At 34.2% G+C, this 72,089-nt stretch overlaps 2 long non-coding RNA genes across 2 annotated transcripts; both read left to right on the top strand.

Moving 5' to 3' along the window:
* Positions 1–18,168: 18,168 nt before the first annotated feature.
* Positions 18,169–25,684, top strand: LOC145271099 (uncharacterized). The gene is made up of 3 exons (XR_013865691.1): positions 18,169–18,244; positions 24,444–24,504; positions 24,842–25,684. It is a non-coding gene; the product is annotated as an uncharacterized LOC145271099 (long non-coding RNA).
* Positions 25,685–35,589: 9,905 nt separating this feature from the next.
* LOC145271098 (uncharacterized) lies at positions 35,590–48,310 on the top strand. The gene is made up of 3 exons (XR_013865690.1): positions 35,590–35,708; positions 36,046–36,436; positions 47,300–48,310. It is a non-coding gene; the product is annotated as an uncharacterized LOC145271098 (long non-coding RNA).
* Positions 48,311–72,089: the final 23,779 nt, after the last annotated feature.

Below are 72,089 nucleotides of genomic sequence, written 5' to 3'. Positions count from 1 at the left end.
AGCGTACCCCGTCACATTAGGGACCTACGGGCAGCGACACATGTACCACCTCCAGTGGACGATAAGAGTGACTCTGACTCTGAGACGAGTGGGCCATCGCTTTGGTTTGCACCATCCCTATCAAGCAGTGACTCTGATATCAGTAGCCTCCATGGAGATGAAGCCTTCCCCAACCATCAGGCAGTGGATGAGAGCGCACGCGAAGACGAGAGCAGCACTGTCCCCTTCACAGAAGCACCCGACGGCGGCGATCGCCACCCCCCTGCAGGCTTTGAGATCATGAGATCAGGGGGAAGTGTGGAGAAAGAAGTGGCTTACCGTTAAAGCGGCCGCGTGTTTGTGCATGCAAAGCACAAATTGAAAATCAAGATGGCGGCAGCGGGCAGCATGCGTTTATGTGGAAAAAAGTCGCATGGAATCTCGGGGAATCTCAGAGAATCTCGTACCCTGATTCCATAAATAACGAGGAAAGGAAAGCGGGAGGACAGACGATTTTTAGTCACTAAAGCGAACGGACGTGTGTAAAAGAAGAGGTAGAAGAAAAGAGTGTGGTGAACGAAACAAACAACGACTCAGTTGAAAGTAGAGTTGTAACGAACACAGTTTTTTAAAAAAATTATTTAATTCAATATCTTAGGAGTTTACTTTACTAATCATCTTTTGAAATAGACTCAGAAAACTAATATTTATCTTTTAAAGGATTTTTACAATGAATTTCTTTAACTTGTCGCGGCTTGGCCGCTAACAAACAACAACAACAACAACGACGGCATTACAAACGACCAGCAATTAATAGACTCTACCAAAATCAGCAGTAGCAAGTAAACAACAACAACAACAACGACAGCATTACAAACGAACAGCAATTAATAGACTCTACCGAAATCAGCAGTAGCAAGTAAACAACAACAACAACAACAACAACAGCGCAACAGACGACAACCAATTGAGGGCCTTTCGCCAAAATCATCAGCAGCAGCAATGTCGGCGGCTGTCACGTGATTTCAGGGCCCCGTTGTAGAAAAGAAATTTAAAAAAAACATCTTTTCTACAACAAAAACAAAAACAACAAACTTTAATTTCCTGAAAAAAACTTTGAAATACAAACAACGAAATCCTTCAGCATCGACTGCTCGTAAAGAACACATCCGGGAATTAATATTAACTGTTGTTTATAAATAGAAACAATTTCCTGCCCGTCCCCGGTATCTAGCAGCCCTCTGAATATTTTCGGCGATATTTTCGCCGCTCGTCGGCTTGGTTTCGGCAAAGCTCTGCACTTGCTCACGGTTCCCTAACCGTTCGACGCTCGCGCAATCACTGTGACTCCAGTCTCATTACTGTAGCAGTCCAGTCCACCACCACTACAGTGGCTCCGGTCTCCACGCCGTAGAAGTCCACTACCACTACAGTGGCTCCGGTCTCCACGCCGTAGAAGTCCACCACCACTACCGTGGCTCCGGTCTCCACGCCGTAGAAGTCCACATCATCACCACGACTCCGTCCTCCATGTCGTCTGTACCTTTCATACACTGACTCCTCCCTCAGTGTCAGTCCGATCCGAGCGTCCGTCCGTACTTGATGAACACTGAACCCTCAGTGTTGCTAATTCGTTCGTCTGTACCTTTCATACACTGACTCCTCCTTCAGTGTCAGTCCGATCCGAGCGTCCGTCCGTACTTGATGAACACTGAACCCTCAGTGTTGCTAATTCGTTCGTCTGTACCTTTCATACACTTACTTCTTCCTTCAGTGTCAGTCCGATCCGAGCGTCCGTCCGTACTTGATGAACACTGAACCCTCAGTGTTGCTAATTCGTTCGTCTGTACCTCTCATACACTGACTACTTCCTCAGCGACTGCCCGATCCGAGCGCCCGTCCGTACCTAGTGAATGCTGAAACCTCAGTGTTGCCATTTGTCCGTCCGTTCCTCTCATAGCCTGAGGCTAACGTATCAGTAACATCCCAGTCGGACCCAAGTCAACCAATCACCCGCATCAGTTACCACGCCGATTCCTCCGACGTCATTCCAGCTTACGGCGAACCGACAAGCATCCCCCTTACAGAATACACCGGCGACGGATCCCGGACCAACGTCGCCCAGTGAGAAAATTTACATTTGCCACCCTTTCGTTTGCTTAAATAAAAGGCGAATCTTCGTCTTTAAACTAAACCACCCGAGTTTGTCATTTCTTCTTTGTCCTGTTGTTTCCTTCCTTGTCCTTGTGTCTGATATATATTTAGTTGCACGGTCAGTTGGCTAACCACCTTCAGGCCTCACCGCAACAAGTGGTGACCTCGACGTGATTACTACAGACACAGGCTTGGAAAAACAGTCAGGCAGAGAAGATGGCAGAAAGCACAGAGCCGGAGATTAACTTTTCTGCCCCGCTGGTCCAGTTACCGCCTTACAATCCAGTGAACCCCAGGAGTTGGTTCATCCAGCTCGAAGCAATTTTTGCAGCCCGGAGGGTCGTTCGCCAGGACTCGAAATACGCCTCAGTGGTGCAGGCACTACCTCCATCTATGGTAGAAGAAGTAGAGGACATCCTCCTCAACACTCCAGAGCAACTCCCATATACCTGCCTAAAGGAAGCAATCCTCAAGCGAACCGGCCGTTCAGACGAGGATCTCATCAGAGACCTATTTTCGAATGTGACTCTCGGGGACAGAACCCCATCCCAGCTCCTGCGACTGATGAAGAGCCGACTCGGCAACAACAGCATGGCAGAGCCCATTCTCCGCGGTCTTTGGTTGGATCGGCTTCCGCAAAACATTACCCAGGTCCTGGCACTAGTACCCGTAGAGACGCCCCTGGAAATAGTGGCAGACTCGGCCGACAAAGTATACTCACAGGCCCACCAACGGATACATCATGTCGAGAGTGACCCCGGGCATCGCTCACGACGATTGGAAGACGAACTTACTCGACTGCGAGCAGAGCTGAGAGAGCTCAAACTCTCCCTACGCCAGAGACAACGTAGCCCAATACCCCACACCCGGAACCGAAGCCGTACCCGCTCCCCAAGCCGAGGACGAAGGAACCTCCCAGGCACATGTTGGTACCACCAATCCTTCGGTGACCGGGCCCAAAAATGCCAACCTCCTTGCAATTACAATAAGGCCCAGGGAAACGAATAAACCGACAGACAGCGACGACTACTCCTGTCGGGACACATCCACACAGTCGTCTTTTCTATGTGTGGGACCGTAATAACGGTCTCAAATTCTTAGTGGACACCGGCGCCGCTATCAGTGTTATACCACCCACCAACAGACCCACCCTGAAACCCACCTCCTTTCAACTTCGAGCAGCAAATGGATCAACCATACAAACCTTCGGCAACAAGGAACTAACCCTCAACCTCAACCTCAGACGGGACTTCAAATGGTCATTTACATTGGCCGATGTGAAAACACCATTACTCGGTGCCGATTTCCTGGCCCACTACAACCTGTCCGTCCACATGAAGACAAGGACCCTGTCTGACGGCGTGACCTCGATAAAAATCACAGGAACCCCTTCAAGCCTCAACACGACGGGAATCAGCGTGGCAACACAACACGATCCACAGTACGCAACCATCCTGCACCGGTACAAGGACCTAACTCAGCCCATTAAATCTACCGATGCAGGGGAACACCAGACGCAACACCACATTAAGACGACCGGACAACCAGCATTTTCCCGACCCAGAAGACTACCTCCACACAAACTAGCTTACGCCAAGAAAGCATTTGAAGAGATGTTGGCGGACAACACCATCCGCCCATCGGACAGCCCATATGCTTCACCACTGCACCTGGTACCCAAACCGAACGGCGAGTTCCGTATATGCGTGGACTATCGGAAACTAAATTCATCCACGGTCCCCGACCGGTACCCCGTTCCTCACATCCATGACTTCGCCGCCGGCCTACAGGGGGCCAGAATTTTTTCGAAAATAGACCTGACTAAGGCCTACTATCAGGTCCCAGTGGCCCCAGAGGACATCCCAAAGACAGCAGTGACAACTCCCTTTGGACTCTTTGAGTTTACCAAAATGCCTTTCGGATTACGCAACGCAGCCCAAACATTTCAGAGACTCATAGACGAAGTCTTGCGTGGACTACCTTACGTCTATGCTTACATTGACGACATCCTGGTGGCTAGCAGAGATGCTGACCTACACGAGAAACATCTGGATGAAGTGTTCCGCCGCCTAGCACATTACGGCCTCCGGATCAACCCAGACAAATGTGAATTCGGAGCACAACACATTGACTTTTTAGGCCATCACACCGACGCTCGTGGAATCACCCCTCTGCCAGAGAAAGTAGAAGCTATCCAGAATTTTCCGGTACCCACATCAATCAAGCAGCTGCGACGTTTCCTGGGAATGATAAATTTTTACCGAAGATTCATCCCAGGATGCTCAAGTCTCCTCACCCCTCTGACGAATATCATACAGAGAAAACACAAACCCATCTCTCTGGAAGGCGACCAGCTGAAGTCCTTCCACACAGCAAAAGCATCACTGGCTAACTTCACGAAATTAGCACACCTTGACCAGGACGTCCGAACGCGGATATTCCTCACGACAGACGCTTCAGACACTGGAGTCGGGGCCGTGGTAGAACAAGAAATCGATAATCAGCGAAGTCCAATCGCATTCTTCTCAGCTAAATTATCGTCGGCACAGTCGAGGTACAGCACCTTCTCAAAAGAACTCCTGGCAATATACCTTGCCATCAAGCACTTCCGGCACCTATTGGAAGGAAGACATTTCACGGTTCTTACAGATCACAAACCGTTAACAACCTCCCTGTCAAACAACTCTGACAAGTATTCGACACGCGAAATCAGGCATTTGGAGTACATTTCGCAGTTCACGTCCGATATCCAATACGTGAAAGGAAGAGACAATGCTGTTGCCGACGCCCTGTCCCGCTCTGACGTCACCTCTATTGAAGACGGCCCACTCAGCCAAGAGATGATAGCGACAGCTCAGGAATCCGACACAACCCTCCCTGAGGCCTTAGAAAACACATCTCTGCAACTAAAGGAATTTCCGGCACCGTTCAGCAGTAAGACCTTGTACTGCGACACAAAGTTGAGCAATCCCAGGCCCTACGTACCACCGGCACTGAGGAAACAAATCTTCGACCACTTTCATGGATTATCACACCCCAGCAAACGGGCAACCGTTAAACTTATCGCTGACCGTTTCGTCTGGCCTAACATGAACTTCGATGTCCGGAACTGGGTAGCGACTTGCCTTGAGTGTCAGAAATGCAAGGTCCAACGACACACGAAATCTCAACCAGGCACATTCAACAACCCTGACGCACGATTTAGCCATATTCATGTCGACATCGTCGGACCCCTCCCGATGTGCCAGGACTTTCAATACCTCCTCACCATAGTCGACCGATTCTCCAGGTGGCCAGTAGCAGTACCCATCAGTGACACCTCTGCTAACACTGTAGCAAAGACAGTACTGCAAGAATGGATAGCCATCTTCGGTGTACCCGGTATCATTACCACAGACCGAGGTGCGCAGTTCCAATCCTCACTTTTCCAGGGATTTACGCAGATGCTCGGCATTAAACATATAAAAACCACCGCCTATCACCCATGCGCCAACGGTCTCGTCGAACGATTTCATCGAACACTCAAAGTTTCTCTATCTACGAAACACCCCACTAACAACTGGGTGGATGAACTCCCCCTAATACTCCTATCTATCCGGAACTCCCTCAAAGAGGATTTGGAATGTTCACCAGCGAAAATAGTATTTGGCACACCACTCTCCTTACCCGGTCAATTTTTCGATGATACGAAGCTTGACCTCACTGCTACAAACTCTTTCACCCAAGAACTACGCCATAAAATGGCCCAGTTAAAGTACTCACCGCGAAGGCAACCCACACCAAACACCCACGTTCCACAACAGCTCCGGGATTGCGAATTTATTTTCATCCGTAATGACGCGGTCAAGAAGCCCCTGACACCGACATACCAGGGTCCCTTTAGAGTCCAGAAACGCTCGGACAAGCACCTCACCATCGAGCGAGGAAATCGAACAGACACCGTCTCGATCGATAGAGTAAAACCTGCTCGACTAGGGAAATCCATACACGAGCCTGAACGCAGCTCAATCCATAGAGATCCCCCATCTGCACCAGAAAGAATCCGGGTACAACCTGCTCCACCAGAGCCAGCAGCGGATCGTGAAGCACACACCATTCCACCAAGAAAAACCCGTGTAAGAAGGAAGGTCACCTTCCCAGAAAAATACAAATCGTACATTTACTTTAATTGATAACGATCAATTATCCAGGGAGGGGGCCTTGTCGCGGCTTGGCCGCTAACAAACAACAACAACAACGACAGCATTACAGACGACCAGCAAGTAATAGACTCCGCCGAAATCAGCAGTAGCAAGTAAACAACAACAACAACAACGACAGCATTACAAACGACCAGCAATTAATAGACTCTGCCGAAATCAGCAGTAGCAAGTAAACAACAACAAAAACAACAACAACAACAACAGCGCAACAGACGACAAGCAATTGACGGCTTTCGCCAAAAAATCAGCAGTAGCAGTAATGTCGGCGGCTGTCACGTGATTTCAGGGCCCCGTTGTAGAAAATAAATTAAAAAAAAAACATCTTTTCTACAACAAAAACAAAAACAACAAACTTTAATTTCCTGGAAAAACTTCGTGAAATACAAACAACGAAATCCTTCAGCATCGACTGTTCGTAAAGAACACATCCGGGAATTAATATTAACTGTTGTTTAGAAATAGAAACAACTTCCTGCCCGTCCCCGGTATCTAGCAGCCCTCTGAATATTTTCGGCGATATTTTCGCCGCTTGTTGGCTTGGTTTTCGGCAAAGCTCTGCACTTGCTCACGGTTCCCTAACCGTTCGACGCTCGCGCAATCACTGTGACTCCAGTCTCATTACTGTAGCAGTCCAGTGTCCACCACCACTACAGTGGCTCCGGTCTCCACACCGTAGAAGTCCACTACCACTACAGTGGCTCCGGTCTCCACACCGTAGAAGTCCACTACAACTACAGTGGCTCCGGTTTCCACAGCGTAGAAGTCCACTAACTACAGTGGCTCCGGTCTCCACGCCGTAGAAGTCCACATCATCACCACGACTCCGTCCTCCATGTCGTCTGTACCTTTCATACACTGACTCCTCCCTCAGTGTCAGTCCGATCCGAGCGTCCGTCCGTACTTGATGAACACTGAACCCTCAGTGTTGCCAACTCGTTCGTCTGTACCTTTCATACACTGACTCCTCCCTCAGTGTCAGTCCGATCCGAGCGTCCGTCCGTACTTGATGAACACTGAACCCTCAGTGTTGCCAACTCGTTCGTCTGTATCCCTCTTACACTGACTCCTCCCTCAGTGTCAGTCCGATCCGAGCGTCCGTCCGTACTTGATGAACACTGAACCCCCAGTGTTGCTAATCCGTACCTCTCATACACTGACATCTTTCTCAGTGACAGTGCGATCCGAGCGCCCGTCCGTACTTGATGAACACTGGACCCTCAGTGTTGCTAATTCGTTCGTCCGTACCTCTCATACACTGACTTCTTCCTCAGTGACTGCCCGATCCGAGCGCCCGTCCGTACCTAATGAATGCGGAAACCTCCGTGTTGCCAATTGTTCGTCCGTTCCTCTCATAACCTGAGGCTAACGTAACAGATACTATCCCAGTCGGACCCAAGTCAACCAATCACCCGCATCAGTTACCACGCCGATTCCTCCGACATCATTCCAGCTTATGGCGAACCGACAAGCATCCCCCTGACAGAGTACACCGGCGACGGATCCCGGACCGACGTCACCCAGTGAGAAAATTTGCATTTGCCACCCTTTCGTTTGCTTAAATAAAAGGCGAATCTTCGTCTTTAAACTAAACCACCCGAGTTTGTCATTTCTTCTTTGTCCTGTTGTTTTCTTCCTTGTCCTTGTGTCTGATATATATTTAGTTGCTCGGTCAGTTGGCTAACCACCTTCTGGCCTCCCCGCAACAAGCTATTAATTCACAATTAGTTTCAACTTCAGACCTATTTACTAATAATGTACTATTAATCTAAAAACTAAAATTAATAGCGATTTATTTACAATTGGTTTCAACTCCAAACCTATTTATTAATAATGTACTATTAATCTCAAACCCAAAATGATTAGCGATTAATTTACAATTAGTTCCAAATCCAGAAATATTTACTATAGTTTACAATTATCTCAAAACCAAAAACTAAAATTATTAGCAATTAATTTACAATTAGTTTCAACTCCAAACCTATTTACTAATAATGTACTATTAATCTCAAACCCAAAATGATTAGTTATTGATTTACAATTAGTTTCAACTCCAGACTTATTTACTAATAATGTACTATTAATCTCAAACCCAAAATTATTAGCGATTAATTTACAATTAGTTTAATCTCCAAACCTATTTACTAATAATGTACTATTAATCTCAAGCTAAAAATTATTAGCGATTGATTTATAATTAGTATCAACTCAAATAAATGTACTATTAATCTCAAACCCAAAATGATTAGCGATTAATTTACAATTAGTTTCAACTCCAGACTAATAGTTTACTAATTATCTCAAAACGGTATTCCGGCATAAAGCTCGAGACAATAGTCTATAACCCCCTTTCACAACAAAAGGAACTAACTTCCCTATACACCGCTTTTGGTTACTATGGGAACAGCTAATTTTTGTGATGATTCGATTTTTAATAATTTTATTATTTTAAATATTAATATTTATTTTTAATAGTAAACACATTTTATTTTATTTTAAACAATATACAGGACATTTTAAAAGTAAAACAATATTTGTTTAATAGTAATTATTAAAGAAAAAGTTAAAATTTGACTTTTTTGGCCTTTTTTTATCTAAAAAATGTGGTTTTGTCTTTGAATTTGGCCTTTTTTGCTGAAATATTTGGCTTCAAACATTTATTGTAGCCTACAATATACAGGATTTTTTTAAAGTATAAACAATATAATCACATATTTATTAATTTTTGTGATTCGAGGAATAAACCAATAAAATCTATTTTGTTTTTATTATTGTTGTTGATTTTTTTTATTAATGTTGATTTTTTTTTAATTATTATTGTTGATTTTTTTAAATTATTATTCGATCCGAAAAACCGCGCAAATTATTAGTATCCTTGCCGCTAATTAATCGAAAATTCGTACGCATTCTGCTGCTGCACTCATGGAGAAAATTGTTGATGCTGTGTTTTTTGGAGTATTCATATTAAGCAATGTAATTCTTTGTTATGTGGCCATTTCTATACATGCAAGCAAGCACATTTAAATTTGTCACAAAAAAGTAGTTTTTGGGATATTAATCAATGTAGTTCTTTATGTTATCAGGGGCGTGGGGCGTGGGGCATGGGCGTCAAAAACATGCTCGTGCTTGCGCGTATAGGAATGCCCGTCCGCCCCACCACTTATAACATAAAGAACTACATTGATTAATACCCCGAAAACTACTTTTTTGTGACAAATTTAAATGTGATATTCGTTTTCAGCATACTCCAAATTATTACTATTAAACAAATATTGTTTTACTTTTAAAATGTCCTGTATATTGTTTAAAATAAAATAAAATGCGTTTATTATTAAAAATAAATATTAGTATTTAAAATAATAAAATGTGTTTATTATTAAAAATCGAATCATCATCAAAAATTAGCTGTTCCCATAGTAACCAAAAGCGGTGTATAGGGAAGTTATTGTCTCGAGCTTTATGCCGGAATACCCTCAAAACTAAAATGATTAGCGATTAATTTATAATTAGTTTCAATTCCAAACCTTTTTACTAATAATGTGCTATTAATCTCAAACTAAAATTATTAGCGATTAATTTACAATTAGTTTCAACTCCAAACGTATTTACTGATAATGTACCATTAATCTCAAACCCAAAATGATTAGCGATTGATTTAATTTATTTTGTTGATGTTGTTGTTGTTGTTGTTGTACTCGTCCTTCTTCTTCTTCTTTTTCTTCTTCTTCTTCTTCTTCTTCTTCTTCTTATTATTATTATTATGAATTTTATTATTGGATTATTATTAATTTACAAATTTATACATAGTTTCAACTCCAAACGTATTTACTAATAATTTGATATTAATCTCAAAACCAAAATGATTAGCGATTGATTTACAATTAGTTTCAACTCCAGACTTGTTTACTAATAGTTTACAATTATCTCAAAACCAAAATTATTAGCGATTAATTTATAATTAGTTTCAATTCCAAACCGATTAATGTTCAATTCCAAAGCTACAAAGGGGGGGGTGCTACAAAAATAAGTTTCAACTTCAAGCCTAGTTACTAATAATTTACCATTTATCTCAAAAGAAAAATTATTGGCAATATTTTTTTTTTATTACATTTTCACCCAATACAAGTTGCATTGCCTCTTTGGTGTAGGGGGCTACTATCAGGGGTGACAACTACTGGGGTACTATTTATGGATTTGGGCAGCAAGATGTTGGTTCACCTTGTACTTGAACTTCTGCACGTCAGTACCGTTGGGGAAGCAGGGACCTGGAATGGAATTCCAAAGTCTAGCGGTTCTGGGGAAGAATCTACCGGAGTAGAAAGATCTTTTACATCTAGGGATCTCATCAGTGTGCGGGTGGGATTTTGCAGCCTGTCGGGTCTGTTGAGTGTGTTCACGTTGTGGGGGCACAAGTGCTAGCAGTTCGTCAGAGCATTAATCATTATAATACTTGTAGAACAGGCAGAGGGATGCAACGTTTTGTCGATGGGACAGACGCTGAAGCTTAGTGCCAGTTCAGGGCCTATCAGATCTGCGACTCTCTTTTTAACCTTGTCAAGGAGCGAGAGACTAGTAGCCGATGCACCAGCCCAAATATGACAGTGATACTCCATACATGGGCGAATGGTTACCTTATAGAGGTAGAGGATACGTTTGGATTTTAGCAGTTCTCTAGCATGGTGGAGGGAGCCCACCTTCCTTGGCAATGCCCTCCAGGTAATTGTTCCAACTCATGTTTCCTGTGATTTTGTTGTTGTTGTTGTTGTTGTTGTTGTTGTTGTTGTTTTACTCGTCCTTCTTCTTCTTCTTCTTCTTTGTCTTCTTCTTCTTATTATTTTATTATTATTATTATTATTATTAATATTATAATAATAATAATAATAATAATAATAATTATTATTATTATTATTATTATTATTATTTTTATTTTTATTATTATTATGAATTTTATTATTGGATTATTATTAATTTACAAATAGTTTAAACTCCAAACGTATTTACTAATAATTTGATATTAATCTCAAACCCAAAATGATTAGCGATTAATTTACAATTAGTTTCAACTCCACACCTATTTACAAATAATGTACTATTAATCTCAACCCAAAATGATTAGCGATTAATTTACAATTAGTTTCAACTCTAGACTTATTTGCTAATAATATACTATTAATCTCCAACCCAAAGTTATTAGCGGTTAATTTACAATTAGTTCCAACTCCAAATCTATTTACTAATAATGTACTATTAATCTCAAACCCAAAGTTATTAGCGATTAATTTACAATTAGTTCCAACTCCAAATCTATTTACTAATAATGTACTATTAATCTCAAACCCAAAGTTATTAGCGGTTAATTTACAATTAGTTCCAACTCCAAATCTATTTACTAATAATGTACTATTAATCTCAAACCTAAATTTATTAGCGATTAATTTACAATTAGTTTCAACTCCAAACCTATTTACTAATAATGTACTATTAATCTCAAACCCAAAATGATTAGCTATTGCGTTACAATTAGTTTCAACTCCAGACTTCTTTACTATAGTTTACTATTAATCTCAAAACCAAAATCGTTTTACCCTTATCCGGGAACAGAAAGCACTGATGTTCAATATAAAAACCAGAGACACAGAACCATCGGAACATACCCTCCGCGAGTTACAGGAGGACATCGACGAAATGTTGTCGGCTATGAGGCTATCAACCTCAACAACACCCCACACAAACCGATCGGAAGGCGACTACAGTCTAGTTATATGGCAGCAGATGATACGGGACATTATGAGGCAGCAAAAGTCCTTCCGACCGGGTAACGATGTCAACCAGTTTATCACAGCACTGTCCAAGGCTTACGCCATCCACGTCGCACCGGAATTAGACAACTACCCCAGTCTAGAGGGCGAGTTTGTCAAATCTGCGAAGGATCTCCTCGACCAGGGAATCTTTCAACAAATGGTCGATTCGAAGGCTGACACATCCACGTTCAACGCGTTGAAAGACTACCTACAGGCAGCACGCGGCAGCCAGATGACGAATTTTCAACACCTTAGCCATGCCTGGGACCTGGAGCGACTGGATGGCGAGAGACTACCGGACTTCGCATCTCGCCTAGAAAGCACCCTCAGAGATGCGGCCGTCCACATTAAAAACAAGTTTAAAAAAGATAAAAACACCGAACTAACAGTGGACGGCCTTGTTTCCATCATAGGCGCGATGTTGATGAGCGAGAAGGTGAAGGCTTGGAGCCCAAGTCTTTACCCCCACTTGGTCAAAACTATGGACTCCCACTACAACGCGATCGGTATAGCTTGCGAGGCCCAAAGGTACCTCGATCGCGGTATAAAATCTGATCTCATACACGCGACTCCCCAGGAATCATTTTACACTCAAAGACCATGGCAGTCAAATCGGGAGAATGCGCCACCCAAGTCGAACCTATCACCCCGATCTAGTAGGCAGCCACACCCTCAACAAACTGGCCCAACCAACCAACAACAAAGACAGGACCACCCTCAATACCACAAGAAGCGCCAGCATAGACCGCCACTGTGTCAGAATTACCTCGGAGGTCGACCCTGCTTCCGTGGGCGTGACTGCCCATTTCGTCACCCACCTCATACTTAAGCTCAAGCCCACGTCGCCATGACAGATGACGACCCATCAGCCGATAGACCCACATCGCCGCAACAATCCACAAACCTCCAGGATTTTCACTTCGGGCAGGACGAGATGTGATGGCTCGTTCACCCTACCCCCACATCAACCATCACATGTTCAATCATCAAGGACCTGACCACCAGTCACCACTCGTCCAGTCTGTTTTCAGAATCGAAGATATTTATTTCTCTGCCATCGTGATGCTAGACTCGGGATGCTCTACATGCATCATCCCTTTATGTCAGCTTCCAAAAGAAGCTAAGAAACACATTGCCCACACTGACGTTCGAGTGAAAGGCATCAACGGCAGCATCACCGCCTTCGGCGAATTAACCAGTGACGTCACTATTGGCAGTTTTGACTCCCCCACTTTTAGAGGGGTGAACGTACTCGTAACAACCCAAAACACTCCAATTCTGATCGGCCAAAATATCCTGCGCCATAACACACTCAACTCATACGTAATTGACAACCAGAATTCTACCGTAGAATTCAGACGTATACTTCCCTCGGGACACCTAACACACTCAGCGCCCATCACACCGCCGGCTTCGTTAACCCACATTTCGGCATTTGAACCCCAAACCGCTGTCTTCTGAAGTCACTTAACTATGAAACTCCAGCCCAACAACTGGACACTAGAGGAAAACCTTACCTGGCTGAAGTAAAACACCGGACTGTCATTACCAAGCCACCCTCGTCGTGACGAATTGGGGGCTACAGCTGACCTACTCATTAGATATGCAGACATCATTGGTACAAATAACAGCGAAAAGGGGACATTCATCCGACCCGTCCGCATACCAACCAACGGTCAGTCCTGCAGTCAAAAGCAACACCCGATCGCCCAGGCCTTAGAAGCGGATGTCGACGCAGAAATCAATAGCATGGCAAATGAAGGCGTCATTGAAAAATGCACCGACCCCAAAGGCTTCAATAGCCCAGTGTTCGCCGTGCACAAGAAAAACGGTTCGGTCCGCATAGTAGCCAATTTCAAAAGGACACTGAACAAAGTCTTGGTCGATCTAGACCCTTACCCAATACCGAGAATTGACCAGTTATTCAACAAGATCGGCAAAGGCAACACATACTTTGCTTCCCTAGATATACGCAGCGGATATTGGCAAATTGAAATCGACCAGCAAGACCGACACAAAACCGCATTCACGTGGAAAGACCAGTGCTACCAATACACTCGTTTGGCTTTCAGTCTTACTTCGGCCGGACAGATCTTTTCCCGCTGTGTAGCAGAAGCTCTGGCTACAGTCACGTCGCGTGATAACATCTCATCCTACATCGACGACAATTTGGTTCACGCAAGAACTTTTGACGAATACTTACTCGCTCTAGAACAACTTTTCACCACCCTCCGAAATTTTGGACTCAAACTAAACCCTGACAAGTGCTCATTCCTCACAACCGAGGCAAAATTCCTGGGTCGCATTATAACCAAGGAAGGCTTCAAGCCTGACCCTGAATACGTTCGAGCTATCCGAGAAATGAAGCCCCCAACATCAAAGAAGGAGTTACAAAGCCTCATCGGCCGACTGGTATGGATCAGACAGTCCCTTGAGACGTGCCTGCAGGAACAAATCAGGTCAGGCACATTCTCAAAACTCATGTCTCCCATACATGATCTCAACAAGATCAATAAACCCTTCATATGGACAGAGAGCGCCGACAAAGCCTTCAAAAAAATTAAAGAACGACTCTCTTCACCACCCATCATTTCATTTCCGGATTTTTCCAAGCTGTTTACACTCACCACCGACGCTAGCGACGTGGCATGTGGTGCGATACTAATGCAAGAGACTGACAACGGGAAGAAAAATATCGTCGCTGTTGCCTCCCATACTTTTAACTCCACAGAACAGAACTGGTCCACGACGGAACGGGAGGCCTACGCTGTCAAGTGGGCGATAATCAAATTCGATTATTTCCTCCGAAGCCGCCCTTTTGTTCTCTTCACTGACCATCGATCATTAACATATTTGAATCAACGAGAATTCAATAACGCCAAAATACGAAGATGGCAGGAAGAAATTTCATGCTATAAATTTGTCCTGGAATACATCGAGGGTGAATCCAACATTTGGGCCGACATGCTCAGCAGAGGTAATGGACAAAGAAAAATCAAAACTCCACACGACCCGACCCCAGCAGGCCAGACTTTCGAGTTAAGTGGATCAACCTTATGCATATACATCCCATCTTGGTGCCTCAATGACTCACACAGTCTACAACTCATTCCCAAGACACACACAACACGGGACGCCCACACCCAAGAACATATCAGCAATGCATTCTTCGCATACCACTCATCTCCCATCCCTACGGAGAAAATCTGCAACCACCTAGGCGTTGCAAACGAACAACAGAAGGATGAAACCTTAGCAAAGATCATCAGTGCCCTCCAGTCAACCAACCCCAGTGAATCATATTTTGATCCTAGCGATCACCGAGCTACGCTCTTCAAACATAACTTCCAACAATTTTTTCTGGAACCGGGTACCGTCGTGCTGATGATGAGGGATAGCAATAACTCCCCCAAACTGGTTGTGCCATATAAACTTTGTCCCAGATACCTCTTCCAGGCCCACGAGGGCAGCAACCACTCAGGCATCACTCGCATGCGAGAACTCTTGTCCGGCTACTGGTGGGAGTTCAAGCACCGCAACATTAAGGCCTATGTCGACTCTTGCGAAACTTGCGCAAAATGCAAAGGGAACTATGGTAAACGCACCCACTGGCCGATGGGTCACTGCAAACGTGGAAAAAGGCCATTCGAGCTGGTCTTTATCGACTTTGTAACAATGCCAAATTCGAAAGGAAAACGGTACATACTGACGATTTTGGACAGCTTTAGTCGGTATTTCACGGCGATACCATGTGCAAGGGACCGTGCCATTGACGCGGCCCGCGGGCTGTTTCAGTTTTTTCTTCGGCACAGGGAAATTCCAAGAATAGTTTCCTCTGATCAGGGCACACACTTCACGGGAGAAGTCTATAGACAATTCTGTGACCAGCTGTCCATCACACAGGAGCTCCACTGCCCCTGGCGTCCACAAAGCTCGAGGAACATCGAGCAGCAACATCGGACAATGAAAAATGCCCTATACATGCTATGCGAGGAGAGGAATTATGAATGGACTGATGTCCTCGAATCGGTAGTCTCATCCATGAACGCCACGACTAATAGCGCTACCGGTGTCTCCCCTCATTATGCAATCACCGGTCGTCACCCCAACATTGGTTTGCCTACGCTTCATAATAAACAAATTAAAAGCGACGACCCGGGAGCATATGGCATGCAAATCAACGCTTTGCTAAGATAGGTCCACCACCATGTCACCCTGGCCAACGACGAGGCCGATCACAAGCTTGAGAAAGGCACCCATCACCTTACCTGGTCAGCAATGGCACAATCATCTCATCTACCATGGGTAGGTGACTTCACAATCATAAAAACAAATGACATGATGTCTCAGGTGCAAAATGAAAAGGGCGATACAGCCTGGATCCACCGCGCACATATCAGACGCTTGGCCCCTCGCCCACCACATTTGTGCAAAACAAACCCCCTGCCCCCACCTTGCAACACAATCCAGCTTCACGCCACACAACATTTTCCAAATAACCCCCCACAAAATCAAAACATGAATTCCTCAACATCATCACCACATGACAATAACACTATCCCGACCCTACCCCCGGTGAGAACAACAAGAGGGAACCTCCCTACCCGCTTCAGGGACTTTGTCATGATCTATACACTACACTACTAAACCACACCCACAAATTGTAAATCTGTCTGAGATCTGGGGGAGCTTTGTTATAAAACAGAAATACAAATCTCAGACGATTTATGCGCAATTCCGCAGACATTGGCAAAATAACATTTATATTTTTTGGCCAATAACAATGCCTCCCGCCTAAATTAAACACAGGCTTTCTCAAGCCACTTTTTCATCGCGCCTCGATATAAAAAAGGGGCAGCATGTTCAAATCGGCAGTTTAGACAGACCGACCAGTCAAACACATCATGCTTCGCGTTAGTTGCTGCCTCCGCCGTCTTCGTCGCCGACGCCGTCATCTTCGCCTCGAATGCTGTCAACATCAGCACCTTCCTCTTCTCCGACGCCGTCTTAATTGTCCTCTCCACCGTCGCCACGACTGCTACTTCACCGACGCACGAGTCAAACATCAACCACCTCTCTGCTCACCAACGTCGCCACGGCCGATACCTTATCGTCGTCCCAGTCAACTTCGAGTAAATACTAACGATCCTTTCTTTCTTTCTTTTTTTTCTTCTAACATCTCGTTTGTCGAGAATAAATATATGCATATATATGTATATACACAATCTCCGTGTTCACGTTTTTCTTGCTACCATACGCTTGTCGTAATTACAACAGGACTTTACTTTACTAATCATCTTTTGAAATAGACTCAGAAAACTTATATTTATCTTTTAAAGGATTTTTACAATGAATTTCTTTAACTTTAAAATTTAGCTGAATTGCTTTGCTCGCCGTGAAAACATTTTCATAACTTTTTTTCTCACGTGTACAAATATTTTTTTTCCTTTAGGAAATTAACTTTAATCTTTCAAATACAATTAAAAAGGTAGTCAGAAGCCTACAAAAATTATGATAAATCTGCTTTCAAAACTAGGTCTCCCTATTTTTGCCCGCTCATTTTTGCCCTGCGAATAAATAAAAAGTCGATTTGGCGTTTCAACAGTTGAACAACGGACAACGCTCGCCCATAATTGCCGATGATTGCCGGTCTCGCCCGATCCATGCTTCACGGAAATTCCCGAGAATCCAGGTCAAATTATGCAAGAGTAAATAAGAAAAAAGACAAAATTTAAGCCAATTTAAAAAAACAGTCAAATACAATTTTTTTAAAGGCTAAACTGCTTTTAAAAAAGCCAACTTCTCACAATCTGGCCATAAAAAGGCCAATCTGACATTCCAATTAAAATCAATTCAAAGAAAAAAAAATGTTATTTTATTGTTTGTTATCTTTTAAAAATTTTAGATATTTCGATAAATAATAAAAAATAAATAAATTTACACGTAATATTCACCAAAATCACCGCATCCATCGAAACATATCTCAGTAAAAGTTTCCTCTTTTTTTCTTTTAAATATTTTCTGCGAACTAGAAACTCCTCACTAACATCGTCAGATCAATGATTGATTTTTTTCGACGAACGAACAACATAGAAGTTTCTTTTTTCCCCAGTAAGTATTTTATTATTTTTAATTAATGTTATTGTAGTTTATTTGACACTAGTGCATGACAGGTGCGAGGCCACCGAGAATTATCTCTTGGAGGTCTCCCCCCCCCGTTATAAAAAAGGAACACGTTGTATATATCGGCAACAGAAGTTCGTTTATATTCACGTAATTATTGAAGATGTAATCCTGTGATTACAATTTAACTAAACTTAACCACGTTGTTTAACAAAAAAAAAAAAAAAAAAAAATACAGGATAGTTTTAAAATGATTAAATGTGTTTTATTGGGTTTGTATTACTGTACACATAGATTCGAAAAAGTTGTCAAAAAAAATATATAACAAATAAATGTTACCAAAGGCAAGATAAATTACAGGTTTGTATTAATGTACACATAGATTCGAAAAAGTTGTCAAAAAAAGATACTTTTCTGCCAAATCACACCCTCTTTAACATCGTAAGTTTGGGAAAAGATGTTATAAATAAAAAAAAACTATACAAAATACTATTAAAACCCCGCCGAATATATGTCAACCTATGTCACGGTAACATATATTGAGCGAGTTTTTAACAGTATTTTATCCGGTTTTTTATTTATAACACCTTTTCCCAAATTCTAAACTGTTAAAAAGAGTCGGGCGCCATCTTGAATTTTCGAATACATCGGTAAACACTGTATGCTTTTCGAGCTGAATAAAGAGGTTACATTGAATAAAAACACGAAAAATATATCCAGTTTGGTAGAAAAGTAACTTATCTTGCCTTTGATAATATTTATTTGTTATATATTTGTTTTTTGACAACTTTTTCGAATCTATGTGTACAGTAATACAAGCCCGTTTTATTTTATAATTTAAAAACAGCGGAGTTGTACAACCATCACCCCATGCGTAATTTCTATACTGGCACTTTTTTTAAATTTTTTTACTGGATTATTATTGATTATTGAATACTAATGAACCAGATTTTTTTACTGGATTATTATTGATTATTGAATACTAATGAACCAAATTTTTTTACTGGATTATTATTGATTATTGAATACTAATGAACCAGATTTTTTTACTGGATTATTATTGATTATTGAATACTAATGAACCAGATTTTTTTACTGGATTATTATTGATTATTGAATACTAATGAACCAAATTTTTTTACTGGATTATTATTGATTATTGAATACTAATGAATCAGATTTTTTTACTGGATTATTATTGATTATTGAATACTAATGAACCAGATTTTTTTACAGGATTATTATTTATTATTGAATACTAATGAACCAAATTTGTTTACTGGATTATTATTGATTATTGAATACTAATGAACCAAATTTTTTTACAGGATTATTATTTATTATTGAATACTAATGAACCAAATTTTTTTACAGGATTATTATTGATTATTGAATACTAATGAACCAAATTTTTTTACAGGATTATTATTGATTATTGAATACTAATGAACCAAATTTTTTTACAGGATTATTATTGATTATTGAATACTAATGAACCAGATTTTTTTACTGGATTATTATTGATTATTGAATACTAATGAACCAGATTTTTTTACTGGATTATTATTGATTATTGAATACTAATGAACCAGATTATGTGTAAAATGTTTTTCACTCCTAATGGGGTATATATTTAATTGCTACCCACATCAGCAATATGTGGCACAAGGCCGGAAAGTGGGAACCCCGCAGGCTCCCCTAAAGAAGGGGCACTCCTGCAATTTTAAAAATTGCCTGAGTAACCCCGTCGGCATTCCCCAGTCGGGGCGCCTCAGGCAGCAAGCAATAAACTTGCCCCACCGGAAAGCCCGGTGGCAAGGCCTGGGAGGGTAGACCTCCTAGGTATTAACCGGGCGGTGTACCTTAGTGCGACAGGTGCTGGGCCAGTTCCCGGCGCCTCACCTGTCGGGCTGAATGTCAAGTGACGAATCCTTGACATGTACTACCCTGTCTCCCTGCAGCCAAAGCCGCTAGGAGACACATCCCATTACAATGGACTTCTAATGGGAGTATGAGACGAATGGATTTGCCAATCATTTTTATAACCAACGGCTGTGCTAAACAACCAATGAAAACGTCCCAAAATTATTATAAAAATTGTCGAATTTTGGATTCAAAGTTTGCCGTTTACTATGTTACGCACCACATTTAATTCTTGGCCGCCATCTTGGTTACTGATCTGAACTATGCCACCATCTTTGTTCAACACATTATCTCAGAACTTAAGAGGTTAACTACGCCACGGACCACATTTGATTCTTGGCCGCCATCTTGGTTACTGATCTGAACTATGCCACCATCTTTGTTCAACACATTATCTCAGAACTTAAGAGGTTAACTACGCCACGGACCACATTTGATTCTTGGCCGCCATCTTGGTTACTGATCTGAACTATGCCACCATCTTTGTTCAACACATTATCTCAGAACTTAAGAGGTTAACTACGCCACGGACCACATTTGATTCTTGGCCGCCATCTTGGTTACTGATCTGAACTATGCCACCATCTTTGTTCAACACATTATCTCAGAACTTAAGAGGTTAACTATGCCATGGACGACATTTGATTTTTGGTCGCCATCTTGGTTACTGATCTGAACTACGCCGCCATCTTTGTTCAACACAATGTCTCAAAACTTAACATTATGATAATGTTATTTTAATATTTGTCGAAAAATTATTTTATCTGTTATTTTAATATTTGTCGAAAAATTATTTTATTTGTTATTTTAATATTTGTCGAAAAATTATTTTATCTGTTATTTTAATATTAGTCGAAAAATTATTTTATTTGTTATTTTAATATTTGTCGAAAAATAATTTTAAATGTTATTTTAATATTTGTCGAAAAATTATTTTATCTGTTATTTTAATATTTGTCGAAAAATTATTTTAAATGTTATTTTAATATTTGTCGAAAAATTATTTTATCTGTTATTTTAATATTTGTCGAAAAATTATTTTATTTGTTATTTTAATATTTGTCGAAAAATAATTTAAAATGTTATTTTAATATTTGTCGAAAAATTATTTTATCTGTTATTTTAATATTTGTCAAAAAATTATTTTATCTGTTATTTTAATATTTGTCGAAAAATTATTTTAAATGTTATTTTAATATTTGTCGAAAAATTATTTTAAATGTTATTTTAATATTTGTCGAAAAATTATGTTAAATGTTATTTTAATATTTGTCGAAAAATTATTTTAAATGTTATTTTAATATTTGTCGAAAAATTATTTTATCTGTTATTTTAATATTTGTCGAAAAATTATTTTATCTGTTATTTTAATATTTGTCGAAAAATAATTTTATCTGTTATTTTAATATTTGCTGAAAAATTATTTTATTTGTTATTTTAATATTTGTCGAAAAATTATTTTAAATGTAATTTTAATATTTGTCAAAAAATTATTTTAAATGATATTTTAGTATTTGTCGAAAAATTATTTTAAATGTTATTTTAATATTTGTCGAAAAATTATTTTAAATGATATTTTAGTATTTGTTGAAAAATTATTTTAAATGTTATTTTAATATTTGTCGAAAAATTATTTTAAATGTTTTTTTAATATGTGTTGAAAAATTATTTTAAATATTATTTTAATATGTGTCAAAACATTATTTTATCTGTTATTTTAATATTTGTCGAAAAATAATTTTAAATGTTATTTTAATATTTGTCAAAAAATTATTTTATTTGTTTATTTTAATATTTGATTTTTTAAAATTTTCTCCCATATTTAAAATTTAAGAAAGGGAACCTATTTCTTTTATAAAATCTACATAAAATTAACACATTTTTATTGGCCATCACCAATTAGAAAAACTTAATATAGAAAAAATAGTTATAAAACTTTATAATCTAACCAAACGTATTTTATTCATGTGAAAAATAAAATAATAAAATAAAAAATTATCCGAAAAAAAAAAAAATAATAAATATTTACGATTTTAGAATGATGAATCAGTTTACTATCAAACTTTAACGTAAAATTAGCACCCACTTCATGGCCGGCAGTGAATAATATTTGTTCACAGTTTTAAAGTTTGTATCACGTTTTGCTTCCTTTTTTGTCATTGGTTGAAAAAAAAACTTTGCAAAAAGTGTCATTTTTTTGGTGGTTTTCTACCAGTGTTTTGTTTAATTATCGATTTTTGAACGATTATCGGGCCTTCCTAGATGGCTGTTATAGCACTTTTCCTCTGTAGAGCGTCGGTTGTTGTTGGTTTGTTGTGACCGGCGCCATATGTAAAAAAAAACGTATAACCTCGTTGGTCTGGTAATGTTAGAAACAAAGTAATCTCCACTGATCACAACTTCAGAATGATTAACCATTCATGCGACTTTTTATACCGAGTTATCCAATCAAATGAGTCGAACGTAATGGCTACCTCTATCATAAATAGAATCAATGTTCTTACAAACATTTCCTTTGCTTCAGCTCTTCCAGACGTTTGCAGGTAAGTGTCGTGCGTCACTTTTCTGACAATAGCAAGCATTTTTTTTAATTCTAACACGATACTCGATACGAAATTTGTAAAGTAAACAAACACTTCAAAATAAGTTGAAACACAAAACAAGCTTATCCAAATAGGTAGAAGAGTTACTTTGGTAACAATCATTTGTTATATATTTGATTTTTTACAACTTTTTCATTTTTTGTCTAAACTACCCATTTGATAACTTTTTAAATAATACCATCATATGGAGGTGTGTGTTTTGAGTAAAAAAAATGTCCCCTTCCCTGATTAGAAATTTTAAATTATACACCGTTCATTTTAAAAGAATATAAACAATAAACGAATAGGATGGCACTTTTTAAAACTATCAAATATGAATTTGAATTTTAACATTAAAAAACTCCAACAACAATGTTTTTACGGTATTTTTTGTTTATTAAATTAGTTGGTGAACATGTCGAATAGTTGACGACACGTGGGCTCTTATCCCTCCTCCTAAAACGTAAGAAATTAAAAACTTACCCCCCCACTAATTGCTGTAAAAATTAGAAAATGCGACAAATTACATGCCTGGTTGACTGCTAACTGACATTAAGTCAGTGCTCATAATTTATAGAGGAAAGTGATCTATTTAAAATCTAAAATTTTTATTATTTTTTAAATTCCTTCATTGCGTATCTTTTTCGAGTTGTTGAAATATAAAAGCCTAAAAAAAGTACATTTTGAACATTTAGGGGGAAAAACTATGCTGCATTAGATGGGTGTAACGTGTGTTTTTGAACTATTTGTGTTTGTGACTTATAGCATAACATAATACACGTAACGACATACCTGTTTTCTGCTGTTTGTTTCTGGTAGCGTCTTTAATCGTCGTTGGGAGAGCTGGAATTTGCTTACAAGGACACTCAAGACAGGACTAAACACCTTGTGACATTTTATGCATTATATTCAGTCTCAGGTATTCGTCATTGCAAAAGTCGAATGTCGTTGGATTGTAATCTATATCTTAATTCTGATTATCGGGACTTCTAAGATTGCTATTATATATCAAGCAATTTTTCTTATTCTAAGCTTAAACTGGGTACGATTTGTTGTAAGTAAACGCTTCAAAATAAGTTAGAACACAAGACAAGCTGATCCAACTAGGTAAAAGAGTTACTTATGTTGACTTTGATAACGATCATTGGTTATATGTTTGATTGTTTTTTTTATCACTTTTTTGTTTTTTTCTAAAAATTTATTTCAATTGTTAGCAGAAAGTACAAATTAGTTAACAAAGGCCCCGTTTCTCATGTTAAGAATAGCTTTCTAAATAATACCATTATTCTTAATAAGTGGATGTCTCCTTTTTTAAAAAAATAGAATGTATGGATAAAAAAATTTCTTCTCATTGGATTTTGTAGATGAAATAAATGTGGTTCAATCTAATAATATTGACAACAATAAACAAACGGAATATATTTCTTCTCACTATGATGAAAATCATAAAACAATAAATAATATTTTAATAAAAGATAATAACTTTAGTAACAATTGTATCGACTTAGTCTGTGTTATTTTGTTTGCAAAATCATTTTTGTGATGAGACTTATATGATTTTTTTTTATTAAATAAATCTAGATGTCGTGGGTTCAATCTAATAAGATTAACAACAATAAACAAACTGAATACTTATATGTGAATGCAAATACTATATATATTGAACTTCATTATTTTTACAGATGTTCCTGATTGAACCCTATTTCAATTTTAATGGAGGATCACTTTTTGGATGGACATATGGTAATTTACTTTCATTGTTACATTAAGATACATGTATATATATATTGTAGTATTGTATATATAAATATATCTCTTCTCACTATGATGAAAATCATAACAAAACAATAAATATTATTTCAACTAGATAATAACTCAGGCAACACTTGCATCGACTTACTCTTTGTCAAGTTAGAAAATATCCAGTTATTATTGTAATGTGTCTTATATGAATTATTTTTAGATGAAATAAATCTAGATGTCGTGGGTTCAATCTAATAATATTGACAACAATAAACAAACGGAATACTAATTTATGAATGTAAATACTAAAAATATTGAACTTCATTATTTTTTACAGATGTTCCTGATTGAACCCTATTTCAATTTTAATGGAGGATCACGATCTTCAAAGATTAAGCTGTAAACAGTTATTACTTTATTTGGAATACTACAGCGACATCTGCGAGAAAATGTATTATTTACCGGACAATACAATGACTCTAAAAATACATTTTAGAAAAGTAAATGGTGAAATATATAAAATAATAGATGTTTGTCATCTGTATAGTGCCGCCTCCTCAACTTGAACAAATTACTAAGATAATTGAAAGAAAACAGAACGTGTGTGTGTGTGGATATAATCGTTTTTCATATACGATTGAGTAAAACTAAAGTGTTTGGATATTCTTGTGTATGATAAACGTTAGTGCCCAATATGAGAACTCACACTGGGGAAAAGCAACATTCTTGTAAAGTCTGTGGATATTCTGCTAAAAAATCGAATTTAGGGAACCATATGAGAACTCATACTGGGGAAAAGCCATATTCTTGTCAAGTGTGTGAATATTCTTGCTCTCAAAAATCGAATTTAGTGAGCCATGTGAAAACTCACTCTGGGGAAAAACCATATTCTTGTCAAGTGTGTGGATATTCTTGTTCTGAAAAATCGAGTTTAGTGAGACATATGAAAACTCATTCTGGGGAAAAACCACATTCTTGTCAAGTGTGTGGATATTCTTGCTCTCAAAAATCGAGTTTAGTGAGCCATATGAAAACTCATACTGGGGAAAAGGCATATTCTTGTAAAGTGTGTGGATCATCTTTTTCTCACAAATCAACGTTAGTGAGCCATATGAGAACTCACACTGGGGAAAAACCATATTCGTGCCAAGTATGTGGATATTCTTCTGCTAAGAAATCAACGTTAATTTATAGAGGAAAGTGATCTATTTAAAATCTAAAATATTTATTATTTTTTAAATTCATAATTTATAGAGGAAAGTGATCTATTTAAAATCTAAAATATTTATTATTTTTTAAATTCATAATTTATAGAGGAAAGTGATCTATTTAAAATCTTAAATATTTATTATTTTTTAAATTCATAATTTATAGAGGAAAGTGATCTATTTAAAATCTAAAATATTTATTATTTTTTAAATTCATAATTTATAGAGGAAAGTGATCTATTTAAAATCTAAAATATTTATTATTTTTTAAATTCATAATTTATAGAGGAAAGTGATCTATTTAAAATCTAAAATATTTATTATTTTTTAAATTCATAATTTATAGAAGAAAGTGATCTATTTAAAATCTAAAATATTTATTATTTTTTAAATTCATAATTTATAGAGGAAAGTGATCTATTTAAAATCTAAAATATTTATTATTTTTTAAATTCATAATTTATAGAGGAAAGTGATCTATTTAAAATCTAAAATATTTATTATTTTTTAAATTCATAATTTATAGAGGAAAGTGATCTATTTAAAATCTAAAATATTTATTATTTTTTAAATTCATAATTTATAGAGGAAAGTGATCTATTTAAAATCTAAAATATTTATTATTTTTTAAATTCATAATTTATAGAGGAAAGTGATCTATTTAAAATCTAAAATATTTATTATTTTTTAAATTCATAATTTATAGAGGAAAGTGATCTATTTAAAATCTAAAATATTTATTATTTTTTAAATTCATAATTTATAGAGGAAAGTGATCTATTTAAAATCTAAAATATTTATTATTTTTTAAATTCATAATTTATAGAGGAAAGTGATCTATTTAAAATCTAAAATATTTATTATTTTTTAAATTCATAATTTATAGAGGAAAGTGATCTATTTAAAATCTAAAATATTTATTATTTTTTAAATTCATAATTTATAGAGGAAAGTGATCTATTTAAAATCTAAAATATTTATTATTTTTTAAATTCATAATTTATAGAGGAAAGTGATCTATTTAAAATCTAAAATATTTATTATTTTTTAAATTCATAATTTATAGAGGAAAGTGATCTATTTAAAATCTAAAATATTTATTATTTTTTAAATTCATAATTTATAGAGGAAAGTGATCTATTTAAAATCTAAAATATTTATTATTTTTTAAATTCATAATTTATAGAGGAAAGTGATCTATTTAAAATCTAAAATATTTATTATTTTTTAAATTCATAATTTATAGAGGAAAGTGATCTATTTAAAATCTAAAATATTTATTATTTTTTAAATTCATAATTTATAGAGGAAAGTGATCTATTTAAAATCTAAAATATTTATTATTTTTTAAATTCATAATTTATAGAGGAAAGTGATCTATTTAAAATCTAAAATATTTATTATTTTTTAAATTCCTTCATTGCGTATCTTTTTCGAGTTGTTGAAATATAAAAGCCTAAAAAAAGTACATTTTGAACATTTAGGGGGAAAAACTATGCTGCATTAGATGGGTGTAACGTGTGTTTTTGAACTATTTGTGTTTGTGACTTATAGCAGAACATAATACACGTAACGACATACCTGTTTTCTGCTGTTTGTTTCTGGTAGCGTCTTTAATCGTCGTTGGGAGAGCTGGAATCTGCTTACAAGGACACTCAAGACAGGACCAAACACCTTGTGACATTTTATGTATTATATTCAGTCTCAGGTATTCGTCATTGCAAAAGTCGAATGTCGTTGGATTGTAATGATTCTTCTATATCTTAATTCTGATTATCGGGACTTCTAAGATTGCTATTACATATCAAGCAATTTTTCTTATTCTAACCTAAAACTGGGTACGATTTGTTGTAAGTAAACGCTTCAAAATAAGTTAGAACACAAGACAAGCTGATCCAACTAGGTAAAAGAGTTACTTATGTTGACTTTGATAACGATCATTGGTTATATGTTTGATTTTTTTTTATCACTTTTTTGTTTTTTTCTAAAAATTTATTTCAATTGTTAGCAGAAAGTACAAATTAGTTAACAAAGGCCCCGTTTCTCATGTTAAGAATAGCTTTCTAAATAATACCATTATTCTTAATAAGTGGATGTCTCCTTTTTTAAAAAAATAGAATGTATGGATAAAAAAATTTCTTCTCATTGGATTTTGTAGATGAAATAAATGTGGTTCAATCTAATAATATTGACAACAATAAACAAACGGAATATATTTCTTCTCATTATGATGAAAATCATAAAACAATAAATAATATTTTAATAAAAGATAATAACTTTAGTAACAATTGTATCGACTTAGTCTGTGTTACTTTGTGTGCAAAATCATTTTTGTGATGAGACTTATATGATTTTTTTTTATTAAATAAATCTAGATGTCGAGGGTTCAATCTAATAACATTAACAACAATAAACAAACTGAATACTTATATGTGAATGCAAATACTATATATATTGAACTTCATTATTTTTACAGATGTTCCTGATTGAACCCTATTTCAATTTTAATGGAGGATCACTTTTTGGATGGACATATGGTAATTTACTTTCATTGTTACATTAAGATACATGTATATATATATATTGTAGTATTGTATATATGAATATATCTCTTCTCACTCATGAAAATCATAACAAAACAATAAATAATATTTCAACTAGATAATAACTCAGACAACACTTGCATCGACTTACTCTTTGTCAAGTTAGAAAATATCCGGTTATTATTTTAATGTGTCTTATATGAATTATTATTAGATGAAATAAATCTAGATGTCGTGGGTTCAATCTAATAATATTGACAACAAAAAACAAACGGAATACTAATTTATGAATGTAAATACTAAAAATATTGAACTTCATTATTTTTTACAGATGTTCCTGATTGAACCCTATTTCAATTTTAATGGAGGATCACGATCTTCAAAGATTAAGCTGTAAACAGTTATTACTTTATTTGGAATACTACAGCGACATCTGCGAGAAAATTTATTATTTACCTGACAATACTATTTAATGCATTTTGTTTGGAACACTCCAGGACACCTAAACAACAGAATTTAATGAATTTTGCTAAACAGTGATGAAAACGAAAACACGAATCAAATCGAATCAGAACAAATCCATATTTTCTTTAATATCGGAAACTTCAAATAAAGAAACAGTTTATTACTTTATTTAGAACACTGCAGCGATATCTGTGAGAAAATGTATTATTTACCGGACAATACAATGACTCTAAAAATACATTTTAGAAAAGTAAATGGTGAAATATATAAAATAATAGATGTTTGCCTCCTCAACTTGAACAAATTACTAAGATAATTGAAAGAAAACAGAACGTGTGTGTGTGTGGATATAATCGTTTTTCATATACGATTGAGTAAAACTAAAGTGTTTGGATATTCTTGTGTATGATAAACGTTAGTGCCCAATATGAGAACTCACACTGGGGAAAAGCAACATTCTTGTAAAGTCTGTGGATATTCTGCTAAAAAATCGAATTTAGGGAACCATATGAGAACTCATACTGGGGAAAAGCCATATTCTTGTCAAGTGTGTGAATATTCTTGCTCTCAAAAATCGAATTTAGTGAGCCATGTGAAAACTCACTCTGGGGAAAAACCATATTCTTGTCAAGTGTGTGGATATTCTTGTTCTGAAAAATCGAGTTTAGTGAGACATATGAAAACTCATTCTGGGGAAAAACCACATTCTTGTCAAGTGTGTGGATATTCTTGCTCTCAAAAATCGAGTTTAGTGAGCCATATGAAAACTCATACTGGGGAAAAGGCATATTCTTGTAAAGTGTGTGGATCATCTTTTTCTCACAAATCAACGTTAGTGAGCCATATGAGAACTCACACTGGGGAAAAACCATATTCGTGCCAAGTATGTGGATATTCTTCTGCTAAGAAATCAACGTTAATTTATAGAGGAAAGTGATCTATTTAAAATCTAAAATATTTATTATTTTTTAAATTCATAATTTATAGAGGAAAGTGATCTATTTAAAATCTAAAATATTTATTATTTTTTAAATTCATAATTTATAGAGGAAAGTGATCTATTTAAAATCTTAAATATTTATTATTTTTTAAATTCATAATTTATAGAGGAAAGTGATCTATTTAAAATCTAAAATATTTATTATTTTTTAAATTCATAATTTATAGAGGAAAGTGATCTATTTAAAATCTAAAATATTTATTATTTTTTAAATTCATAATTTATAGAGGAAAGTGATCTATTTAAAATCTAAAATATTTATTATTTTTTAAATTCATAATTTATAGAGGAAAGTGATCTATTTAAAATCTAAAATATTTATTATTTTTTAAATTCATAATTTATAGAGGAAAGTGATCTATTTAAAATCTAAAATATTTATTATTTTTTAAATTCATAATTTATAGAGGAAAGTGATCTATTTAAAATCTAAAATATTTATTATTTTTTAAATTCATAATTTATAGAGGAAAGTGATCTATTTAAAATCTAAAATATTTATTATTTTTTAAATTCATAATTTATAGAGGAAAGTGATCTATTTAAAATCTAAAATATTTATTATTTTTTAAATTCATAATTTATAGAGGAAAGTGATCTATTTAAAATCTAAAATATTTATTATTTTTTAAATTCATAATTTATAGAGGAAAGTGATCTATTTAAAATCTAAAATATTTATTATTTTTTAAATTCATAATTTATAGAGGAAAGTGATCTATTTAAAATCTAAAATATTTATTATTTTTTAAATTCATAATTTATAGAGGAAAGTGATCTATTTAAAATCTAAAATATTTATTATTTTTTAAATTCATAATTTATAGAGGAAAGTGATCTATTTAAAATCTAAAATATTTATTATTTTTTAAATTCATAATTTATAGAGGAAAGTGATCTATTTAAAATCTAAAATATTTATTATTTTTTAAATTCCTTCATTGCGTATCTTTTTCGAGTTGTTGAAATATAAAAGCCTAAAAAAAGTACATTTTGAACATTTAGGGGGAAAAACTATGCTGCATTAGATGGGTGTAACGTGTGTTTTTGAACTATTTGTGTTTGTGACTTATAGCAGAACATAATACACGTAACGACATACCTGTTTTCTGCTGTTTGTTTCTGGTAGCGTCTTTAATCGTCGTTGGGAGAGCTGGAATCTGCTTACAAGGACACTCAAGACAGGACCAAACACCTTGTGACATTTTATGTATTATATTCAGTCTCAGGTATTCGTCATTGCAAAAGTCGAATGTCGTTGGATTGTAATGATTCTTCTATATCTTAATTCTGATTATCGGGACTTCTAAGATTGCTATTACATATCAAGCAATTTTTCTTATTCTAACCTAAAACTGGGTACGATTTGTTGTAAGTAAACGCTTCAAAATAAGTTAGAACACAAGACAAGCTGATCCAACTAGGTAAAAGAGTTACTTATGTTGACTTTGATAACGATCATTGGTTATATGTTTGATTTTTTTTTATCACTTTTTTGTTTTTTTCTAAAAATTTATTTCAATTGTTAGCAGAAAGTACAAATTAGTTAACAAAGGCCCCGTTTCTCATGTTAAGAATAGCTTTCTAAATAATACCATTATTCTTAATAAGTGGATGTCTCCTTTTTTAAAAAAATAGAATGTATGGATAAAAAAATTTCTTCTCATTGGATTTTGTAGATGAAATAAATGTGGTTCAATCTAATAATATTGACAACAATAAACAAACGGAATATATTTCTTCTCATTATGATGAAAATCATAAAACAATAAATAATATTTTAATAAAAGATAATAACTTTAGTAACAATTGTATCGACTTAGTCTGTGTTACTTTGTGTGCAAAATCATTTTTGTGATGAGACTTATATGATTTTTTTTTATTAAATAAATCTAGATGTCGAGGGTTCAATCTAATAACATTAACAACAATAAACAAACTGAATACTTATATGTGAATGCAAATACTATATATATTGAACTTCATTATTTTTACAGATGTTCCTGATTGAACCCTATTTCAATTTTAATGGAGGATCACTTTTTGGATGGACATATGGTAATTTACTTTCATTGTTACATTAAGATACATGTATATATATATATTGTAGTATTGTATATATGAATATATCTCTTCTCACTCATGAAAATCATAACAAAACAATAAATAATATTTCAACTAGATAATAACTCAGACAACACTTGCATCGACTTACTCTTTGTCAAGTTAGAAAATATCCGGTTATTATTTTAATGTGTCTTATATGAATTATTATTAGATGAAATAAATCTAGATGTCGTGGGTTCAATCTAATAATATTGACAACAAAAAACAAACGGAATACTAATTTATGAATGTAAATACTAAAAATATTGAACTTCATTATTTTTTACAGATGTTCCTGATTGAACCCTATTTCAATTTTAATGGAGGATCACGATCTTCAAAGATTAAGCTGTAAACAGTTATTACTTTATTTGGAATACTACAGCGACATCTGCGAGAAAATTTATTATTTACCTGACAATACTATTTAATGCATTTTGTTTGGAACACTCCAGGACACCTAAACAACAGAATTTAATGAATTTTGCTAAACAGTGATGAAAACGAAAACACGAATCAAATCGAATCAGAACAAATCCATATTTTCTTTAATATCGGAAACTTCAAATAAAGAAACAGTTTATTACTTTATTTAGAACACTGCAGCGATATCTGTGAGAAAATGTATTATTTACCGGACAATACAATGACTCTAAAAATACATTTTAGAAAAGTAAATGGTGAAATATATAAAATAATAGATGTTTGCCTCCTCAACTTGAACAAATTACTAAGATAATTGAAAGAAAACAGAACGTGTGTGTGTGTGGATATAATCGTTTTTCATATACGATTGAGTAAAACTAAAGTGTTTGGATATTCTTGTGTATGATAAACGTTAGTGTCCAATATGAGAACTCACACTGGGGAAAAGCAACATTCTTGTAAAGTCTGTGGATATTCTGCTAAAAAATCGAATTTAGGGAACCATATGAGAACTCATACTGGGGAAAAGCCATATTCTTGTCAAGTGTGTGAATATTCTTGCTCTCAAAAATCGAATTTAGTGAGCCATGTGAAAACTCACTCTGGGGAAAAACCATATTCTTGTCAAGTGTGTGGATATTCTTGTTCTGAAAAATCGAGTTTAGTGAGACATATGAACCACATTCTTGTCAAGTGTGTGGATATTCTTGCTCTCAAAAATCGAGTTTAGTGAGCCATATGAAAACTCATACTGGGGAAAAGGCATATTCTTGTAAAGTGTGTGGATCATCTTTTTCTCACAAATCAACGTTAGTGAGCCATATGAGAACTCACACTGGGGAAAAACCATATTCGTGCCAAGTATGTGGATATTCTTCTGCTAAGAAATCAACGTTAATTTATAGAGGAAAGTGATCTATTTAAAATCTAAAATATTTATTATTTTTTAAATTCATAATTTATAGAGGAAAGTGATCTATTTAAAATCTAAAATATTTATTATTTTTTAAATTCATAATTTATAGAGGAAAGTGATCTATTTAAAATCTTAAATATTTATTATTTTTTAAATTCATAATTTATAGAGGAAAGTGATCTATTTAAAATCTAAAATATTTATTATTTTTTAAATTCATAATTTATAGAGGAAAGTGATCTATTTAAAATCTAAAATATTTATTATTTTTTAAATTCATAATTTATAGAGGAAAGTGATCTATTTAAAATCTAAAATATTTATTATTTTTTAAATTCATAATTTATAGAAGAAAGTGATCTATTTAAAATCTAAAATATTTATTATTTTTTAAATTCATAATTTATAGAGGAAAGTGATCTATTTAAAATCTAAAATATTTATTATTTTTTAAATTCATAATTTATAGAGGAAAGTGATCTATTTAAAATCTAAAATATTTATTATTTTTTAAATTCATAATTTATAGAGGAAAGTGATCTATTTAAAATCTAAAATATTTATTATTTTTTAAATTCATAATTTATAGAGGAAAGTGATCTATTTAAAATCTAAAATATTTATTATTTTTTAAATTCATAATTTATAGAGGAAAGTGATCTATTTAAAATCTAAAATATTTATTATTTTTTAAATTCATAATTTATAGAGGAAAGTGATCTATTTAAAATCTAAAATATTTATTATTTTTTAAATTCATAATTTATAGAGGAAAGTGATCTATTTAAAATCTAAAATATTTATTATTTTTTAAATTCATAATTTATAGAGGAAAGTGATCTATTTAAAATCTAAAATATTTATTATTTTTTAAATTCATAATTTATAGAGGAAAGTGATCTATTTAAAATCTAAAATATTTATTATTTTTTAAATTCATAATTTATAGAGGAAAGTGATCTATTTAAAATCTAAAATATTTATTATTTTTTAAATTCATAATTTATAGAGGAAAGTGATCTATTTAAAATCTAAAATATTTATTATTTTTTAAATTCATAATTTATAGAGGAAAGTGATCTATTTAAAATCTAAAATATTTATTATTTTTTAAATTCATAATTTATAGAGGAAAGTGATCTATTTAAAATCTAAAATATTTATTATTTTTTAAATTCATAATTTATAGAGGAAAGTGATCTATTTAAAATCTAAAATATTTATTATTTTTTAAATTCATAATTTATAGAGGAAAGTGATCTATTTAAAATCTAAAATATTTATTATTTTTTAAATTCATAATTTATAGAGGAAAGTGATCTATTTAAAATCTAAAATATTTATTATTTTTTAAATTCATAATTTATAGAGGAAAGTGATCTATTTAAAATCTAAAATATTTATTATTTTTTAAATTCCTTCATTGCGTATCTTTTTCGAGTTGTTGAAATATAAAAGCCTAAAAAAAGTACATTTTGAACATTTAGGGGGAAAAACTATGCTGCATTAGATGGGTGTAACGTGTGTTTTTGAACTATTTGTGTTTGTGACTTATAGCAGAACATAATACACGTAACGACATACCTGTTTTCTGCTGTTTGTTTCTGGTAGCGTCTTTAATCGTCGTTGGGAGAGCTGGAATCTGCTTACAAGGACACTCAAGACAGGACCAAACACCTTGTGACATTTTATGTATTATATTCAGTCTCAGGTATTCGTCATTGCAAAAGTCGAATGTCGTTGGATTGTAATGATTCTTCTATATCTTAATTCTGATTATCGGGACTTCTAAGATTGCTATTACATATCAAGCAATTTTTCTTATTCTAACCTAAAACTGGGTACGATTTGTTGTAAGTAAACGCTTCAAAATAAGTTAGAACACAAGACAAGCTGATCCAACTAGGTAAAAGAGTTACTTATGTTGACTTTGATAACGATCATTGGTTATATGTTTGATTTTTTTTTATCACTTTTTTGTTTTTTTCTAAAAATTTATTTCAATTGTTAGCAGAAAGTACAAATTAGTTAACAAAGGCCCCGTTTCTCATGTTAAGAATAGCTTTCTAAATAATACCATTATTCTTAATAAGTGGATGTCTCCTTTTTTAAAAAAATAGAATGTATGGATAAAAAAATTTCTTCTCATTGGATTTTGTAGATGAAATAAATGTGGTTCAATCTAATAATATTGACAACAATAAACAAACGGAATATATTTCTTCTCATTATGATGAAAATCATAAAACAATAAATAATATTTTAATAAAAGATAATAACTTTAGTAACAATTGTATCGACTTAGTCTGTGTTACTTTGTGTGCAAAATCATTTTTGTGATGAGACTTATATGATTTTTTTTTATTAAATAAATCTAGATGTCGAGGGTTCAATCTAATAACATTAACAACAATAAACAAACTGAATACTTATATGTGAATGCAAATACTATATATATTGAACTTCATTATTTTTACAGATGTTCCTGATTGAACCCTATTTCAATTTTAATGGAGGATCACTTTTTGGATGGACATATGGTAATTTACTTTCATTGTTACATTAAGATACATGTATATATATATATTGTAGTATTGTATATATGAATATATCTCTTCTCACTCATGAAAATCATAACAAAACAATAAATAATATTTCAACTAGATAATAACTCAGACAACACTTGCATCGACTTACTCTTTGTCAAGTTAGAAAATATCCGGTTATTATTTTAATGTGTCTTATATGAATTATTATTAGATGAAATAAATCTAGATGTCGTGGGTTCAATCTAATAATATTGACAACAAAAAACAAACGGAATACTAATTTATGAATGTAAATACTAAAAATATTGAACTTCATTATTTTTTACAGATGTTCCTGATTGAACCCTATTTCAATTTTAATGGAGGATCACGATCTTCAAAGATTAAGCTGTAAACAGTTATTACTTTATTTGGAATACTACAGCGACATCTGCGAGAAAATTTATTATTTACCTGACAATACTATTTAATGCATTTTGTTTGGAACACTCCAGGACACCTAAACAACAGAATTTAATGAATTTTGCTAAACAGTGATGAAAACGAAAACACGAATCAAATCGAATCAGAACAAATCCATATTTTCTTTAATATCGGAAACTTCAAATAAAGAAACAGTTTATTACTTTATTTAGAACACTGCAGCGATATCTGTGAGAAAATGTATTATTTACCGGACAATACAATGACTCTAAAAATACATTTTAGAAAAGTAAATGGTGAAATATATAAAATAATAGATGTTTGCCTCCTCAACTTGAACAAATTACTAAGATAATTGAAAGAAAACAGAACGTGTGTGTGTGTGGATATAATCGTTTTTCATATACGATTGAGTAAAACTAAAGTGTTTGGATATTCTTGTGTATGATAAACGTTAGTGTCCAATATGAGAACTCACACTGGGGAAAAGCAACATTCTTGTAAAGTCTGTGGATATTCTGCTAAAAAATCGAATTTAGGGAACCATATGAGAACTCATACTGGGGAAAAGCCATATTCTTGTCAAGTGTGTGAATATTCTTGCTCTCAAAAATCGAATTTAGTGAGCCATGTGAAAACTCACTCTGGGGAAAAACCATATTCTTGTCAAGTGTGTGGATATTCTTGTTCTGAAAAATCGAGTTTAGTGAGACATATGAACCACATTCTTGTCAAGTGTGTGGATATTCTTGCTCTCAAAAATCGAGTTTAGTGAGCCATATGAAAACTCATACTGGGGAAAAGGCATATTCTTGTAAAGTGTGTGGATCATCTTTTTCTCACAAATCAACGTTAGTGAGCCATATGAGAACCCACACTGGGGAAAAACCATATTCGTGCCAAGTATGTGGATATTCTTCTGCTAAGAAATCAACGTTAGTGAACCATATAAGGACTCATACTGGGGAAAAACCATTTTCTTGTCAAGTGTGTGAATATTCTTCTGCTAAAAAATCAGCATTAATGACCCATATTAGGACTCATACTGGGGAAAAGCCACATTCTTGTCAAGTGTGTGGATATTCTTGTTCTGAAAAATCGAGTTTAGTGAGACATATGAAAACTCATTCTGGGGAAAAGCCACATTCTTGTCAAGTGTGTAAATATTCTTGTTCTGAAAAATCGAATTTAGTGAAACATATGAAAACTCATACTGGGGAAAAGCCACATTCTTGTAAAGTGTGTGGATATTCTTGTTCTCAAAAAACAGACTTAGTGAGGCATGTGAGAACTCACACTGGGGAAAAGCCATATTCTTGTGAAGTTTGTGGATCATTTTTTTCTCACAAATCAACCTTAGTGCAACATATGAGAAGACATAAGGGAACAAGAGGATACTAAAAAGATCTCTCGGTTGGTTTCAATAAAAAAGCGGGGCAATGTTGGCAGCTGGTCTGGCTGCCCCATACCCAGCATTACAATCTTCAAAGGAAGAAAAATAAAAAAAATTTAAAAAAAGAAAAGCCATATGCTTGTCAAGTTTGTAAATATTCTTCCACTTCAAAATCAGATTTAGCGAGACATATCAGAACTCACACTGGGGAAAAGCCACATACTTGTCAAGTGTGTGAATATTCTTTTTCTGATAAAGCGAATTTAGTGCAACATATCAGAACCACACTGGGAAAACTTGAATGCCTACTAGACACTGTCCTCGAGTGTCTAAGGTCTCTCTCTGTACAGGGGTTTGTCAGAACAATCTGTCATGAGGATACTTTTCCACAGAGCTTTTCCGAGGAATGGTGCACCTTCTCCAAGTGATATTACCTCAAGTAATAGCACAAAGCTGGATATTTCACCAGACTAGATAAATTCTTGTCCTGGAATCCAGTAAGACCAAGTGACCAACATGAAAGATATACTACAACGTATAAAAATGGTTCATTGGGGAGAGGAAAACTATGTTCTCAATTCTTTACTAACTCAGTGTTTGAGAGATAAAGAACTTAAATGGAACATTTGAATATCAATGTATCTCATATAGAGTTCAATTGTTAGCCCCTGGTTGTGGGCCCCTTGATTTCTGAGAACTTCAACTAAAGTAAAATAAAACAGAAAGGGACACGCCACATTCTTGTTCTAATAAATCATCATTAATCGATCATATAAGAACTCACACTGGGGGAAATGATCTAAAAACGACATGGTCTCTGAAAGAAATAAACATTATACCAGTTGTGATAGGAGCAACTGGGTTAATAAAAAAGAATCTTCCTAAATACTTAGAAGCAATCCCTGGAAGACCAAGCTGTAACGAAATACAAATAGCAGCCATAAAGGGAACAACATCTATTCTTAAAAGAGCCCTCGGATATAAATTTAAATCATAACAGAATCAAGTGTTAGCTCCACGAGGGAGCCCCTTGATCTCTTAATACTTACTGAAGTAAAATAAATAAAAAAAAGGAAAAAGCTACATTCTTGTGAAGTTTGTGGATATTCTTCTTCTAAAAAATTAAATTTTGTGAGCCATATGAGAACTCACACTGGGGAAAAACCACATTCTTGTCAAGTGTGTGGACATTCTTTTTCTGAAAAATCAACATATACGAACTCACACTGGAGTAAAATAAAACAAAAAAGGAAAAGTATCAGTTGGAAATGATTTATATACCATACATTACGACCATGTAATCCCTACAGCCACCTACCTTGAAAATGCTGCTGTGAAATCTGACATAGTTATATGGAATAAGTCAAAGAGAATTGCAACCTTGATTGAAGTGAGTGCCCCTACTGATGGCGGTCTGAACAGAGCTGAAAGAGAGAAACAGACCAAATACCAAGGTCTCATGTATGATATGAAAAGAAACTGGAATCTTAAGGAGATATCAATAACACCCGTTATTATATGTGCCACAGGGCTTATGAAGAAGAACCTGATGTCCTACATTACTAATGGCCCATACCCAGCATTACAAAGTATTTAAGTACCTCCATAGGAAAGTCTTTGGAGAGATGCAACTTGACAAGTCGTGGAACATCTGGAAACATGAACCACCACCGATAACATAAAACAGAAAAATTACAGTGTTCTACAAAGACATACAGATTGGCAGATACATAAAATACAAGGCCATCAAGCTAGATAAATACGGAACAAGCTCAAAAGACTGATTATCGACGTCACACTTTGTCCTTAATAGAGCTGCACTCATTATCGACGTCACAGTTCCAAACGACTTTGTCCTTAATAGAGCTGAACAGGAAAATAGAGCTAACTTCATTAGAAAAAACATCATGGGTTGTCACCAGTGATTTTATTTATGCTAACATTTCGCTGCAAATGTGGTAGCGAAATGGTTTTTTTTTATTCTACACAAAATAAAGTAAAAGAAATGTCAGGGTTAGTTAATGATAAGCTTAGTACCAAGAAATAAGCACAGAAAAAGGAAAAGAAAGATACATTTGTTGATATTGTGACGATTGGTGAATTTGTTGGTTCATTTTGTTTTATGACATATCAACACTATATCAGGTTATTTCATGCCAAATCCAGTGACATTTTTTTCCTAGAATATATTTGTTTATTTAATGTCGGTTTTTATTTAACTCATAATTGGGACCCTAACAGGTACTACCACTCCAGATCAGAGTGGACCTGGTAGCAATAGCAATTAAATGGTGGCTTCACACTTCACAAAGCCCCACGTTTGGATACAGTTTATGGTCATATCCAGGACCTGGTGAATTTGTAAATAATTGAAGCGATCAACACTGGCGAGTTAGAATTCTACATACCTATTGTTATAAAGTACCAATTTATGTTTTACATATCACGCCACAACGTTGCTGCAGAATCCAGACAGGTGAAAGAGTCTCAAGAAACTTTGTCCTTAATAGAGCTGAACGGGAAAAGATAACAAAATATCAGGATCTCAAAAAATGATCTAAAATAAACATATTAGTTGTGATAGAAGCAACTGGTTTAATAAAAAAGAATCTTCGGAAATACTTAGAAGCAATCCCTGGAAAACCAACTTGTAGAGAAATACAAATAGCAGTCAAAAAAGAACAGTGTCTATTCTTAAGAGCTCTCAGATATAAATTTAAATTGTAATAAAATCACGTGTTCGCCCCAGGAGAGAGCCCTTAATCTTTTCAACCTAACAAAAGTAAAATAAAAAAATAATAATAATCAATTGACCACAAAACTGCATCAATAGCATTGACTCAAATGTTTGCCCCAGCAGACTTCAACTATAAAGCTTGGTGAAAATTTTAGTGATAACACACTGGACAACACAATAGAAGAATATGACAACCCAGCAACCCTAATCGCCCGAAAGAAGAGAAGAAGTATAAAAAAAAGGGAACTGAAGACAAAACTAGAAGGATGGCAACAACAGGCAGGTTCATGGAAGAACTGAACCAGAGCTACATTCACAAGGAGGCCTCAGTACAATGACTTAAAATGATGAATTTCCATTTGATGAAGAACGATTAATTATAGCTTCACAAGACCAAGTCTTACTCACAAATGGATTTTAGAAAAAACCGACCAATGCAGATTCTGTCACTCAGCTGTTGAAAGCCACCTAATGTCTGGATGCAAGATCCTTCTAGCCGATGGTCATTATACTGCTCGCCACAACAAAGTATGTAGATACTTACATTGGAAAGTCTGTGGAGAGACGCAACTAGATAGGTCGTCGAACATCTGGGAACATGAACTACCAGATGACATGAAAAAACTGTTCTTGTGAAGTGTTCATGAATTATTCTTCTGAAAAATAAACGTTCGTAAATATACGTTAGTAACACATATGAGAATTCAGTCTGACAAAATTGTGTGCAAATTCTTTTTAAAAAATCAAACTGGGTAAAAACTATGCTGTGAAAAACCAATGTTAGTGAATCATGACAACTCACACTGAGGAAAGGCCACATTGTTGTGACGTGTGTGGATATTCCTGTTCTCAAATATCAGGATAAAAAGATCCCTCAGCATGGCTAGGCACTGAGCCATATGAGGAAAATAACGGTGCACCTTCTTCTTGTGATGTTTCCACAATTGAAAACACTAAGCTGGACATTCCACCAGACCAGTAAAATTCTAGTCCTGGAACCCGGCAAAACCAAACAAGAACCACTAAGAAAAGACACTATAACCAAGTCAAGTGGTTTCTTGAGAAAAAAATTATTCTTCGTTGTTTTGCATACTCCAGATATGAGAAATGGGAAAAGAAACACAGTATTCGAGGCTCAAAAGAAAAAAAAACAAGAACCACAACTAAGAACTTACTTTCAATTGTATCGCAAATACATAAATATCTCCCAAAAGATGTTAGAGAGTCAATTGAGAAGAAAGCTTTTAGTGAAGCAGCAAGTGATTTTACCAAATCTAACACTGTTGAATTTGCCCAAACACAGTGGAATAGGGAGGAAAAATGGACATTGATTTGGTCAATGGAATACACAAAAATAAAATACCAAAAACTCACAGACAGTTGTAAGGAATGGCAAAAGATTTTTAAGCACCACTGCCCAAACAAGAAGTGGATTGAGAAGGAAAAGTTAACATGCCAGAAATCTAATTTTCTGAGAAACGAGGTTTTTTCTGGTGAGCAAATATCCCAGCTAAAAAAGATGTCCATGAAATGGCTAAAAACAATATTTGCCCAATCAGCAATCCCCTCCCTATACCCAAAACCTGCCAAACCAAACAAGAGGACACTACAACAAATTCTCAGCTGGCACAGCTCCCTGAGACAGTACCAAAAAGTCCAAAGCTTAGATGTCTATCAAAACCAAAGCAGAAATATACCCGACATGCCACTCCATCAAATAATGCAACATCTTCTCAGGAATCACTCCCAACAGACCCAACACAATTTAAACATGGGCAGACATACCAACAGTATGTCCCACCTCAACATGTGACATTTGACGCGGACCAGTTGGAACTAGAGGAAGAGCTGGCAAACAGAATAGAAATAGCACGATGTCTAGGTGCTGAAGATCGGCCCAGACTGATAAAAATTAGTATGAATAAAGCCTTCAAGGTGCTTGTTTTAAAAGTCAACGATGCCCTGGAAAGAATCACTCCGATTAAAACACTATTGAGTGAAATAAATCATACAACATACGGGGCAGCATGGTTTATCCAATTAAAACTCTTACCCAAACACCAGGAGAGTAAAAGAGAAAACATGAAGGCTGAATTATATAACCCAGGCTGGAAACGTAAATCAAATTTAGTGCAACATATCAGAACTCACACTTCAACATAAACTCCAGCAGAAAATAGACTCCGAAAGGAAACTGCCCAAATATATGCATTCCTATCATGTGAAACCCCAGGCAAAAAACTAAATAAGAAGGTGAATAAGTTGAAAACTTATTATTCCCTCCAAGACCAAGCTCAGCTAAGAGATAAGTTGGCAGAACATCAGGCTGAGATAAAAGCCTTAGCTGCACAAATAAAAAATAAAACAAAAAAACTTCGAAGCAAAAAGGATAAATAACCTGTTTGCAACAAACCCAAAATTGTCTATAGGAGCCTCGTTAAAGGAGTAAAGATGTCAGCTCTAAAAATTTCCAAGGAGGCTGTCTGCAGGAAGGTAGCTCAATGACAAAGAAATCTGTCAATGGCCTGGGTTGATTACAAAAGGACCTTTGACATTCTGGATACTTCGCTGTTTGGAGTTGTACAATGTGCACACTGGTATTACATCATTCCTTCAAAAACAAATGGCCAGATGGTGCACATCAATTACATTACAGCACACGGAAGGAAGGATACAGACCCCAAACATAAAGATCAAGCGATGAATATTCCAGGGAGACAGCCTCTCACCGCTCCTTTTCTGCCTCACTATGGATCCACTATGTAATCTAGTTAAGCGATCCAATGCTGGATAAAATTTCAGCATTGGCAGAAAGAAGGAAGAAAATAAAGGAGTAAACCATCTACTTTTTATGGACGACTTGAAACTCTATGTAGAATCCGAGAAACAACTTGTCTCTCTGATAGGCATTGTCAAAAATTATACAGAGGACATCTGCATAGAATTTGGATTCGACAAATGCGCTAAGTGCACCATAAAGAAAGAAAATAGATAAACTCCGAAAGGAAACTGCCCAAATATATGCATTCCTATCCTGTGAAACCCCAGGCAAAAAAATAAATAAGAAGGTGAATAAGTTAAAAACTTCTTATTCCCTCCAAAACCAAGCACAGCTAAGAGCAAAGTTGGCAGAACATCAGGCTGAGATAAAAGCCTTAGCTGCACTAATAAAAAATAAAACCAAAAACTTTGAAGCAAAAAGGATAAACTTTTTGTGACAAACCCAAGAATTATCTATAGGAGCCTCATTAAAGATGAAAGAAACGTGAGTTACGCACCAACACAAGAAGAAGTTGAAAACTCTATGAGGACAATAAAGTACATAAAGAAAACAACTGGATAAATACCATCAAAGAGGAGAACAAGGAGAAAGAAAAGATGGCAGCTCTAAAAATTACCAAGGAAGTTGTCTGCAGGAAGGTAGCTCAATGCAGCAACTTCAAGACCCCAGGAATAGACCAAATACCACATTTCTGGTTGAAAAAAACTAAGCGCATTTCATCATCACTATGCCAAGGCATTCAATAGAATCATCAGTGGAGATGAAGAGCCGCCTGAGTGGCTTACTATAAGCAGTACATCACCTATTCCCCAAAATGAGGACACCCACATGGCTAGCAAATATAGACCAATCTGCTGCCTCACAACAAACTACAAGCTCCTAACAAGGATAATTGCCGATGCAACATACGACCAATCTATTGCTGGTGATTACCTTGAAAGTGAGCAGAGGGGGTGTACGAGGAAAAAGCTAGGCACAAAAGATCAACTCCTTGTAAACAGAACCATATTAGAAGACTTCAGGAGACGACAAAGAAATGGCCTTGATCTCTTCAAACTAACAAGTATCTTGTGAAGATTGTGGATATTTCTGTTCTCGAAAATCGTCATTACGGATATGAGAACTCACACTGGGAAAACCCACATTCCTGTGAAGTTTGTGGATATTCCTGTTCTAAAAAAATCAGCGTTAGTTATACATATGAGAACTCATGCTGGGGAAAAAGAAATCTGTCAATGGCCTGGATTGATTACAAAAAGGCCTTTGACAGTATACCTCATTCCTGGATACTTCGCTGTTTGGAGTTGTACAATGTACACATCATTCCTTCAAAAACAAATTACATTACAGCCCACGGAAGGAAGGATGCAGACCCCAAACATAAAGATCAAGCGAGGAATATTCCAAAGAGACAGCCTCTCACCGCTCCTTTTCTGCCTCACAATGGATCCATTAAGTAAGATACTTAAACGATCCGATGCTGGATACAATCTCAGCATGGGCAGAAAGAAGGAAGAAAATAAAAGAGTAAAGCATCTACTCTTTATGGACGACTTGAAACTCTATGTAGAATTCGAGAAACAACTTGTCTCTCTGATAGGCATTGTTAAAAATTATACAGAGGACATCTGCATAGAATTTGGATTCGACAAAGGCGCTAATTGCACCATAAAGAAAGGAAAAAAGACAGCATCAGAACATCTTAATCTTGACAATGGCTCTATTGAAGACCTTGAAGAAGATGCTGTCTATAAATACCTGGGAGTAGAAGAGAATGAGCCACTTGAACATGGAAAGATGAGAGAAAAAGTGCAGGGAGAATACTTCAAGCGACTTAAAAAAATTCTCTCATCAGAACTATCAGCAAAAAACAAAATTACTGCCATCATCAATTGGCAATACCGTTGTCTCTTATGGATTTGGCATAATTAATTGGCCACAAAACTGCATCAATAGCCTTGATGTAAAAACTCAGAAAATGCTGACCCTTCATGAAGTCATTTACAAACATCAGTGAATGGACAAGCTGTATTTACCACGGAGAGAAGATGATTTAGGCCTCACTGAAATAAACCACACATACTGAGCTTTAGTGGTAAGCATAAGCCAATATATCAAATGTTCTTCTGACCCCAAAATAAAAATGGTGAATGAACATCACACCAAATGTTTGCCCCAGCAGACGTCAACTACAAAGCTCGGTGAAAATTTCAGTGGTAACACACTGGACAACACAATAGAAGAATATGATAACCCAGCAACCCTAATCGCCTGAAAGAAGAGAAAGGAGTATACTAAAAGGGAACTGAAGACAAGACTAGAAGGATGGCAACAACATAAGAGAGCAGGCAGGTTCATGGAAGAACTGAACCAGAGCTACATTGATAAGGAGGCCTCACTACAATGGCTTAAAAGTGACAAATTTCCATTTGATGAAGAACGATTAATTATAGCTGCACAAAACCAAGGCTTACTCACAAATGAATTTAAGAAAATGGCTGGTCTACAAAACCCCAACCAATGCAGATTCTGTCACTCAGCTTTGAAAGCCCAAGCCACCTAATGTCTGAATGCAAGATCCTTCTAGCCGATGGTCATTACACTGCCCATCACAACAAAATATGTACATACTTATACTGGAAGATCTGTGGAGAGATGCAACTAGATAGGTCGTCGAACATCTGGGAACATGAACCACCACCGATAACATCAAATGGAAAAGTGACAGTGTTCTACGACAAAAACGTATAGATACATAAAAAACAAGGCCATCAAGCCAGATATAGTAATATGGAACAAGCACGAAAGGACTGCACTCATTATCGACGTCACAGAACGGGAAAAGATAACAAAATATTAGGACCTAAGATATTATCTAAAAACAACATGGTCTCTGAAAGAAATAAACATTACACCAGTTGTGACAGGAGCAACTGGTTTACTAACAAATAACCTTCAAAAATACTTAGAAGCAATCCCTGGAAAACCAAGCTGTAAGGAAATACAGATAGCAGCCATAAAGGGAACAGTGTCTATTCTTAAAAGAGCACTCCGATATAAATTTAAACTCTAACAGAATCAAGTGTTAGACCTTGATCTCTTCAAACTTACAAAAGTAAAATAAAAGAACGAGAAGCATTATTCATGTCAAGTGTGTGGTACAGCATTTTCCCAGAAAATTAATGTAAAAACACATGTTCACGCACTGGTGAAAAGCCTCTATCCTGTGAAGTTTGCAGTTCAACATTTTCCCCGAAAAGCAATTGAAAAAGACATGTTTTAAAACACACCGACTGCAAATCGAAAGCATATTTGTGTCACTCCATGAAATAATGCAACAGCTCCCCAGAGATCACTCCCAACAGTCTCAATACAATTTAAATTTGGGAAAACATGCCAACAGTATGTGCCACTTGAACATGTGACACTGGATGCGGTCAGTTGGCAGAAAAGGAAGAGCTGGCAAACAGGATAGAAGTGGCAGAAGGTATGGATGTTGAAGATCGATCCAGACTGGTAATAAGTAATATGAATAAAGCCTTCAAGACGCTTGTCTCAAAAGTCAAGGATGCCCTTGCAACATTGACTGAAATAAATCATACAATATTATTGGCAGCATGATTTATTCAGGTAAAACTCCTTCCCCAACATTAGAGGAGTACAAGAGGAAACATGAAGACTGAATCATATAACCCAGCCTGGAAACGAAAACTCCAGCAGAGAATAGATAAACTCTGTAAGGAAACTATCCGGATATCTGCATTTCTGTCCTGTCAGGGGGAAAAACTAAATAACAAGTTGAATAAGTTGAAAACTTATTATTCCCTCCAAAACCCAGAGCTAAGATGTCAGAACATTTATTTATTTGTTTGACAATATAACCTATCAATCCCTTTTTCATTTGAGGTGATTTATTACAGAAATAAAAAACTCATGGTAAATTATTCATGACAACTTCTGTTATGCAAATGTATCTTTTCATTTAAACAATAATTTCTTAGTCTTTTAATTCATTCATTTACTTATCTTTTCATTTTTTTTCCATTCCTCTTATTATTTCTTCCGTTGTTCCTCCATTCAGTCATCATTCCATTTTTTTTCATTATTTCTGCTAGGTTATATATTTTCTTATCTTTTCATTCAATATAAACAAATAATCCCATTATTTTTACAATATCTGAAAATCTTGCTCATTTCTAGAGAATAAATTAATTTTTTCACTTTTTGATTTCTTGTTTTTTCTTTAGATGAAATAAAAACAAAACCAAGGGGGAAAAACTAAACAACAAGTTGAATAAGTTGAAAACTTATTATTCCCTCCAAATCCCAGCGCAGTTAAGAGCTAAGATGTCAGAACATCAAGCTGAAACAAAACCAAAAACTTTGAAGCAAAAAAAGATAAACTTTTTGCTTTCAAACTCAAGAATTGTCTATAAAAGCCTCCTTAGAGAAGAAATAAAGGTGAGCTCCCCACGAGGACAATAAAATGCATACAGAAAAACATTGGATGAATACCATCAAAATGAGAACAAGGAGAAAACAAAGATGCCCGCTTTAAAAATTACCAAAGAAGCTGTCTGCAGGAAGGTAGATCAATACATTAATTTCCAGACCCCAGGAATAGACCACATACCGAATTTCTGGCTGAAAAAACTTAACGCATTTTATCATCACTTTAATGCCACGGCATTCAATAGTATCATTAGTGGTGATAAAGAGCTTCCTGAGTTGCTTACTGAAGCTAGTGCATCACCTATTCCCAAAAATGAGGACACCAACCAACATGGCTAACCAATATCGACCAATCTGCTGTCTTAAAACAAACTACAAGCTCTTAACAGGGATAATCGCTGATGCAACATACGGTAATCTTACTGCTTCAAATGACCAAATGGTGAACATCAATAATAACATTCATCTTGTTGAAAAAAGAAAACAATGTTGTTGAAAAAAAAATAAAACAAATAAAAATTGTTCAGTCCTTTGAGGTTTTTATTAATTTTTATTGTTTGTTTTGAAAATTACTTTGTGTCCATCCCAATGCTTGGCGGAAACCAATCTAACGAGTCAAATTATGCAAAATATATCATTTTGTTATTATGATAGTGCATCGTAGCATATGCTAGAAAATTACGCACCATTTCAGTCACTCAAAGAGATCTTTTTATGTGCCTAAAAGAAGAAGCACATACTTGACAAGAATAACTAGTAAATTCAAACTGTTGATCTTTTTATTTTGTTAAAAGAAGCACATACTTGACAGGAATAACTTCAAACTAGGCACCGCCAAAACTGGGGAAGGGGGGGGGGGGCAGGTAAGTACTTTTTGACGGACCGTCTTTTTAAAAATCTACCAAAAATCAGGTAATTATCGAATCAATACGAAATTTTCAGCGATTATTAAGAGAAGAATGAACTTTATAACAGTGTACTTATTTTTCATAAACGATATTTATATATATATTTTTTTTGCTTACAACCCCCCTTGTTTTGAAGTGGGAACAAATATGCTTAAAATAATCATCTGAAACTAGACAAAACATATTCCGTTGTTGTAAGGGACAGGATTATAGATTAAAAAAAAAACACTTGTTTACATACCTTTTTTTGACATCTTAATATCAGAACTTTGATTGTGTTTAATTATTCCGCTTTTGACTTTTGGAGTGTGAAATTCGGTGAAATAATTAATTTAAGCTAAGCAAAAAAAAAAAAATTTTTTAGAATATTTATGCGAAAAAAGCCATTTTAAAATCTTTGATAAATAAATTAATAAATTTTTTTAGCCGAATAATGCATGATCCTTATTAAACGGAATTCTTTGAAGAATCGATACAAAAAAAAAATCGATACATATTGTGCCCTTTGTGTTAAAAAATATCATCAGTTTTTCGATCCCATTTGCTAACGTTTGCCGCCTTTCGACTACGGTGGACCATACGTGCTGAAATAATTTTGTTGAATCTCCATGACTGCCAAAACCGGTGCAAGCGTGAATCAGTACAATTTATGTTGGTCCACACTCACATAGAAACGAGACGTTTCTCTTTTCATTGCGAGACAAAATTATGGATGGTAAATAAAAATTTATTATTTTTATTATTACACGTGTTTATTTTTATTTTACCGAAACTATAGCGGACATTTGTTCGTCCGTCTGCCATAAACGAAACTTTATAGCGAAAAATTAATTTTAAACTAGAAACAGTACTTTTTTTTATACTGCAAAAAATACGCACCGTAAAAAAATGGTTAAACCTTAGCTGAAAGTGCTGAATAGTGGAACACCTACCCCCCATGTAAAGAATGGCATTCTAAATAAAGTTATTATTTTAGTATGGCCCGTACACTTGCAGTGTCAAAATTACACAAAAGGAAGCTTAGAATAAATTCTTGTCAAATTGCTGATGTTGCCCAACGGAGCACTTGTTTTTCTAAACAATCTGGACTCGATGCGAAGTAACTAGTTGCCTATATATATTATTTGAAATCCAGGTACTTATATTATAATATTTTTGCATATTTTCATAGAAAATCACCCTAAATCTTAGTTAGACTAAAAATAAACAACTTAATTCTTTCAAAAACCTTTTTTTAAAAATATTTATATATGTTTTTTGTGCAAGACAAAAAATGTCAATTGTTAACTTTTGGGGAAATTTTGATATTTAAAATTTAATTAAAAATAGTAGAAAAAGTTTTACATTATTCTGTTTTCTATATGATAAAATTCAGGGTTTTATCTTTCTGGAAAAAAAAAGTTACTCAGAAATCATGGTTTTTAATAAATGTAATTTCGTTTTAAAAAACAATAACAACTTCATCTTTCGGTCATTTTTGGCGGTGCCCACATAATAGGTAATTCAAACTGTTGATGAAAACAAGTGTAAAAAAATAATCACAGAAAAACTCAAAAAGTTTGGGGAAAATCGTGTAAAAAGTAAAATATATCGACAGTTTCTACCGTCGTTCAACAAAAACTGAAATGTACAATATGAGGCAGGGCTCTTCTTGCTAACGCTGTTTATTTCATGAAAAAGTGAAATCATACAATTTTAGGCACGACTTAACCCAGACGACCAATGTATTGTTGTAATATCCATGGGTTGATCTGTAAATCTGCAAGTGGTTTGACAAGACACTTAACGATGCATGATAAAGTACGTCTACAAACACCAACAAATACTGGTGAGTTCCCTGACATATTTATGAATGATTGTGCGAGAGTACAGCTGGACTGAAAAGCCATCTACGTGCACAGACGTCGACTTGAATAAATAGCACTTTTTATGCATGTATGTATGTATGCATATGTATGTATGTATATATGCATGTATGTATATATGTATGTATGCATGTATATATGTATGTATGTATATATGTATGTATGTATGTAAATCGCCAAAGGGCGAATGAACTCTTTTTCTGGGTCAACGGCCAACTAGCACCGTGTAAATTTGTGTGTGTATATGTGTATTGGGGTAGAGAGGGCTCCCGTAAGCCGTGGTGAAGGCAACCTTTCTAGGAGAAGCGAATCTCTGATTTAAAAAAAAACACAAAGTGGAAGACCAGTACCCGCATTAAGCTGGTCTGCAGTTTAATTTGTTGCTGGCTATCTTGCTCTTGCTTGTTGCTGGATCTCAACATTTGGAACCGAGAGAGAGACAGAGCTGTCGTACAAAGCTAAGACTCTGTAACATCATCTGTGTATAGATACTCCCTCAGACATTTGGGCTCCTGGATTTTAAATGTCTGAGGGAGTGGGACTCGTCTGACAAGACGTTGCAATCATCATGTATGTATGTATATATGTATGTATGCATATGTATGCATATATGTATGTATGCATATTTGTATGTATGTATGCATATATGTATGTATGTATGCAGGTGTGTATGTTACATGAGTCAATGTTGAATTTTTGATGTTCGGTTATTACCATGTTGGCTTCTTAGATGTTCTTGTCAGGCAGATTTCAACCTAACTTAAGACGGAGAAAATAAATACTAGCACCAGAAAGTCCAGTTTAGAAATCAAATTTAGATTCCAAATCGTCATGGCGACAGGAAACACTAGATAATTGATTCATCGTTCAATCCGATGAATTGACATAAGAATACAATTTCTCTGATTTCTCATAGTTATGTCTTTAGAGGTCATGTTGTTGAATAGTGGCGTCAAACATCTATTTATAAGTCGAACGTCTATTTCTTATATCCAAATTTGACTTACATGTAAAAGAAGTATCAAATTGTTTAAAAGAATATGGTTTCTCTCCTGTATGTGTTCACATATGTGGCAACGAATGTGACTTCTGTGTAAAAGTAGAACCACATATTTCACAAGAATGTGGTTTGTCTCCCATATGTGTAAACATATGTCGCAACAAAGATGACTTCTGTGTAACAGAAGAACTCATAAATCACAAGAATGTGGTTCGTCTCTTTTTTTATTTAACCTCAGTAAGTTTTAAGATATCAAGGGGTAAATCCCTCCTTGAGCCAACACTTGATTCTGTTATGATTTAAATTTATATCCGAGGGCTCTTTTAAGAATAGATGCTGTTCCCTTTATGGCTGATATTTGTATCTTGTTACAGCTTGGTCTTCCAGGGATTGCTTCTAAGTATTTCTGAAGGTTCTTTTTTATTAACCCAGTTGCTCCTATCACAACTGGTATAATGTTTATTTCTTTCAGAAACCATGTCGTTTTTAGATCCTGATATTTTGTTATCTTTTCCCGTTCAGCTCTATTAAGACCAAAATCATTTGGGACTGTAATAATAATGAGCGCAGTTGTTTCAGGCTTGTTCCATATTACAATATCTGGTTTGATAGCTTTGTCTTTTATGCATCTGCCCACCTGTATGACTTTGTCATAGAACACAATCACTTTTCCGTTTCATCTCTTGTATGTGTAAACATATGTCGCAACAAATGTGACTTTTGTGCAAAAGAGGAACCACATACTTCACAAGAATATGGTTTCTCTCCTGTATGTGTTAACACATGTCGCAACAAATGTGACGTCCGTGTAAAAGAAGAACCACATACTTCACAAGAATGTGGTTTCTCTCCTGTATGTGTTAACATATGTTGCAACAAATTTGACTTACATGTAAAAGAAGAACCACATACTTCACAAGAATGTGGTTTGTCTCCTGTATGTGTTCGAATATGATTTAACAAAGTTGATTTGTGTGTGAAAGAAGAACCACATAATTCACAAGAATGTGGTTTTTCCCCTGTATGCGTTTTTATATGATTCAACAAATGTGACTTCCTTGTAAAAGAATAACCACATACTTCACAAGAATATGGTTTCTCTCCGGTATGTGTTAACATATGTCCCAACAAATTTGACTTCCGTGAAAAAGAAGAACCACATACTTCACAAGGATGTGGTTTTTCTCCTGTATGTGTAAACATATGTCGCAACAAAGTTGACTTCTGTGTAAAAGAAGAGCCACATACTTCACAAGAATGTGGTTTATCTCCTGTATGTGCTAATTTATGTCGCAACAAGTTTGATTTACATGTAAAAGAAGAACCACATACTTCACAAGAATGTGGTTTGTCTTCTGTGTGTGTTTTCATGTGTTGCAATAAATGTGACTTCTTTGTAAAACAGGAATTACATATTTTACAAGAATGTAGTTTTTCTTCCATATCATTTGCATATAGTAAAACAAACTTAAAACACAATGTAATAAAACTATTAGCCTATAGTACGTGTTAAAATTGTTACATGATTAGGGTTGTCCCCTTTTCATGTAAGTATAAAAATGGAGAATTTAGTTTAAAATGAAAATGAAATAGCAATAGACAAATTCGAACCGCGTAATTTGGTTTAGAAATAGATTACGTGTGAGAATTTAAAAAATGTAAAACATACATTTGTTTAGAATATAGATATTTCAAGGAAAGAATGTTAACTATCAAGTTTGTTATGAAATTTTAAATTGAAAGAATGCAGCTTATAAGATAATGTTTAACATATTGGAAAAATAGGTTACTGAGAAATAGGAAAATGTTTGGACACGCATGTCCAAAACACGTTAAAGAAGGCACATGTTTTAACATGTGTATGATGTCACAGAAAATAGAAAGTTCTAGGAATAGAGAAAAAACTTCAGAGTTAAACAGTCAGTGAAAAAACTCAGAGAGAGTCAGACGTCTAGAAGCGAGACGTCACTTCAAGAAAAAAATGTGACACTTTGAATTCTTTGTGATGGAAACATGGCCGTGTGACGAAATAAACCATCAAGTGTTTTTTGTAAAGTTCGACTTGTGTCTTATGATTCTTACAGAAAGGTAAAGTGGAATTGTATTATATATTTGTGTTATATGTCTTTACATACACGTCTCAACATCATCAGGTCCGAACTGTCTGAACAATATCCCTTCACTCCAAGAGCTCATTCTTCTTCCATTCAACACAATTTGTACTTATTTTAGTCTTAGCCAATGTTTATTCTGTTAAGATATTAAATAAATATTGTATATTTTAAACAATAAAGATGTAGGATATTTTGAATTTTTTAATTTTTCATGCATTTTTTCTTTTATTTTCAATTTTCCATTATGTTATTAGTTTCTTTTATCCTCAACGAATAATGAAGATCCATTCTAATCAAATAATTTATTTCTGTCGATTGCTGCAATCTCTGAAAGTATAAAATAATTTTCATGTGATAATATTTCATTTTAAACGTATTTTATTAAAATGTAAACGTATTTTATTAAACAAATATGTTATTGTTGAAAAGCAAAATATAATTAATACTTTTTCATGTAAAACAAATATAAGATAGATTTCATGTGATAATATTTAACTTTTAAACGTATACTATTTAAAAAGTCCACAACTTTTTTTTTGTTGAAAAAGAAAATATAATCAGTAGTTTATGTAATCCTTATAAAAAAGTCAAATTCGTTAGTGTTGAAAATCCAATTATAATTAGTACTTCTCCATGTCATACTTGTTAAAAAGTTAAGAAATTCGTTATTGGTTGAAAAACAAAATATAATTAGTATTTTTTCATGTAATATTTGTTTGTTAACAAAACATAATTAGTATTTTTTCATGTAATATTTGTTTGTAAACAAAACATAATTAGTATTTTTCATGTAATATTTGTTTGTTAACAAAATATAATTAATATTTTTTCATGTAATATTTGTTTGTTAACAAAATATAATTAATATTTTTTCATGTAATATTTGTTTGTAAACAAAACATAATTAGCACATTTCATGTAATATTTGTTGGTTAACAAAATATAATTAATATTTTTTCATGTAATATTTGTTTGTAAACAAAACATAATTAGCACATTTCATGTAATATTTGTTTGTTAACAAAATATAATTAATAATTTTCATGTAATATTTGTTTGTTAACAAAACATGATTTGTATTTCTTCATGTAATATTTGTTTGTTAACAAAACATGATTTGTATTTCTTCATGTAATATTTGTTTGTAAACAAAATATAATTAGTATTTCTTCATGTAATATTTGTTTGTAAACAAAATATAATTAGTATTTCTTCATGTAATATTTGTTTGTTAACAAAATATAATTAGTATTTCTTCATGTAATATTTGTTTTTTAACAAAATATAATTAGTATTTCTTTATGTAATATTTGTTTTTTAACAAAATATAATTAGTATTTCTTTATGTAATATTTGTTTTTTAACAAAATATAATTAGTATTTCTTTATGTAATATTTGTTTTTTAACAAAATATAATTAGTATTTCTTTATGTAATACTTGTTTATAAACAAACAATAATTAGTTCTTCTTTACGTAATATTTGTTTGTAAACAAAATATAATTAGTATTTCTTCATGTAATATTTGTTTTTTAACAAAATATAATTAGTATTTCTTTATGTAATATTTGTTTTTTTAACAAAATATAATTAGTATTTCTTTATGTAATATTTGTTTTTTAACAAAACATGATTAGTATTTCTTCATGTAATATTTGTTTTTTAACAAAATATAATTAGTATTTCTTCATGTAATATTTGTTTTTGAACAAAATATAATTAATATTTTTTTCATGTAATATTTGTTTGTTAACAAAATATAATTAGTACATTTCATATTTATTGCTGTGGTTCTTCACACTGTTATTACACCCTGCATGATCTCATAGGTGACATCTTGGTGATAGTCATTTTTCTCGAGTAATACGTTGCAGAAGTGGGGCTTCCTATGGAGCATGTGCTTTCATTTCTGCAAAATGTGAAAATCGTCTGGCATCATTACATTTTCGTTATATATTAACTGCTCTGACCACAACTGGTCCACGCTACGATATCAGATGGAAGTGACCCATGATACACTGCCACATTCATCTGGACCACCACACACACAAACTGGCCTTCGATACACAACTAGTTGCAACAGTTTGTATTGCATTTTATCTCAAACAAGGCACGGTGCTACTTTGATGTAGGGGCTACCAACTAGGCCATAAATTGCAGAAATACTATGGAGGGGTTGAGCAGCAAGATGTCTGTTTGCATTACACTTTAACTTCTGCATGTCAGGTCAATTGGGAATACATAAACCTGGAAAGGAATTCCAAAGTCTAACAATTCTAGAGTAGAAAGCTTTTTTGCATCTGAGGATCTCTTCTGTGTAAAGGTAGGATTAAGCTGCTTGTCAGGATGTCAGAGGTATTTATTTCTAAGAGGGATGAACTATTTATTCAATGACACAGTGATTGAAGCCTAGCTGATAGGTTGGCAACTTTGTTTGGAATCAGGAGTGAGGGACTGTTCACAGATGAACAAGCCTAAATGCAACAACAATACTGCATACATGAGCGACTGGTGGCCTTGCAGAGGTATAGGATACTTTCAGGAGTAAGTAACTTTCTAGCACGGTAGAGACAGCCCACCTTTCCTGCAGCAGATGTATCTGTTCCAGCTTATGTTCTCTGTTACCGTTGAGCCGAGGAATTTGAACAACATACTTTCAGGTAATGTACCATTAGTCATAGCTAATGGTGGTTGGGAAGGTTTCTTGTTATTAATGGAAACAAGCTTAGTCTGGCAGCATTGAATGTAACCATCCATGTTGTCCCCATTAAACTATAAACTAGAGATCTTTCTTTAGGCTTTTTATCATTGCCTTCGCTATGTGTTCATTCGTTTTTCCTTCTTGCCTGTTATAGTGTGATGTGCCGTCAGCAAACATATCAATCCCAGAGACAATTTATCAGGAAGGTCATTTTTTAATATCAGAAATAATAAAGGTCCGAGGATCAACTCCTGAGGTACACCCACATTAATATCGAATTGTTTTTAAGTACGACCATCAAGGACAACCTTGATGCTTCTCTTATTTTATAAGGATTTTGTTATGTTAAGTATTAGTAATAGCATAGGATCTGATTTTCATAAGACCATATTAATATTAATATCATATTGTTTTTTACGACCATCAAGGACAACGTTTATGCTTCTCTTATTTTATTATGTTAAGTATTAGTAATAGCATAGGATCTGATTTTCATCAGACCATATTAATATGAATATCATATTGTTTTTTACGACCATCAAGGACAACCTTGATGCTTCTCTTATTTTGTTATGTTAAGTATTAGTAATAGCATAGGATCTGATTTTCATAAGACCATATTAATATTAATATCATATTGTTTTTTACGACCATCAAGGACAACGTTTATGCTTCTCTTATTTTATTATGTTAAGTATTAGTAATAGCATAGGATCTGATTTTCATAAGACCATATTAATATTAATATCATATTGTTTTTTACGACCATCAAGAACAACGTTTATGCTTCTCTTATTTTATTATGTTAAGTATTAGTAATAGCATAGGATCTGATTTTCATAAGACCATATTAATATTAATATCATATTGTTTTTTACGACCATCAAGAACAACGTTTATGCTTCTCTTATTTTATTATGTTAAGTATTAGTAATAGCATAGGATCTGATTTTCATAAGACCATATTAATATTAATATCATATTGTTTTTTACGACCATCAAGGACAACGTTTATGCTTCTCTTATTTTGTTATGTTAAGTATTAGTAATAGCATAGGATCTGATTTTCATAAGACCATATTAATATTAATATCATATTGTTTTTTACGACCATCAAGGACAACGTTTATGCTTCTCTTATTTTATTATGTTAAGTATTAGTAATAGCATAGGATCTGATTTTCATAAGACCATATTAATATTAATATCATATTGTTTTTTACGACCATCAAGAACAACGTTTATGCTTCTCTTATTTTATTATGTTAAGTATTAGTAATAGCATAGGATCTGATTTTCATAAGACCATATTAATATTAATATCATATTGTTTTTTACGACCATCAAGGACAACGTTTATGCTTCTCTTATTTTATTATGTTAAGTATTAGTAATAGCATAGGATCTGATTTTCATAAGACCATATTAATATTAATATCATATTGTTTTTTACGACCATCAAGGACAACGTTTATGCTTCTCTTATTTTATTATGTTAAGTATTAGTAATAGCATAGGATCTGATTTTCATAAGACCATATTAATATTAATATCATATTGTTTTTTTACGACCATCAAGGACAACGTTTATGCTTCTCTTATTTTATTATGTTAAGTATTAGTAATAGCATAGGATCTGATTTTCATAAGACCATATTAATATTAATATCATATTGTTTTTTACGACCATCAAGGACAACGTTTATGCTTCTCTTATTTTATTATTTTAAGTATTCGTCCAGTAAAGCATAGGATGTGATTCTCATAAGACCATTGTGGCATACCCTGCCAAAAGCCTTATATATATCTAGGGCTACTGTCTTACCTTCCCTGCCTTATCCAGTGCATGGTATATACATTCAGAGATTACAGTTAGAATACCTGCAGTAGAACGGGCTTGCTTACATCCATTTTGTTATTTCGATAAAAATTTAGCAACTGTAAGGTGCAATACGAAAGCTTGCTAAATTATGGATTCAAATATTTTGGTGAAAAAAGAGAGGCTCATGGAGTGATAATTTTATGGGTCAGGTCTTTCGTTAGAATTATTGTAAACTAGTACCACATAAGCAATTTTCCAGCAGTCAGAAAAGCTAGATTCGTTAAGGCATTTGTTAAAAAGTTTAGAAGGAACTGGAGCTAACTCAGTGGAGCATTTGTTTAATAGCACAACCGGGATGAGATCGGGTACACATGCTTTTGAGATGTCTGGGTTTTTATGACATCATGTATTTGAGAAGGAGTGATTTTCAGATCATATGTATGGTTTCTGCTTGTAAAGAAACATCAGGAGGTCCAAACTAGAGTTTCAGGAAGACAAACAGAAAAGCATAGCAACCCAATATTGTTTGATAGTAGGAAATTGTTAATTACCTATTATTTACTACACTGTTATAGAGTTTCTAGAATTGATTAGCTCCTATTTCTGTGCTTCAGGAGGTTTTCTGGTCGTTTAATTATATTCTCTCTTAGCTGATGCAATTTCTTTCTTGCAATTACTTTTAGTTTCTATAAACTTTTGTCTGTTTGTACTGGACTTATGTCGGATAAATCTGCAGTATGCATGCTGCCTGTTAGTAATCTCGGTTGCCTGCAAACGACCCAATATTGTTTGATAGTAGGAAATTGTTAATTACCTATTATTTACTACTCTGTACGTTTTCTGGTTTCACTATATTCTCTCTTAGCTGTTGCAATTTCTTTCTTACAATTACTTTGAGTTTCTTATGCTAGTAATGGAAGCTGCACAAATCGAAGTAAAGCATTGGGAAAGTTGGGTTTGTTATAGAATTGTTTTTTCTTTGTTGGTCTCTACATATTTTTTATATATTTGTGTGTTTACATATTAGATTTGATAAAAAATACGTCACCTTATTTAAAAGACTATGATTTATCTGTTTCCAGAAATTTCAAGGGGAGCTAATATATATGAACAATTTTCCAGATGAATATTTTATGTTCATTCTTAAAAGTAAAAATTCAGAAATTCCTTATAGATGCAATTGCAAACATTATATTTTTATGCAGTACTGGTCCATTTAAATAAGAATAAATTTTCCTTTTCGGACATTCACCTGAAAAATACCTCACTACCTTATTCCATTTCATATTGTGTGTAAATTGATTGTTTCGTAGTTCAGCCTATTAATTATGTACTTTGCAGATGTTTAGATTACACCCGAATGCTACATCATGGCATGTAAATCAAGAAAATATTTTGTTTTTTAAAGGAGTAATTCTAAAGGAAATCAAGATGGTGGACGTGAATCTTGGAACATTGCTTGTAACCATCAAATTCAATTTTTAAAACTATTTTTATCTGTCAACTGAAAAATAGAAACGTTTCACTATATTCTCTCTTAGCTGTTGCAATTTCTTTCTTACAATTACTTTGAGTTTCTTATGCTAGTAATGGAAGCTGCACAAATCGAAGTAAACCATTGGGAAAGTTGGGTTTGTTATAGAATTGTGGGAACATGTGCTTAATCGCATTTCCACCCTGTTCCACAGGAAGAAAAATACTTTTCCACATGCTTGATCTCTGATGGCATGCCAGTCAGCCTTATTGTAGTACCTTGTCGTGTTGAGCAATGGCTCTTAAACTTGGAATAGAGAGTTTAGAGTTATATTTATCATTGTCGTAGCATGAAAAGCATTTGCAAATATATGACATTTCTTTTCGTTTTGTTTGTTTTCTTTTAGTTTTTGTTTGTTCGTCTTTTTTTTTTATATTTTTGTAAATATTTTGTCAGTTCACGTTACACTTGAACTTCTGCATGTCAGTACAGTTGGGGAAGCAGGGACCTGAAAGGGAATTCCAAAGTCTAGCGGTTCTGGGGAAGAAACTACTGGAATAGAAGGCTCTCTAACATCTAGTGTGAAGGGGTGGGATTTAGCTGCTTGTGGGGTTGGTCAGGAGTATTTTCGTAGAGGGAATACAAGTGCTTGCGGTTCGTCAGAGCATTCACCATTTTCTTTTCGTTTTTGTTTGTTCTTATTGTTTTCTTTTTGTTTCTGTTTGTTCTTTGTTGGTCTCTAAATATTTTTTTTATATTAGTAAATATTTTTTACATATTTTTAGCACATTAGATTTGATAAAAAAAATACGTCATTTGATTTAGAATACTATGATTTCTCTGTTTCCAGAAATTTCAATATATTAATTTTATAGATGTTTAAAAATGTGTATAAACATTTAAAGTCAAGAACATTCAAATCCAATAATAGGTTTCTTTTGATTGCTACAAATTCTGCAAATATGAAACAAATTTAAAACGATATTTTTCATGTGGGAAAATTGCACGTTTTATGTTCATTATTAAAAGTAAAAGTTCACAAATCTGTTATGTTCATTCTTAAAAGTAAAAGTTCACAAATTCGTTATTGATGCAATTGAAAACATTATATTTTTATGCATTACTGGTCTGCTAAAAAAGAATAAATTTTCCTTTTCGGACATTCAACTGAAAAATACCTCACCGTCTTATTCCATTTCATATTTGGTGTAAATTGATTGTTTCGTAGTTCAGCCTATTATTGCTATTAATTACTTACCTTGCAGATGTTTAGATTACACTCAAATGCTACATCATGGCATGTAAATCAAGAAAATATTTTGTTTTTTAAAGGAGTAATTCTAAAGGAAATCAAGATGGTGGACGTGAATCTTGGAACATTGCTTGTAACCATCAACTCAATTTTTAAAATTATATTTATCTGTCAACTGAAAAATAGAAACGTTTCTTTAGACGTTCAAGTCACAAATCATTTTCTTGAAAATAAAAAAAATATCAAATAAAGAATGACAATTGCAGTTTCTGCCATTTTCTGATTACCTGTTCGCATTTCTAAAATAAAAAAAAATTCACTACATTTGTTAAAGTAAAAAAGTTAATTATATTTGCTAAAGTAAAAAAAATTATATTTGCTTAAGTAAAAGATTTTAATCATATTTGCTAAAGTAAAAAATTGTAAATTATATTTGCTAAAGTAGAAATGTTAATTGTATTTGCTAAAGTAAAAAATAATTATATTCGCTTAATTTTAAAAATAATTATATTTGCTAAAGTAAAATATTTTCACTATATTTGCTAAAGTAAAATTTTTTAATTATATATGTAAACGCAAAATTTTTTATTATATTATCTAAAGTAAAAATTTACAAATTTGTAAAAATAATTTTTTATTATATATGTTTAAGTAAAACATTGAGTTATATTTTTAAAAGTAAAAAAATGTAATTATATTAAGTAAAACATTTTATTATGTTTGCTAAAGTAAAAAGATTTAATAAATTTTTTAAAGTAAAAAAGTTAAAGTAAAATTTTTTTATTTAATTTCTTAAAGTAAAATATTCTAATTATATTTGTAATAGTAAGAAATTTAATTATATTTGTTAAAGAAAAAATAATTCTATTTGCTACAGTAAAAATTTTAATTTTATTTGCTAAAGTAAACATTTTAATTATACTTGTTAAGTTAAATAATTGTAATTATATTTATTTAGGTAAAATATTTTAATTATATTTGCTAAAGTAAAAATTTTAATTATATTTGTTAAAGTAAAAATGTAATTAGTTTTGCTAAAATAAAAATGTAATTATATTTGCTAAAATAATAATGTAATTATATTTGCTAAATCAAACTTTTAACCATATTTGTAAAAATTTGTTATTATATTTGCTAAAGTAAAAATTGTAATTATATTTGTTAAGTTTAATAATTGTAATTATATTTATTTAGGTAAAACATTTTAATTATATTTGCTAAAGTAAAATTTTTAATTATATTTGTTAAAGTAAGAAAATTCATTATATTTGGTAAAATAAAAAAATTAAATTATATTTGTTAAAGTATAATATTTTTATAATGTTTGCTAAAGTAAAATATTTTAATTATATTTGCTAAAGTAAAAGTTTAAATAATATTTGTTACAGTAAAAAAATTTGTATGAAATTTGTTAAAGTAAAATATCAATTATATTTGTTAAAGTAAAAATTGTAATTATATTCGTGAAAGTAAAATAGTTTGATTATATTTTCTAAAGTAAACATTTTAATTATATTTGTAAAAATAAAAATAATTATATTTGCTAAACATTTTTATTATATTTGCTAAAGTAAAGAATTTACTTATATTTGTTAAAGTAAAAAATTTTTAATTATATTTGTGAAAGCAAAATATTTTTTATTATATATGAAAAAATTTGTTTATTTATATTTGTGAAAGCAAAATATTTTTATTATATATCAAAAAACGTTTTTATTTATATTTGTTAAAGTAAAATAGTTTAGTAATATTTGTTATAGTAAAAAAATGTAATCATATTTGCTAAAGTAAAATATTTTAATTACATTTGTTAAAATGCAAAATAATTATATTTGCTAAACATTTTTATTATATTTGCTAAACTAAAAATTTTACTTATAATTATTAAAGTAAAATTTTTTAACTACATTTGTTAAAATACAAAATATTTATTATTTATTTATTTTATAGAAAAAATAAAATTATTCTTGTTGAAGAAAATTATTATTATATTGTTAAAGTAAAATTTTTAACTACATTTGTTAAAATACAAAATATTTATTATATATATTTTTATAGAAAAAAAAATTATTATTGTTGAAGAAAATACTTATTATTTTATGTAAATCTGCAAAAGAAAGTGATCCCCATTCTAAAATTTTAAATATTGGAGAAAACATTAAATATCGAAAGGAATTATACAGCGAAATAATAGGCAATATAGACAATATATATATATATATATATATATATATATATATATATATATATATATATATTTTACAAACATCTAAATGTCAGGTTAAATAATGTAATTTTAGGAGATTTTTGGTGCTTCTTTAAGATAGAGTCGATAGATCGATTTTTAAATATATTTTTGAAACTATGTCGTTTTAAGCAAAAACATTATCACGTACTTAACATTAATTTCGAAAATAGTAATATTTTTTAAAATTACGAAAATTCACCGAGTGGAAAGTTGTTTATAGGTAAAAGTAACTTTTTTGAAAAGTTGGGTAAAATTGCATTCATATGTAGACAATGAAGATTTAACACACTCGGAACGCAAAGTTTTATGAGTTTTTATAATTTTTTCGTATTTGAAATTAGCAAGTTTGGTAAAATTGCATACATATGTAGACAATGAAGATTTAACACACTCGGAACGCAAAGTTTAAATAAAACCAACATTTGAAATCGATAGTGATTGACTTTTTTTTTTCTTTTTTTACTAAAAATAGCAGTTTTCATAATTTTTTAATGTTTTTAATGTTTAAAAGTTAAAATTGTTAAAACGTAAAAGAAAAAAAATTACCTTTCATCCAATGTAAAAAAAAAATCGGGATGAATTCTTTCTTTTTTCTTTTGTGTTCAAAACATAAAATTTGTTCTGTTTGTTAGGATTTCTTTAGTAAATTGAAACAACTTTTGTTTTGTGTGTTCAATTCATTAAGAAATAAAATATATGAAAATATAAAAGAATCAAAATTAAAAGATCAAAAACACGATTTAAACGTGAAATTATTTTTAAAAAAAATCAACTGCTAAAGAACAATGAATTCAGGTCATTGTAACACGGTGTAATCATTATTTTGTTCCTCGTGTAAAAATGTCCGTTCATTAGTTAAGTGTGCCGAATTGTTTTTTTTTTTTTTTATATATCAAGTTTAGGTTATTTTTGTCAATACTTAAGGTTTGTTGCAATTCATTTTGCAATTTTTTTTTAAATACAATTCATTAAAAAAATATTCAGATTCATTTTTTAATACATTTTTTTTGTCAATACTTAAGGTTTATTTCGATTTATTTTGTAAAATAAATGCTTTTTATTATACAATTTATTAAAAAATTAAAATATATGAAGATATTTATTTTGTAAAATTTATTTTTATATACACTTAATTAAAAGTAAAAAAATATGAAGATACGAAAAACAGGTATTTTTTCTATGTTTGGCCTTTCATTATTTTTGGAATTAGTCGAATTACAACAAAAGAACAGCAGTCTGAAGTATATTGTCAAAAATTAAAAAAAAATAACTTGCGTATATATTATTTTAAATAAATAAATAAATAAAAAAGTATTTATTATCTTTTAAAAAGTTTTGTTGATAATGTTTACTTAAAAAGCAAGACAATTTTACATTAGTAAAACATTTTTAAATGACACCGGTTTTGGTCGCCTATTGTTCCGTTACGCCCGTCTAATAAAACGTGTGAGTTTCGCTATTTTTTTAATGAGGATTATTTGAATTATTCGGAGGTTATAATGTCCTAAATTAGCGTCGCTTTAGGGCAGATAACTCTGTCCTAAATCAGTTCATATTCAAGTTATTTTAAACCAAGTACCGTAATATATTTTCGTAATATATAATTTTAGTGATTCCCCTTTTCTTTTCGTTCAAACTATAAGCTAGACTTTATTTTAAAAAATACTAAACGTTTCAGTAATCATTATTATTATTACTGACAAATTATTTAAAAGGAAAGACGCCAGTATTGAATTATGATCGCATATCAGTCAAGGGAGATAACTCAGCATAACGGTGTTATTTGAATTGTCGTCTGCCTCTTCGATTTTGTGTTTACGTTTTGGCGTTTTGTTATGAGTTTTGTTCCGTACGCTCGAGAATAAAGTCTGTTCGTCCCTTCAAACGATTTCGTGTGATATACCTTTTTTTTACTGGCGTGGTGGCAGCAGTTTATTTATCCTCATTCGCTATTCTGAATAAGGAGTATATTGCCCACCAACTAATTGGGCGACCGCCTGAAGGAATTAACTTGACGAGGCCGGATTATTGAAGGGTCTCTTATCCATATATACCAGTTGTTCAAGTTTATCTCACTCAGTATGTCTGCACGCATCCCTAAGCAGCTGTGCCTGTGAAATAATGAGACTATCTCTTCCTTTGAGACGTGGAGAAATAAGCTCGTATATTGTCTGTCTCTCGATGGCAACTATGCGCCATTCCTTGAGACAAACTGGGTAAGGAAATCACGTGATCATCCACACAGAGGCTTCACAAATGATGATATGGAAATACCTGAGGTCAACAGACTCATCGTTATCCAACAAATAATATTGTGGAGATGATGTTGGGATAAGTGGCAAATTACTGCCCCAGCATATCGCAGAGTGCCATTGTTAAGAACTCAACATGATTAACATTATGGCTTTCAGACTAGTGGCTCTCACTTTCTGGACTTCCCAGAAGTGTTATTTCAGAGACGTGCAGCCTTCATTGAGTACTCCTTACTACGCACTGATACCAAATATGCCATCATGACAGTGTTTCCACTCAAGACGAAGAAGTCACCTCTACATTAGACAATCTAATAGTCCTCACTTGGTTGCACCTACTTCATCCGTCCCTCCCTAAATTATTCAAGCAACGTTATGGGATGGAGTTGAGTTCATGCACATTGGCACCAATCAATCCAGAGATTTCCCTGGCATTGAATTCTCTACTTGAAGAGTTGGGAAATGAAGCGTCTGTGAACCGGAATTTCCTACTCCACTTCGACATACTAGAAAGCCTCAACCAAAGAAGACTTGTCAACTGTGTAGTCAAGCTAAGAGACCCAACACAAACCATTTTTTGAGTGAATGCATCTACCTTCCTGAATCAGACCATAGATGTATGACTAAAGCTGGTCAGATCCTTCACATCTTCGACGATGAGGAGCCCGATTGTCCAGAGACTCTTAAGCAATGTACACATAGACAATGAAAATATGACAACCTCATGACGAGTGAAAAATGAACAATCCCCCTACATCGACATGTTCTCAAATCATCATCCGATATGGATCGTTGTGGACAGTGGTGCCACAGGGAATATTATTCGACACTCAACAGCCAAGAGCCTCTGTGCTAAAATCACAAAAACTTAGTTAGCCAAACAAGCCGACGGATCCTCCCCTCTCAATGTGGTTGGAGAGACCAGGCTTAGTCTGAAGAGAGGGGACACAATGTGCTTCTTTGAAGGCTTGATTCTTGAAGATCTTGACACCGAGATACTTAGTGGTGTCCCATTCATGCGCAGTAATGACCTGTTTTAGATATGGATTGGCGACACACAATTCAGGTATGACTATTACATCCCCTCCCGACACAAGACATGCTCATGTCTTACAACAAACCACAGTACTTGGAACTCTCCATGCCTACTGATGAGGTTGACGAACTTGCCATTGAACCTCGGTGGGATTCAGGCCGCATAGTACCAGTTAAACCTTGGCCACTATTCATAATCACAAGAAGTGTAGGAGGAAAATGTGTCTTGTCAACAACACCAGTGAACCACAACAAATACGTAGGTCACAACACGTTTGTCAGGCTATATCTGCGTTCTTTCCAACAACAACATCTGGCATGCCGAGTACCTAACCAACTTCAAGCAATCACCATGACAACATCTCTTCCTGTGTGGTCATCGACCCAGATGACATGTTAACCTCTGCAGAGAAGCTAAAATTTCAACAGCTTAATTCCGAGTTTTATGAAGTTTTCAGAGAGGTATGGCGGCCTATTTAGTTACTTCAAGGCTTCCATTAACATGGGTCCTACTCAGCCACCCTAGCTTTAAGGCCGACTTTCCCTATACAATGAAAACAGACTCTGAGAACTGCAGCTTAAGTTCGACGAGTAAGAATACATTGGTATGTTTTCTCGTCCAGAAAATATGGGAGTAGCAGGAGAGTATGCAAGCCCATCCTTCCTTGTCAAAAAGCTTAGTGGAGGACATCGCCTAGTTACTGCATTTTCCAGCCTTGTCGATATGCGAAACATTGACTCAACTCTAAGGAAGATAGGTCAGCGGCGATAAATCATCAAAACCGACCTCACTAGCGCCCTCTATCAGGTCCCCTTGGCACAGGAATCCATGAAATATTGTGGTGCTGTGACCCCTTTCAGAGGCATGCGTGTCTATATAAGATGCGCAATGGGTATGCCAAGATAAGAAACAGCTCTGGAGGAACAAGTGTGTAGAGTCTTAGGTGAAGGGATGTGTGGCAGAGCTTACTGATGATCTTTACTGCAGAGAGAACAGCATTGAGGATCTATTATCAGTTTGGCATAGAGTCCTCGCAACTCTGTCTTCGGCCAATTTAAGATTATCTGCCAGCAGAACCATAAAATGTCCTAAGCAAATAACCATCCTTGGATGGATATGGTCAGAGGGATCCTTGCCATCTGGGCCTCACCCTATCACTACACTTAGCTCCTGTCAGCCTCCCAAGTACAAAATAGACTTTGTGGCTTAGTGGGGGGATGCCCTTTTCTCTTCCCTGCAACCTCTCTCCCACAGAAGAGACGTTGCGAGCCTATCTTTGTTTTAGCATTATTTCCATGGCAGGTGCTCGTCTGAATTCAAATCTCTGGTCCCCCCCCTCGCCAATCTTTTACGAAAAACACCCGTCTAGCTGAATCAACTGTCAAAAACTTTCCCCACTCTTTATCTATGCCTAAATCAAAACGAAGATTCCATGAACAAAGCTTCTTTCTTAGAACTGCACGCCTGTGGAACTCTGTTCTGTCTGCCTGCTTCCCACCGGACTACAACTTGGATGTCTTCAAGTCCAACGTAAACAAATTCCTGATGAACCGCCCCCTTAAGTAGACACTCTAAAATATCCACACTAACGTAATGTACTTACAATAACCCTTATGCATGAGTGGCTTCCGGGCCTTGATAAGTGGTAACAAAAAGGGTCTACGATCATTCATAGGAGCATACAAGGTCTTAAACCGTGCCATTCCTAATTTTTCCCACTTTCTTTAGATGAAGCCACTGCGGGGAAAGAGTCACAGGATGCTGTAAACTGGTCTGACAATTTACGTGCGGCATTCTTCGCTGTTCAGAAACACCTGACTTCGGCAAAAACCGTTCATGTACGCGATCCTGCCAATTTGATATCTGTCAAGATGAAATTAAGGTCTACGGTTTGACCTGCTTGTCCGCCATTGGACTGACTTGAAGGACACCTCGTGGATGCCCAACTAGCAGTATCCATCTTGGAAGTCACAACACTTCAACCTGCGCATTTATTGAAGACGAACTATTATTCCCTTCGGGGACGTTACTCGCCCATAGAGGAAGATAGATGAAGATGACATCTTTTGCAACATGGACCTTTTTTACTTTAATAAAGTTTACGTTGAAGTCTTAAGGTGAGCTTGTTGTAATTTCTGTTTGATTTTCTTCCAGTCTACCAAGGGCAAAAACCTTGAGAGAGAAAATGTTGCCGATTGTGAATGATGGTTCTATCAGACAGTGCAGTATTGGTGGCCTGATGTACGCAGACAGAGGAGGGAAACTACTGCTCTGTGGTCATTTTTCTACAAGACTACATGGCAATCAACCCACGTGGCATGGCAATCAACCCACGTGGTTGCCATGTGAAGTTGAGGCGTTGGTTATTGCTGCAGTGATCAAACATTTTGGCCCATATCTGATTCAGTCAAAACATCATCCCGCTGTCCTCACCGATAGCAAACCCTGTGTTCAGGCCTATGAAAAGCTCTGTCGAGGCCAATTCTCAACCAGTCTAAGATTAATGTTGTTCCTGTCAACTGTTTGCTGTTTTCAGGCTTCCATCCAACATCTTGCGGGCAGAGGGAACTTGCCTGCTGACTTTGCAAGCCGTAATTCTCCTGAGTGCAGGCACTCAATATGTCAGGTCTACTCCTTCTTACGGGTGCAGGAGGAGGTCGCTGTGCTTAGTACTTTCCTTGTGGAAATAATCAAGGGATCATCAAACCTCCTGTATACCAGCCGTCTAGCATGGAAAGAAATTCAAAATGAGTGCTCAGACCTCAGATGAACATGGGCACACCTGATGCAGGGAACTCGCCCATCAAAGTGAATTAATTGCATTCGGGATGTGAAAAGATATCTTCAAATTGCCACATTAGCCCAGGATAGTCTTGTAGTTGTTTGTCGAAAGGACCCTCTTCTCCTACAATGGGATGCAATTATTGTCCTACGACATGTCCTACATACTTTACTGACGACACTACATATTAAGCTACGACATGTCCTACATACTTTACTGACGACACTACATATTAAGCTGGGACACCATACCAAGCATCAGATGCAATGGGTAATGAGCCGATATTTCTATGCCTTGGACCTGGCTGAGGACGTGAACAAAATTGTACCCTCATGTCACCAGTGTGCTTCAGTGAGCAGCTCCCCACTCATAGCTTTTCCTCAGTCCTGTGAAGACTCCCCCCCCGAATGCACTCGGTCTTAGGTTTGCTGTTGATACTATTAAAGAAATAGACAACTAATTTTTGTCTTACGTCAGCTCTTACACCATGGCACTCCTTATTCCAAATGAGTGAAAGGACACACTGCGGGAGGCTAATTCTAAAGACCTGTTTGCTCATCAGACCCATCATTAATCCCCCAGCTTCAAATACCTTAAAAATGATGGGTTTCTGCTCACTCACCATATCTCAATAGAGATAGGTAACCCTAAAAACGTCAATCGTAACCCTGTTGCGGAAAAGGCTGTCCAACTCTCGCTCTCTGTAGCATGTTGGACGTTGAACTGTAGGTTTAGATCACTCGGATTGTCCCCTAGAGAAATTCTGTATCACATCGACCAGTTTACCAATGAACGCATCCACTTCAATGATATGGATCTTATAGAAGAGCAGCATCGTAGATGCAAGGCTAACCATGTTTACAGTGAGAGGTTTAAAGCTCCCAACTGCCCATCTTGTATGGAGGTGAATGTCTGAGAAATTGTGTACCTTCACAGTGACCTATAAAAAAATAAAGGACGTGAGCAATACTTAGTTTCATCCAAGCAAGATGAGTGGGTGTACATTCGAAAGTTTGCTGGCTCCGAGTTAAGTCCACAAAGATGATTGCTTCAGGGTCCCTTCTCATCCGTGTATCAGTCCGAGGATTAGTCTTGAACATCCAGATGACAGTGATGAAGAAGATCGCCTGCCCTTGCATATCAAGGTCGCCATCCATGAGACGATTAGTAATGAAAGACTCAGCCCACAGCTTCAAATCCCTGAAATATGATGGGGTTCTGCTCACTCACTATATCTCAATAGAGATAGGTAACCCTAAAAACGTCAATCGTAAACCTGTTGCGGAAAAGGCTGTCCAAGATGTCCAGCGAGAGCTCCTCAAGTTGGACCCAGCTGGTTCGCAGGTCTCTACACTCTCACTCTCTGTAGCATGTTGCACGTAAAACTGTAAGTTTGGATCATTTGGATTGTCCCCCAGAGAAATCTTGTATCACAGGGACTAGTTTACCAATAAACGCATCCACGTCAATGATATGGATCTTATAGAAAAGCAGCATTGTGGGCGGAAGGCCAACCATGTTTACAGTAAGCTAAAGTCTAAAGCTCCCAACTGCTTACGTAGGCCTTGACCGAGGAAGATAGCGACCTGCCCTTGCATACCAAGCGATGTTAGACGGTCGAAAATTCAGTTGACCAGCATCTGTGCAACTTCATCTTGAACTGATCCGTTGTTGGTGAAATTTTTTGATTATTGTTGAAACAGTTATTTTTTTATTCGGGTAGAATCAATTTCTTTCAGAAACTAAAAAAAAACAAAATAAATTTGGCTTCAACATAATCGTAAGCTCATTTTTTTTTCTTAACTCTATTTTACAGAAATGTAAAATAAAGTTAAGAAATGAAAGACTAAACACTGGAACTAGACATCGTTTTTTGCCAATAATGAAGCTTTTTATTATTTTATTTATTGATCTGTTTATTTGAATTTTCAATGAAAATATGTCGTCATATATGCATATGTAGCCACTGCATTGCTGTTTGAAACCCTTGTTTGCAATTTTACGTTCCGTTCCTGCAAGTCTACCTACCTACTAGCAGTGTCAGAAATTTCGTGAAAACTATTGAATAATTCCACCCACTATCTTTCGAAGCTTATAACTCCTCGAAAAATGTAATTCAATCCCTAATTTTTTTTTCAGTTAAAGGAGCAAGGACCAAGGTTTCATTAAAAATAAAATAAAATAAAAAAATAACGAACAACGTGTTTTTTTTTAAGGTTTTAAACTTCGGACTTTACAGGTAAATTTCTAAAAAACACTACTTGAGACGATTTAGCAGTGTAACCAGTGATACTGGGTTACTACTAAGCAATCAACCAACCAGGCAACCCCCTATTGCGACTGAGGAGAAGACTCCAGTCAACTACTCCCATGTAACAGACACAACACACCCTATCACATTGACGGTCGATAGACAAAAACATACCCACGTATGGCGAAACTGACGTAGGGCGAAACTGCCCTACCTGAAAGACTAGGTTACTAACCCTTTGTAACCAGCTTTATGAGCCCTTATATTGAGAAAGGAGAAAATACAAAAAAAAAGGCATCAAACCAGTATTGAATTATGATCACATATCAGTCAAGGGATATAACTCAGCATAATGGTGTTATTTGAATTGTTGTCTGTCTCTTCCATTTTGTGTTTACGTTTTGAGTTTTGTTTTGAGTTCGTTCTGTACGCTCGAGAATAAAGTCTCTTCGTTCCTTCAAACGGTTTCGTGTGATATACCGTTATTTACTGGCGTAGGATTAAGATTAAAATCAATTCAAAGAATAAGAATGTTGTCATAATTTTTGTTTGTTTGTTATATTTTTAAATATTAAAATATTGTCATTATTTTTGTTTGTTATGTTTTTAAATATTAAAATATTGTCATTATTTTTGTTTGTTTGTTATATTTTTAAATATTAAAATATTGTCATTATTTTTGTTTGTTTGTTATATTTTTAAATATTAAAATATTGTCATTATTTTTGTTTGTTTGTTATATTTTTAAATATTAAAATATTGTCATTATTTCTGTTTGTTTGTTATATTTTTAAATATTAAAATATTGTCATTATTTTTGTTTGTTTGTTATATTTTTAAATATTAAAATATCGTTATTATTTTTGTTTGTTATATTTTT

This window comes from Euprymna scolopes, chromosome 46 (assembly GCF_053919585.1).
Source record: "Euprymna scolopes isolate OS-2025 chromosome 46, ASM5391958v1, whole genome shotgun sequence".
NCBI classification, from domain to species: Eukaryota; Metazoa; Mollusca; class Cephalopoda; order Sepiida; family Sepiolidae; genus Euprymna; species Euprymna scolopes.
The sequence above is the reverse complement of the archived record's forward strand: the minus strand, read 5'-3'. Positions and strand labels throughout refer to the sequence as shown.